Source organism: Rhododendron vialii, chromosome 6a (assembly GCF_030253575.1).
Source record: "Rhododendron vialii isolate Sample 1 chromosome 6a, ASM3025357v1".
Taxonomy (NCBI): Eukaryota; Viridiplantae; Streptophyta; class Magnoliopsida; order Ericales; family Ericaceae; genus Rhododendron; species Rhododendron vialii.
Window position 1 is genome coordinate 18,207,353 of NC_080562.1, and position 72,089 is coordinate 18,279,441.

A 72,089-nucleotide genomic window follows, 5' to 3' on the forward strand; every position below is an offset into this window, starting at 1 on the left:
GATGTACTCGTACGGTATTGCACCGTTTTGGTGTGGTTTGGTACCGTATGGATGTACTCGTACGGTATCGTACTCTTTTGGTGCGGTTTGGTACCATATGGATGTACTCGTTCGGTATTTCACCATTTTGGTGTGGTTTGGCACCGTACGGATGTACTCGTACGGTATTGCACAGTTTTGGTGTGGTTTGGTACCGTACGGATGTACTCGGAGGGTATTGCATCGTTTTGGTGGGGTTTGGTACCGTATGGAGTACTCGTACGGTATCGTACTCTTTTGGTGCGGTTTGGTACCGTAACGAAGTACTCGTACGGTATTGTACCGTTTTGGTGTGGTTTGGTACCGTATGGATGTACTCGTACGGTATTGCACCGTTTTTGTGTGGTTTGGTACCGTATGGATGTACTCGTACGGTATCGTACTCTTTTGGTGCGGTTTGGTACCGTAACGAAGTACTCGTACGGTATTGCACCGTTTTGGTGTGGTTTGGTACCGTACGGATGTACTCGTACGGTATTGCACCGTTTTGGTGTGGTTTGGTACCGTATGGATGTACTCGTACGGTATTGCACCGTTTTGGTGTGGTTTGGTACCGTACGGATGTACTCGTACGGTATTGCACCGTTTTGGTGTGGTTTGGTACCGTATGGATGTACTCGTATGGTATTGCACCGTTTTGGTGTGGTTTGGTACCGTATGGATGTACTCGTACGGTATTGCACCGTTTTTGTGTGGTTTGGTACCGTATGGAGTACTTGTACGGTATTGCACCGTTTTGGTGTGGTTTGGTACCGTATGGATGTACTCGTACGGTATTGCACCGTTTTGGTGTGGTTTGGTACCGTATGGATGTACTCGTACGGTATTGCACCGTTTTGGAGGGGTTTGTTACCGTAACGAAGTACTCGTACGGTATTGTACCATTTTGGTGTGGTTTGGTACCGTATGGATGTACTCGTACGGTATTGCACCGTTTTGGTGTGGTTTGGTACCGTATGGATGTACTCGTACGGTATTGCACCGTTTTGGTGTGGTTTGGTACCGTATGGATGTACTCGTACGGTATTGCACCGTTTTGGTGTGGTTTGGTACCGTATGGATGTACTCGTACGGTATTGCACCGTTTTTGTGTGGTTTGGTACCGTATGGAGTACTTGTACGGTATTGCACCGTTTTGGTGTGGTTTGGTACCGTATGGATGTACTCGTACGGTATTGCACCGTTTTGGTGTGGTTTGGTACCGTATGGATGTACTCGTACGGTATTGCACCGTTTTGGAGGGGTTTGTTACCGTAACGAAGTACTCGTACGGTATTGTACCATTTTGGTGTGGTTTGGTACCGTATGGATGTACTCGTACGGTATTGCACCGTTTTGGTGTGGTTTGGTACCGTATGGATGTACTCGTACGGTATTGCACCGTTTTGGTGTGGTTTGGTACCGTATGGATGTACTCGTACGGTATCGTACTCTTTTGGTGCGCTTTGGTACCGTAACGAAGTACTCGTACGGTATTGTACCGTTTTGGTGTGGTTTGGTACCGTATGGATGTACTCGTAGGGTATTGCTCCGTTTTGGTGTGGTTTGGTACCGTATGGATGTACTCGTACGGTATCGTACTCTATTTGTGCGGTTTGGTACCGTAACGAAGTACTCGTACGGTATTGTACCGTTTTGGTGTGGTTTGGTACCGTATGGATGTACTCGTACGGTATTGCACCGTTTTGGTGTGGTTTGGTACCGTATGGATGTACTCGTACGGTATCATACTCTTTTGGTGCGGTTTGGTACCGTAACGAAGTACTCGTACGGTATTGTACCGTTTTGGTGTGGTTTGGTACCGTATGGATGTACTCGTACGGTATTGCACCGTTTTGGTGCGGTTTGGTACCGTATGGATGTACTCGTACGGTATCGTACTCTTTTGGTGCGGTTTGGTACCGTAACGAAGTACTCGTACGGTATTGTACCGTTTTGGTGTGGTTTGGTACCGTATGGATGTACTCGTACGGTATTGCACCGTTTTGGTGTGGTTTGGTACCGTATGGATGTACTCGTACGGTATCGTACTCTTTTGGTGCGGTTTGGTACTGTAACGAAGTACTCGTACGGTATTGTACCGTTTTGGTGTGGTTTGGTACCGTATGGAGTACTCGTACGGTTTTGCACCGTTTTGGTGTGGTTTGGTACCGTATGGATATACTCGTACGGTATTGTACCGTTTTGGTGTGGTTTGGTACCGTATGGATGTACTCGTACGGTATTGCACCGTTTTGGTGCGGTTTGGTACCGTATGGATGTACTCGTATGGTATCGTACTCTTTTGGTGCGCTTTGGTACCGTAACGCCGTACTCGTACGGTATTGTACCGTTTTGGTGTGGTTTCGTACCATATGGATGTACTCGTACGGTATTGCACCGTTTTGGTGTGGTTTGGTACCGTATGTATGTACTCGTACGGTATTGCACCGTTTTTGTGTGGTTTGGTACCGTATGCATGTACTCGTACGGTTTTGCACCGTTTTGGTATGGTTTGGTACCATATGCATGTACTCGTACGGTATTGCACCTTTTGGTGTGGTTTGGTACCGTATGGAAGTACTCGTACGGTATTGCACCGTTTTGGTGTGGTTTGGTACCGTATGGATGTACTCGTACGGTATTGCACCGTTTGGTACGGTTTGGAACCGTAACGAAGTACTCGTACGGTATTGTACCGTTTTGGCGTGGTTTGGTACCGTATGGAAGTACTCGTATGGTATTGCACCGTTTTGGTGTGGTTTGGTACCGTATGGACGTACTCGTACGGTATTGCACCGTTTTGGTGTGGTTTGGTACCGTAACGAAGTACTCGTACGGTATTGCACCGTTTTGGTGTGGTACAGTATGGATGTACTCGTACGGTATTGCACCGTTTTGGTGTGGTTTGGTAGCGTATGGATGTACTCGTACGGTATTGCACGGTTTTGGTGTGGTTTGATACCGTATGTATGTACTCGTACGGTATTGCACCGTTTTGGTGTGGTTTAGTACCGTATGGATGTACTCGTACGGTATTGCACCATTTTGGTGTGGTTTGGTACCGTAACGAAGTACTCGTACGGTATTGCATCGTTTTGGTTTGGTACCGTATGGATGTACTCGTACGGTATTGCAACCGTTTTGGTGTGGTTTGGTACCGTATGGATGTACTCGTCCGGTATTGCACTCTTTTGGTACGGTTTGGAAACCGTAACGAAGTACTCGTACGGTATTGTACCGTTTTGGCGTGGTTTGGTACCGTATGGAAGTACTCGTACGGTATTGCACCGTTTTGGTGTGGTTTGGTACCGTATGGACGTACTCGTACGATATTGCACCGTTTTGGTGTGGTTTGGTACCGTATGGATGTACTCGTACGGTATCGTACTCTTTTGGTGCGGTTTGGAACCGTAACGAAGTACTCGTACGGTATTGTACCGTTTTGGTGTGGTTTGGTACCGTATGGATATACTCGTACGGTATTGCACCGTTTTGGTGTGGTTTGGTACCGTATGGATGTACTCGTACGGTATTGCACCGTTTTGGGGTGGTTTGGTACCGGATGGATGTACTCGTACGGTATTGCACCGTTTTGGTGTGGTTTGGTACCGTATGGAGTACTCGTACGGTATCGTACCCTTTTGGTGCGGTTTGGTACCGTAACGAAGTACTCGTACGGTATTGTACCGTTTTGGTGTGGTTTGGTACCGTATGGATGTACTCGTACGGTATTGCACCGTTTTGGTGTGGTTTGGTACCTTATGGATGTACTCGTACGGTATTGCACCGTTTTGGTGTGGTTTGGTACCGTATGGATGTACTCGTAGGGTATCGCACCGTTTTGGTGTGGTTTGGTACCGTATGGATGTACTCGTACGGTATCGTACTCTTTTGGTGTGGTTTGGAACCGTAACGAAGTACCCGTACGGTATTGTACCGTTTTGGTGTGGTTTGGTACCGTATGGATGTACTCGTACGGTATTGCACCGTTTTGGTGTGGTTTGGTACCGTATGGATGTACTCGTACGGTATCGTACTCTTTTGGTTCGGTTTGGTACTGTAACGAAGTACTCGTACGGTATTGTACCGTTTTGGTGTGGTTTGGTACCGTACGGATGTACTCGTACGGTATTGCACCGTTTTGGTGTGGTTTGGTACCGTAGGGATGTACTCGTACGGTATTGCAACGTTTTAGTGTGGTTTGGTACCGTATGGAGTACTTGTACGGTATTGCACCGTTTTGGTGTGGTTTGGTACCGTATGGATGTACTCGTACGGTATTGCACCGTTTTGGTGTGGTTTGGTACCGTATGGAGTACTCGTACGGTATCGTACTCTTTTGGTGCGGTTTGGTACCGTAACGAAGTACTCGTACTGTATTGTACCGTTTTGGTGTGGTTTGGTACCGTATGGATGTACTCGTACGGTATTGCACCGTTTTGGTGTGGTTTGGTACCTTATGGATGTACTCGTACGGTATTGCACCGTTTTGGTGTGGTTTGGTACCGTATGGAGTACTCGTACGGTATCGTACTCTTTTGGTGCGGTTTGGTACTGTAACGAAGTACTCGTACGGTATTGTACCGTTTTGGTGTGGTTTGGTACCGTACGGATGTACTCGTACGGTATTGCACCGTTTTGGTGTGGTTTGGTACCGTATGGATGTACTCGTACGGTATTGCAACGTTTTAGGTTGGTTTGGTACCGTATGGATGTACTCGTACGGTATTGCACCGTTTTGGTGTGGTTTGGTACCGTATGGATGTACTCGTACGGTATTGCACCGTTTTGGTGTGGTTTGGTGCCGTATGGATGTACTCGTACGGTATCGTACTCTTTTGGTGCGGTTTGGTACCGTAACGAAGTACTCGTACGGTATTGTACCGTTTTGGTGTGGTTTGGTACCGTATGGAGTACTCGTACGGTATCGTACTCTTTTGGTGCGGTTTGGTACCGTAACGAAGTACTCGTACTGTATTGTACCGTTTTGGTGTGGTTTGGTACCGTATGGATGTACTCGTACGGTATTGCACGGTTTTGGTGTGGTTTGATACCGTATGTATGTACTCGTACGGTATTGCACCGTTTTGGTGTGGTTTAGTACCGTACTGATGTACTCGTACGGTATTGCACCATTTTGGTGTGGTTTGGTACCGTAACGAAGTACTCGTACGGTATTGCATCGTTTTGGTTTGGTACCGTATGGATGTACTCGTACGGTATTGCAACCGTTTTGGTGTGGTTTGGTACCGTATGGATGTACTCGTCCGGTATTGCACCGTTTTGGTGTGGTTTGGTACCGTATGGATGTACTCGTACGGTATTGCACCGTTTTGGTGTGGTTTGGTACCGTATGGATGTACTCGTACGGTATCGTACTCTTTTGGTGCGGTTTGGTACCGTAACGAAGTACTCGTACGGTATTGTATTGTTTTGGTGTGGTTTGGTACCGTATGGATGTACTCGTACGGTATTGCACCGTTTTGGTGTGGTTTGGTACCGTATGGATGTACTCGTACGGTATCGTACTCTTTTGGTGCGGTTTGGTACCGTAACGAAGTACTCGTACGGTATTGTACCGTTTTGGTGTGGTTTGGTACCGTATGGATGTACTCGAACGGTATTGCACCGTTTTTTGTGTGGTTTGGTACCGTAAGGATGTACTCGTACGGTATTGCCCCGTTTTGGTGTGGTTTGGTACCGTATGGATGTACTCGTACGGTATTGCACCGTTTTGGTGTGGTTAGGTACCGTATGGATGTACTCGTAGGGTATTGCACCGTTTTGGTGGGGTTTGGTACCGTATGGATGTACTCGTACGGTATCGTACTCTTTTGGTGCGGTTTGGTACCGTAACGAAGTACTCGTACGGTATTGTACCGTTTTGGTGTGGTTTGGTACCGTATGGATGTACTCGTACGGTATTGCCCCGTTTTGGTGTGGTTTGGTACCGTATGGATGTACTCGTACGGTATTGCACCGTTTTGGTGTGGTTTGGTACCGTATGGATGTACTCGTAGGGTATTGCACCGTTTTGGTGGGGTTTGGTACCGTATGGATGTACTCGTACGGTATCGTACTCTTTTGGTGCGGTTTGGTACCGTAACGAAGTACTCGTACGGTATTGTACCGTTTTGGTGTGGTTTGGTACCGTATGGAGTACTCGTACGGTATCGTACTCTTTTGGTGCGGTTTGGTACCGTAACGAAGTACTCGTACTGTATTGTACCGTTTTGGGGTGGTTTGGTACCGTATGGATGTACTCGTACGGTATTGCACGGTTTTGGTGTGGTTTGATACCGTATGTATGTACTCGTACGGTATTGCACCGTTTTGGTGTGGTTTAGTACCGTACTGATGTACTCGTACGGTATTGCACCATTTTGGTGTGGTTTGGTACCGTAACGAAGTACTCGTACGGTATTGCATCGTTTTGGTTTGGTACCGTATGGATGTACTCGTACGGTATTGCAACCGTTTTGGTGTGGTTTGGTACCGTATGGATGTACTCGTCCGGTATTGCACTCTTTTTGTACGGTTTGGAAACCGTAACGAAGTACTCGTACGGTATTGTACCGTTTTGGCGTGGTTTGGTACCGTATGGAAGTACTCGTACGGTATTGCACCGTTTTGGTGTGGTTTGGTACCGTATGGACGTACTCGTACGATATTGCACCGTTTTGGTGCGGTTTGGTACCGTATGGATGTACTCGTACGGTATCGTACTCTTTTGGTGCGGTTTGGAACCGTAACGAAGTACTCGTACGGTATTGTACCGTTTTGGTGTGGTTTGGTACCGTATGGATGTACTCGTACGGTATTGCACCGTTTTGGTGTGGTTTTGTACCGTATGGATGTACTCGTACGGTATTGCACCGTTTTGGGGTGGTTTGGTACCGTATGGATGTACTCGTACGGTATTGCACCGTTTTGGTGTGGTTTGGTACCGTATGGAGTACTCGTACGGTATCGTACCCTTTTGGTGCGGTTTGGTACCGTAACGAAGTGCTCGTACGGTATTGTACCGTTTTGGTGTGGTTTGGTACCGTATGGATGTACTCGTACGGTATTGCACCGTTTTGGTGCGGTTTGGTACCGTAACGAAGTACTCGTACGGTATTGCACCGTTTTGGTGTGGTTTGGTACCGTATGGATGTACTCGTACGGTATTGCACCGTTTTGGTGTGGTTTGGTACCTTATGGATGTACTCGTACGGTATTGCACCGTTTTGGTGTGGTTTGGTACCGTATGGATGTACTCGTAGGGTATTGCACCGTTTTGGTGTGGTTTGGTACCGTATGTATGTACTCGTACGGTATCGTACTCTTTTGGTGCGGTTTGGAACCGTAACGAAGTACCCGTACGGTACTGTACCGTTTTGGTGTGGTTTGGTACCGTATGGATGTACTCGTACGGTATTGCCCCGTTTTGGTGTGGTTTGGTACCGTATGGATGTACTCGTACGGTATTGCACCGTTTTGGTGTGGTTTAGAACCGTATGGATGTACTCGTACGGTATCGTACTCTTTTGGTGCGGTTTGGTACCGTAACGAAGTACTCGTACGGTATTGTACCGTTTTGGTGTGGTTTGGTACCGTATGGATGTACTCGTACGGTATTGCACCGTTTTGGTGTGGTTTGGTACCGTATGGATGTACTCGTACGGTATCGTACTCTTTTGGTGCGGTTTGGTACCGTAACGAAGTACTCGTACGGTATTGTACCGTTTTGGTGTGGTTTGGTACCGTATGGATGTACTCGAACGGTATTGCACCGTTTTTTGTGTGGTTTGGTACCGTAAGGATGTACTCGTACGGTATTGCCCCGTTTTGGTGTGGTTTGGTACCGTATGGATGTACTCGTACGGTATTGCACCGTTTTGGTGTGGTTTGGTACCGTATGGATGTACTCGTAGGGTATTGCACCGTTTTGGTGGGGTTTGGTACCGTATGGATGTACTCGTACGGTATCGTACTCTTTTGGTGCGGTTTGGTACCGTAACGAAGTACTCGTACGGTATTGTACCGTTTTGGTGTGGTTTGGTACCGTATGGATGTACTCGTACGGTATTGCCCCGTTTTGGTGTGGTTTGGTACCGTATGGATGTACTCGTACGGTATTCCACCGTTTTGGTGTGGTTTGGTACCGTATGGATGTACTCGTAGGGTATTGCACCGTTTTGGTGGGGTTTGGTACCGTATGGATGTACTCGTACGGTATCGTACTCTTTTGGTGCGGTTTGGTACCGTAACGAAGTACTCGTACGGTATTGTACCGTTTTGGTGTGGTTTGGTACCGTATGGAGTACTCGTACGGTATCGTACTCTTTTGGTGCGGTTTGGTACCGTAACGAAGTACTCGTACTGTATTGTACCGTTTTGGTGTGGTTTGGTACCGTATGGATGTACTCGTACGGTATTGCACGGTTTTGGTGTGGTTTGATACCGTATGTATGTACTCGTACGGTATTGCACCGTTTTGGTGTGGTTTAGTACCGTACTGATGTACTCGTACGGTATTGCACCATTTTGGTGTGGTTTGGTACCGTAACGAAGTACTCGTACGGTATTGCATCGTTTTGGTTTGGTACCGTATGGATGTACTCGTACGGTATTGCAACCGTTTTGGTGTGGTTTGGTACCGTATGGATGTACTCGTCCGGTATTGCACTCTTTTTGTACGGTTTGGAAACCGTAACGAAGTACTCGTACGGTATTGTACCGTTTTGGCGTGGTTTGGTACCGTATGGAAGTACTCGTACGGTATTGCACCGTTTTGGTGTGGTTTGGTACCGTATGGACGTACTCGTACGATATTGCACCGTTTTGGTGCGGTTTGGTACCGTATGGATGTACTCGTACGGTATCGTACTCTTTTGGTGCGGTTTGGAACCGTAACGAAGTACTCGTACGGTATTGTACCGTTTTGGTGTGGTTTGGTACCGTATGGATGTACTCGTACGGTATTGCACCGTTTTGGTGTGGTTTTGTACCGTATGGATGTACTCGTACGGTATTGCACCGTTTTGGGGTGGTTTGGTACCGTATGGATGTACTCGTACGGTATTGCACCGTTTTGGTGTGGTTTGGTACCGTATGGAGTACTCGTACGGTATCGTACCCTTTTGGTGCGGTTTGGTACCGTAACGAAGTGCTCGTACGGTATTGTACCGTTTTGGTGTGGTTTGGTACCGTATGGATGTACTCGTACGGTATTGCACCGTTTTGGTGCGGTTTGGTACCGTAACGAAGTACTCGTACGGTATTGCACCGTTTTGGTGTGGTTTGGTACCGTATGGATGTACTCGTACGGTATTGCACCGTTTTGGTGTGGTTTGGTACCTTATGGATGTACTCGTACGGTATTGCACCGTTTTGGTGTGGTTTGGTACCGTATGGATGTACTCGTAGGGTATTGCACCGTTTTGGTGTGGTTTGGTACCGTATGTATGTACTCGTACGGTATCGTACTCTTTTGGTGCGGTTTGGAACCGTAACGAAGTACCCGTACGGTACTGTACCGTTTTGGTGTGGTTTGGTACCGTATGGATGTACTCGTACGGTATTGCCCCGTTTTGGTGTGGTTTGGTACCGTATGGATGTACTCGTACGGTATTGCACCGTTTTGGTGTGGTTTAGAACCGTATGGATGTACTCGTAGGGTATTGCGCCGTTTTGGTGTGGTTTGGTACCGTATGGATGTACTCGTACGGTATCGTACTCTTTTGGTGCGGTTTGGTACCGTAACGAAGTACTCGTACGGTATTGTACCGTTTTGGTGTGGTTTGGTACCGTATGGATGTACTCGTACGGTATTGCACCGCTTTGGTGTGGTTTGGTACCATATGGATGTACTCGTTCGGTATTTCACCATTTTGGTGTGGTTTGGTACCGTACGGATGTACTCGTACGGTATTGCACCGTTTTGGTGTGGTTTGGTACCGTATGGATGTACTCGTACGGTATCGTACTCTTTTGGTGCGGTTTGGTACCATATGGATGTAGTCGTTCGGTATTTCACCATTTTGGTGTGGTTTGGCACCGTACGGATGTACTCGTACGGTATTGCACAGTTTTGGTGTGGTTTGGTACCGTATGGATGTACTCGGAGGGTATTGCATCGTTTTGGTGGGGTTTGGTACCGTATGGATGTACTCGTACGGTATCGTACTCTTTTGGTGCGGATTGGTACCGTAACGAAGTACTCGTACGGTATTGTACCGTTTTGGTGTGGTTTGGTACCGTATGGATGTACTCGTACGGTATTGCACCGTTTTGGTGTGGTTTGGTACCGTATGGATGTACTCGTACGGTATTGCACCGTTTTGGTGTGGTTTGGTACCGTATGGAGTACTCGTACGGTATCGTACTCTTTTGGTGCGGTTTGGTACCGTAACGAAGTACTCGTACGGTATTGTACCGTTTTGGTGTGGTTTGGTACCGTATGGATGTACTCGTACGGTATTGCACCGTTTTTTGTGTGGTTTGGTACCGTATGGATGTACTCGTACGGTATTGCACCGTTTTGGTGTGGTTTGGTACCTTGTGGATGTACTCGTACGGTATCGTACTCTTTTGGTGCGGTTTGGTACTGTAACGAAGTACTCGTACGGTATTGTACCGTTTTGGTGTGGTTTGGTACCGTATGGATGTACTCGTACGGTATTGCACCGTTTTGGTGTGGTTTGGTACCGTATGGATGTACTCGTACGGTATTGCACCGTTTTGGTGTGGTTTGGTACCGTATGGAGTACTCGTACGGTATCGTACTCTTTTGGTGCGGTTTGGTACCGTAACGAAGTACTCGTACGGTATTGTACCGTTTTGGTGTGGTTTGGTACCGTATGGATGTACTCGTACGGTATTGCACCGTTTTGGTGTGCTATGGTACCGTATGGATGTACTTGTACGGTATTGCCCTGTTTTGGTGTGGTTTGGTACCGTATGGATGTACTCGTCGGGTATTGCACCGTTTTGGTGTGTTTTGGTACCGTATGGATGTACTCGTACGGTATCGTACTCTATTGGTGCGGTTTGGTACCGTAACGAAGTACTCGTACGGTATTGTACCGTTTTGGTGTGGTTTGGTACCGTATGGATGTACTCGTACGGTATCGTACTCTTTTGGTGCGGTTTGGTACCGTAACGAAGTACTCGTACGGTATTGTACCGTTTTGGTGTGGTTTGGTACCGTATGGATGTACTCGTACTGTATTGCACTGTTTTGGTGCGGTTTGGTACCGTAACGATGTACTCGTACGGTATTGTACCGTTTTGGTGTGGTATGGTACCGTATGGATGTACTCGTACGGTATTGCACCGTTTTGGTGTGGTTTGGTACCGTATGGATGTACTCGTAGGGTATTGCACCGTTTTGGTGTGGTTTGGTACCGTATGGATGTACTCGTACGGTATCGTACTATTTTGGTGCGGTTTGGTACCGTAACGAAGTACTCGTACGGTATTGTACCGTTTTGGTGTGGTATGGTACCATATGGATGTACTCGTAGGGTATTGCACCGTTTTGGTGTGGTTTGGTACCGTATGGATGTACTCGTACGGTATCGTACTCTTTTGGTGCGGTTTGGAACCGTAACGAAGTACTCGTACGGTATTGTACCGTTTTGGTGTGGTTTGGTACCGTATGGATGTACTCGTACGGTATTGCACCGTTTTGGTGTGGTTTGGTACCGTATGGATATACTCGTACGGTATTGCACCGTTTTGGGGTGGTTTGGTACCGTATGGATGTACTCGTACGGTATTGCACCGTTTTGGTGTGGTTTGGTACCGTATGGAGTACTCGTACGGTATAGTACCCTTTTGGTGCGGTTTGGTACCGTAACGAAGTACTCGTATGGTATTGTACCGTTTTGGTGTGGTTTGGTACCGTATGGATGTACTCGTACGGTATTGCACCGTTTTGGTGCGGTTTGGTACCGTAACGAAGTACTCGTACGGTATTGCACCGTTTTGGTGTGGTTTGGTACCGTATGGATGTACTCGTACGGTATTGCACCGTTTTGGTGTGGTTTGGTACCTTATGGATGTACTCGTACGGTATTGCACCGTTTTGGTGTGGTTTGGTACCGTATGGATGTACTCGTAGGATATTGCACCGTTTTGGTGTGGTTTGGTACCGTATGGATGTACTCGTACGGTATCGTACTCTTTTGGTGCGGTTTGGAACCGTAACGAAGTACCCGTACGGTATTGTACCGTTTTGGTGTGGTTTGGTACCGTATGGATGTACTCGTACGGTATTGCACCGTTTTGGTGTGGTTTGGTACCGTATGGATGTACTCGTACGGTATCGTACTCTTTTGGTGCGGTTTTGTACTGTAACGAAGTACTCGTACGGTATTGTACCGTTTTGGTGTGGTTTGGTACTGTACGGATGTACTCGTACGGTATTGCACCGTTTTGGTGTGGTTTGGTACCGTATGGATGTACTCGTACGGTATTGCAACGTTTTAGTGTGGTTTGGTACCGTATGGAGTACTTGTACGGTATTGCACCGTTTTGGTGTGGTTTGGTACCGTATGGATGTACTCGTACGGTATTGCACCGTTTTGGTGTGGTTTGGTACCGTATGGAGTACTCGTACGGTATCGTACTCTTTTGGTGCGGTTTGGTACCGTAACGAAGTACTCGTACTGTATTGTACCGTTTTGGTGTGGTTTGGTACCGTATGGATGTACTCGTACGGTATTGCACCGTTTTGGTGTGGTTTGGTACCGTATGGATGTACTCGTACGGTATTGAACCGTTTTGGTGTGGTTTGGTACCGTATGGAGTACTCGTACGGAATCGTACTCTTTTGGTGCGGTTTGGTACTGTAACGAAGTACTCGTACGGTATTGTACCGTTTTGGTGTGGTTTGGTACCGTACGGATGTACTCGTACGGTATTGCACCGTTTTGGTGTGGTTTGGTACCGTATGGATGTACTCGTACGGTATTGCACCGTTTTGGTGTGGTTTGGTACTGTATGGATGAACTCGTACGGTATTGCACCGTTTTGGTGTGGTTTGGTGCCGTATGGAGTACTCGTACGGTATTGTACCGTTTTGGTGTGGTATGGTACCATATGGATGTACTCGTAGGGTATTGCACCGTTTTGGTGTGGTTTGGTACCGTATGGATGTACTCGTACGGTATCGTACTCTTTTGGTGCGGTTTGGAACCGTAACGAAGTACTCGTACGGTATTGTACCGTTTTGGTGTGGTTTGGTACCGTATGGATGTACTCGTACGGTATTGCACCGTTTTGGTGTGGTTTGGTACCGTATGGATATACTCGTACGGTATTGCACCGTTTTGGGGTGGTTTGGTACCGTATGGATGTACTCGTACGGTATTGCACCGTTTTGGTGTGGTTTGGTACCGTATGGAGTACTCGTACGGTATAGTACCCTTTTGGTGCGGTTTGGTACCGTAACGAAGTACTCGTATGGTATTGTACCGTTTTGGTGTGGTTTGGTACCGTATGGATGTACTCGTACGGTATTGCACCGTTTTGGTGCGGTTTGGTACCGTAACGAAGTACTCGTACGGTATTGCACCGTTTTGGTGTGGTTTGGTACCGTATGGATGTACTCGTACGGTATCGTACTCTTTTGGTGCGGTTTGGTACCATATGGATGTAGTCGTTCGGTATTTCACCATTTTGGTGTGGTTTGGCACCGTACGGATGTACTCGTACGGTATTGCACAGTTTTGGTGTGGTTTGGTACCGTATGGATGTACTCGGAGGGTATTGCATCGTTTTGGTGGGGTTTGGTACCGTATGGATGTACTCGTACGGTATCGTACTCTTTTGGTGCGGATTGGTACCGTAACGAAGTACTCGTACGGTATTGTACCGTTTTGGTGTGGTTTGGTACCGTATGGATGTACTCGTACGGTATTGCACCGTTTTGGTGTGGTTTGGTACCGTATGGATGTACTCGTACGGTATTGCACCGTTTTGGTGTGGTTTGGTACCGTATGGAGTACTCGTACGGTATCGTACTCTTTTGGTGCGGTTTGGTACCGTAACGAAGTACTCGTACGGTATTGTACCGTTTTGGTGTGGTTTGGTACCGTATGGATGTACTCGTACGGTATTGCACCGTTTTTTGTGTGGTTTGGTACCGTATGGATGTACTCGTACGGTATTGCACCGTTTTGGTGTGGTTTGGTACCTTATGGATGTACTCGTACGGTATTGCACCGTTTTGGTGTGGTTTGGTACCGTATGGATGTACTCGTACGGTATTGTTCTCTTTTGGTGCGGTTTTGTACCGTAACGAAGTACTCGTACGGTATTGTACCGTTTTGGTGTGGTTTGGTACCGTATGGATGTACTCGTACGGTATCGTACTCTATTGGTGCGGTTTGGTACCGTAACGAAGTACTCGTACGGTATTGTACCGTTTTGGTGTGGTTTGGTACCGTATGGATGTACTCGTACGGTATTGCACCGTTTTGGTGTGGTTTGGTACCGTATGGATGTACTCGTACGGTATCGTACTCTTTTGGTGCGGTTTGGTACCGTAACGAAGTACTCGTACGGTATTGTACCGTTTTGGTGTGGTTTGGTACCGTTTGGATGTACTCGTACGGTATTGCACCGTTTTTTGTGTGGTTTGGTACCGTATGGATGTACTCGTACGGTATTGCCCCGTTTTGGTGTGGTTTGGTACCGTATGGATGTACTCGTACGGTATTGCACCGTTTTGGTGTGGTTTGGTACCGTATGGATGTACTCGTAGGGTATTGCACCGTTTTGGTGTGGTTTGGTACCGTATGGATGTACTCGTACGGTATCGTACTCTTTTGGTGCGGTTTGGTACCGTAACGAAGTACTCGCACGGTATTGTACCGTTTTAATGTGGTTTTGTACCGTATGGATGTACTCGTACTGTATTGCACCGTTTTGGTGCGGTTTGGTACCATAACGATGTACTCGTACGGTATTGTACCGTTTTGGTGTGGTATGGTACCGTATGGATGTACTCGTATAGTATTGCACCATTTTGGTGTGGTTTGGTACCGTATGGATGTACTCGTACGGTATTGCACCGTTTTGGTGGGGATTGGTACCGTATGGAAGTACTCGTACGGTATTGTACCCTTTTGGTGAGGTTTGGTACCATAACGAAGTACTCGTACGGTATTGTACCGTTTTGATGCGGTTTGGTACCATAACGAAGTCCTCGTACGGTATTGCACCGTTTTGGTATGGTTTGGTACCGTATGGATGTACTCGTACGGTATTGCACCGTTTTGGTGTGGTTTGGTACCTTATGGATGTACTCGTACGGTATTGCACCGTTTTGGTGTGGTTTGGTACCTTATGGATGTACTTGTACGGTATTGCACCGTTTTGGTGTGGTTTGGTACCGTATGGATGTACTCCTACGGTATCGTACTCTTTTGGTGCGGTTTTGAACCGTAACGAAGTACTCGTACGGTATTGTACCGTTTTGGTGTGGTTTTGTACCGTATGGATGTACTCGTACGGTATTGCACCGTTTTGGTGTGGTTTGGTACCGTATGGATGTACTCGTACGGTATCGTACTCTTTTGGTGCGGTTTGGTACTGTAACGATGTACTCGTACGGTATTGTACCGTTTTGGTGTGGTTTGGTACCGTACGGATGTACTCTTACGGTATTGCACCGTTTTGGTGTGGTTTGGTACCGTATGGATGTACTCGTACGGTATTGCAACGTTTTAGTGTGGTTTGGTACCGTATGGAGTACTTGTACGGTATTGCACCGTTTTGGTGTGGTTTGGTACCGTATGGATGTACTCGTACGGTATTGCACCGTTTTGGTGTGGTTTGGTACCGTATGGATGTACTCGTACGGTCTTGCACCGTTTTGGTGTGGTTTGGTACCGTATGGAGTACTCGTACGGTATCGTACTCTTTTGGTGCGGTTTGGTACCGTAACGAAGTACTCGTACGGTATTGTACCGTTTTGGTGTGGTTTGGTACCGTATGGATGTACTCGTACGGTATTGCACCGTTTTGGTGTGGTTTGGTACCGTATGGATGTACTCGTACGGTATTGCACCGTTTTTGTGTGGTTTGGTACCGTATGGATGTATTCGTACGGTATCGTACTCTTTTGGTGCGGTTTGGTACCGTAACGAAGTACTCGTACGGTATTGTACCGTTTTGGTGTGGTTTGGTACCGTATGGATGTACTCGTACGGTATTGCACCGTTTTGGTGCGGTTTGGTACCGTATGGATGTACTCGTACGGTATCGTACTCTTTTGGTGCTGTTTGGTACCGTAACGAAGTACTCGTACGGTATTGTACCGTTTTGGTGTGGTTTGGTACCGTATGGATGTACTCGTACGGTATTGCACCGTTTTGGTGTGGTTTGGTACCGTATGGATGTACTCGTACGGTATTGCACCGTTTTGGTGCGGTTTGGTACCGTATGGATGTACTCGTACGGTATCGTACTCTTTTGGTGCGGTTTGGTACCGTAACGAAGTACTCGTACGGTATTGTACTGTTTTGGTGTGGTTTGGTACCGTATGGATGTACTCGTACGGTATTTTACCGTTTTGGTGTGGTTTGGTACCGTATGGATGTACTCGTACGGTATTGCACCGTTTTGGTGTGGTTTGGTACCGTATGGATGCACTCGTACGGTATTGCACCGTTTTGGTGTGGTTTGGTACCGTATGGATGTACTCGTACCGCATCGTACTCTTTTGGTGCGGTTTGGTTCCGTAACGAAGTACTCGTACGGTATTGTACCGTTTTGGTGTGGTTTGGTACCGTATGGATGTACTCGTACGGTATTGCACCGTTTTGGTGTGGTTTGGTACCGTATGGATGTACTCGTACGGTATCGTACTCTTTTGGTGCGGTTTGGTACCGTAACGAAGTACTCGTACGGTATTGTACCGTTTTGGTGTGGTTTGGTACCGTACGGATGTACTCGTACGGTATTGCCCCGTTTTGGTGTGGTTTGGTACCGTATGGATGTACTCGTACGGTATCGTACTCTTTTGGTGCGGTTTGGTACCGTAACGAAGTACTCGTACGGTATTGTACCGTTTTGGTGTGGTTTGGTACCGTATGGATGTACTCGTACGGTATTGCACCGTTTTGGTGTGGTTTGGTACCGTATGGATGTACTCGTACGGTATCGTACTCTTTTGGTGCGGTTTGGTACCGTAACGAAGTACTCGTACGGTATTGTACCGTTTTGGTGTGGTTTGGTACCGTATGGATGTACTCGTACGGTATCGTACTCTTTTGGTGCGGTTTGGTACCGTAACGAAGTACTCGTACGGTATTGTACCGTTTTGGTGTGGTTTGGTACCGTACGGATGTACTCGTACGGTATTGCCCCGTTTTGGTGTGGTTTGGTACCGTATGGATGTACTCGTACGGTATCGTACTCTTTTGGTGCGGTTTGGTTCCGTAACGAAGTACTCGTACGGTATTGTACCGTTTTGGTGTGGTTTGGTACCGTATGGATGTACTCGTACGGTATTGCACCGTTTTGGTGCGGTTTGGTACCGTAACGAAGTACTCGTACGGTATTGCACCGTTTTGGTGTGGTTTGGTACCGTATGGATGTACTCGTACGGTATTGCACCGTTTTGGTGTGGTTTGGTACCGTATGGATGTACTCGTACGGTATTGCACCGTTTTGGTGTGGTTTGGTACCGTATGGATGTACTCGTACGGTATTGCACCGTTTTGGTGCGGTTTGGTACCGTATGGATGTACTCGTACGGTATCGTACTCTTTTGGTGCGGTTTGGTACCGTAACGAAGTACTCGTACGGTATTGTACCGTTTTGGTGTGGTTTGGTACCGTATGGATGTACTCGTACGGTATTGCACCGTTTTGGTGTGGTTTGGTACCGTATGGATGTACTCGTACGGTATTGCACCGTTTTTGTGTGGTTTGGTACCGTATGGAGTACTTGTACGGTATTGCACCGTTTTGGTGTGGTTTGGTACCGTATGGATGTACTCGTACGGTATTGCACTGTTTTGGTGTGGTTTGGTACCGTATGGATGTACTCGTACGGTATTGCACCGTTTTGGAGGGGTTTGTTACCGTAATGAAGTACTCGTACGGTATTGTACCATTTTGGTGTGGTTTGGTACCGTATGGATGTACTCGTACGGTATTGCACCGTTTTGGTGTGGTTTGGTACCGTATGGATGTACTCGTACGGTATCGTACTCTTTTGGTGCGCTTTGGTACCGTAACGAAGTACTCGTACGGTATTGTACCGTTTTGGTGTGGTTTGGTACCGTATGGATGTACTCGTAGGGTATTGCTCCGTTTTGGTGTGGTTTGGTACCGTATGGATGTACTCGTACGGTATCGTACTCTATTTGTGCGGTTTGGTACCGTAACGAAGTACTCGTACGGTATTGTACCGTTTTGGTGTGGTTTGGTACCGTATGGATGTACTCGTACGGTATTGCACCGTTTTGGTGTGGTTTGGTACCGTATGGATGTACTCGTACGGTATTGCACCGTTTTTGTGTGGTTTGGTACCGTATGGAGTACTTGTACGGTATTGCACCGTTTTGGTGTGGTTTGGTACCGTATGGATGTACTCGTACGGTATTGCACTGTTTTGGTGTGGTTTGGTACCGTATGGATGTACTCGTACGGTATTGCACCGTTTTGGAGGGGTTTGTTACCGTAATGAAGTACTCGTACGGTATTGTACCATTTTGGTGTGGTTTGGTACCGTATGGATGTACTCGTACGGTATTGCACCATTTTGGTGTGGTTTGGTACCGTATGGATGTACTCGTACGGTATCGTACTCTTTTGGTGCGCTTTGGTACCGTAACGAAGTACTCGTACGGTATCGTACCGTTTTGGTGTGGTTTGGTACCGTATGGATGTACTCGTAGGGTATTGCTCCGTTTTGGTGTGGTTTGGTACCGTATGGATGTACTCGTACGGTATCGTACTCTATTTGTGCGGTTTGGTACCGTAACGAAGTACTCGTACGGTATTGTACCGTTTTGGTGTGGTTTGGTACCGTATGGATGTACTCGTACGGTATTGCACCGTTTTGGTGTGGTTTGGTACCGTATGGATGTACTCGTACGGTATCATACTCTTTTGGTGCGGTTTGGTACCGTAACGAAGTACTCGTACGGTATTGTACCGTTTTGGTGGGGTTTGGTACCGTATGGATGTACTCGTACGGTATTGCACCGTTTTGGTGCGGTTTGGTACCGTATGGATGTACTCGTACGGTATCGTACTATTTTGGTGCGGTTTGGTACCGTAACGAAGTACTCGTACGGTATTGTACCGTTTTGGTGTGGTTTGGTACCGTATGGATGTACTCGTACGGTATTGCACCGTTTTGGTGTGGTTTGGTACCGTATGGATGTACTCGTACGGTATCGTACTCTTTTGGTGCGGTTTGGTACCGTAACGAAGTACTCGTACGGTATTGTACCGTTTTGGTGTGGTTTGGTACCGTATGGATGTACTCGTACGGTATTGCACCGTTTTGGTGTGGTTTGGTACCGTATGGATGTACTCGTACGGTATCGTACTCTTTTGGTGCGGTTTGGTACTGTAACGAAGTACTCGTACGGTATTGTACCGTTTTGGTGTGGTTTGGTACCGTATGGAGTACTCGTACGGTTTTGCCCCGTTTTGGTGTGGTTTGGTACCGTATGGATGTACTCGTACGGTATTGTACCGTTTTGGTGTGGTTTGGTACCGTATGGATGTACTCGTACGGTATTGCACCGTTTTGGTGCGGTTTGGTACCGTATGGATGTACTCGTACGGTATCGTACTCTTTTGGTGCGCTTTGGTACCGTAACGCCGTACTCGTACGGTATTGAACCGTTTTGGTGTGGTTTCGTACCATATGGATGTACTCGTACGGTATTGCACCGTTTTGGTGTGGTTTGGTACCGTATGGATGTACTCGTACGGTATTGCTCCGTTTTGGTGTGCTTTGGAACCGTATGGATGTACTCGTACGGTATCGTACTCTTTTGGTGCGGTTTGGTACCGTAACGAAGTACTCGTACGGTATTGTACCGTTTTGGTGTTGTTTGGTACCGTATGGATGTACTCGTACGGTATTGCACCGTTTTGGTGTGGTTTGGTACCGTATGGATGTACTCGTACGGTATCGTACTCTTTTGGTGCGGTTTGGTACCGTAACGAAGTACTCGTACGGTATTGTACCGTTTTGGTGTGGTTTGGTACCGTACGGATGTACTCGTACGGTATTGCCCCGTTTTGGTGTGGTTTGGTACCATATGGATGTACTCATACGGTATTGCAACGTTTTAGTGTGGTTTGGTACCGTATGGAGTACTCGTACGGTATTGCACCGTTTTGGTGTGGTTTGGTACCGTATGGATGTACTCGTACGGTATTGCACCGTTTTGGTGTGGTTTGGTACCGCATGGATGTACTCGTACGGTATTGCACCGTTTTGGAGTGGTTTAGTACCGTATGGATGTACTCGTAGGGTATTGCACCGTTTTGGTGTGGTTTGGTACCGTATGGATGTACTCGTACGGTATCGTACTCTTTTGGTGCGGTTTGGTACCGTAACGAAGTACTCGTACGGTATTGTACCGTTTTGGTGTGGTTTGGTACCGTATGGATGTACTCGTACGGTATTGCACCGTTTTGGTGCGGTTTGGTACCATAACGATGTACTCGTACAGTATTGTACCGTTTTGGTGTGGTATGGTACCGTATGGATGTACTCGTACGGTATTGTACCATTTTGGTGTGGTTTGGTACCGTATGGATGTACTCGTACGGTATTGCACCGTTTTGGTAGGGATTGGTACCGTATGGAAGTACTCGTACAGTATTGTACCCTTTTGGTGCGGTTTGGTACCTTAACGATGTACTCGTACGGTATTGCACCGTTTTGGTGTGGTTTGGTACCGTATGGATTTACTCGTACGGTTTTGCACCGTTTTGGTGTTGTTTGGTACCATATCGATGTACTCGTACGGTATTGCACCATTTTGGTGTGGTTTGGTACCGTATGGATGTACTAGTAGGGTATTGCACCGTTTTGGTGTGGTTTGGTACCATATTGATGTAATCGTACGGTATCGTACTCTTTTGGTACGGTTTGGTACCGTAACGAAGTACTCGTACGGTAATGTACCGTTTTGGTGTGGTTTGGTACCGTATGGATGTACTCGTACGGTATTGCACCGTTTTGGTGTGGTTTGGTACCGTATGGATGTACTCGTACGATATTGCACCGTTTTGGTGTGGTTTGGTACCGTATGGACGTACTCGTACGGTATTGCACCGTTTTGGTGTGGTTTGGGACCGTATGGATGTACTCGTACGGTATTGCACCGTTTTGGTGTGGTTTGGTACCGTATGGATGTACTCGTACGGTATTGCACGGTTTTGGTGTGGTTTGGTACCGTAAGGATGTACTCGTACGGTATTGCCCTCTTTTGGTACGGTTTGGAACCGTAACAAAGTACTCGTACGGTATTGCACCGTTTTGGTGTGGTTTTGTACCGTATGGATGTACTCGTACGGTATTGCACCATTTTGGTGTGGTTTGGTACCGTAACGAAGTACTCGTACGGTATTGCACCGTTTTGGTTTGGTACCGTATGGATGTACTCGTACGGTATTGCAACCGTTTTGGTGTGGTTTGGTACCGTATGGATGTACTCGTACGGTATTGCACCGTTTTGGTGTGGTTTGGTACCGTATGGATGTACTCGTACGGTATTGCACCGTTTTGGTGTGGTTTGGTACCGTATGGATGTACTCGTACGGTATCGTACTCTTTTGGTGCGGTTTGGTACCGTAACGAAGTACTCGTAAGGTATTGTACCGTTTTGGTGTGGTTTGGTACCGTAACGAAGTACTCGTACGATATTGCACCGTTTTGGTGTGGTTTGGTACCGTATGGATGTACTCGTACGGTATTGCACCGTTTTGGTGGGGTTTGGTACTGTATGGATGTACTCGTACGGTATCGTACTCTTTTGGTGCGGTTTGGTACCGTAACGAAGTACTTGTACGGTATTGTACCGTTTTGGTGTGGTTTGGTACCGTATCGATGTACTCGTACGGTATTGCAGCGCTTTGGTGTGGTTTGGTACCGTATGGATGTACTCGTACGGTATTGCACCGTTTTGGTGTGGTTTGGTACCGTATGGATGTACTCGTACGGTATTGCACCGTTTTGGTGTGGGTTTGTACCGTATGGATGTACTCGTACGGTATTAAACGGTTTTGGTGTGGTTTGGTACCGTATGGATGTACTCGTACGGTATTGCACCGTTTTGGTGTGGTTTGGTACCGTATGGATGTACTCGTACAGTATTGCACCGTTTTGTTGTGGTTTGGTACTGTATGGATGTACTCGTCCGGTATTGCACTCTTTTAGTACGGTGTGGAACCGTAACGAAGTACTCGTACGGTATTGTTCCGTTTTGGTGTGGTTTGGTACCGTATGGTTATACTCGTACGGTATTGCATCGTTTTGGTGTGGTTTGGTACCGTATGGACGTTCTCGTACGGTATTGCACCGTTTTGGTGTGGTTTGGGACCGTATGGAGGTACTCGTACGGTATTGCACCGTTTTGGTGTGGTTTGGTACCGTATGGACGTACTCGTACGGTATTGCACCGTTTTGGTGTGGTTTGGTACCGTATGGATGTACTCGTACGGTATTGCACCGTTTTGGTGTGGTTTGGTACCGTAACGAAGTACTCGTACGGTATTGCACCGTTTTGGTGTGGTACAGTATGGATGTACTCGTACGGTATTGCACCGTTTTGGTGTGGTTTTGTACCGTATGGATGTACTCGTACGGTCCTGCACGGTTTTGGTGTGGTTTGATACCGTATGTATGTACTCGTACAGTATTGCACCTTTTTGGTGTGGTTTTGTACCGTATGGATGTACTCGTACGGTATTGCACCATTTTGGTGTGGTTTGGTACCGTAACGAAGTACTCGTACGGTATTGCACCGTTTTGAATTGGTACCGTATGGATGTACTCGTACGGTATTGCAACCGTTTTGGTGTGGTTTGGTACCGTATGGATGTACTCGTACGGTATTGCACCGTTTTGGTGTGGTTTGGTACCGTATGGATGTACTCGTACGGTATTGCACCGTTTTGGTGTGGTTTGGTACCGTATGGATGTACTCGTACGGTATTGCACCCTTTTGGTGTGGTTTGGTACCGTATGGATGTACTCGTCCGGTATTGCACTCTTTTGGTACGGTTTGGAACCGTAACGAAGTACTCGTACGGTATTGTACCGTTTTGGTGTGGTTTGGTACCGTATGGATGTACTCGTACGGTATTGCACCGTTTTGGTGTGGTTTGGTACCGTATGGATGTACTCGTACGGTATTGTACCCTTTTGGTGTGGTTTGGTACCGTATGGATGTACTCGTCCGGTATTACACTCTTTTGGTACGGTTTGGAACCGTAACGAAGTACTCGTACGGTATTGTACCGTTTTGGTGTGGTTTGGTACCGTATGGATGTACTCGTACGGTATTGAACCGTTTTGGTGTGGGTTTGTACCGTATGGATGTACTCGTACGGTATTAAACGGTTTTGGTGTGGTTTGGTACCGTATGGATGTACTCGTACGGTATTGCACCGTTTTGGTGTGGTTTGGTACCGTATGGATGTACTCGTACGGTATTGCACCGTTTTGGTGTGGTTTGGTACCGTATGGATGTACTCGTACGGTATTGCACCGTTTTTTTGTGGTTTGGTACCGTATGGATATACTCGTCCGGTATTGCACTCTTTTGGTACGGTGTGGAACCGTAACGAAGTACTCGTACGGTATTGTTCCGTTTTGGTGTGGTTTGGTACCGTATGGTTGTACTCGTACGGTATTGCATCGTTTTGGTGTGGTTTGGTACCGTATGGACGTACTCGTACGGTATTGCACCGTTTTGGTGTGGTTTGGGACTGTATGGATGTACTCGTACGGTATTGCACCGTTTTGGTGTGGTTTGGTACCGTATCGATGTACTCGTACGGTTTTGCACCGTTTTGGTATGGTTTGGTACCGTATGCATATACTCGTACGGTATTGCACTTTTTCGTGTGGTTTGCTACCGTAACGAAGTACTCGGACGGTATTGCACCGTTTTGGTGTGGTTTGGTACCGTATGGATCTACTCGTACGGTATTGCACCGTGTTGGTGTGGTTTGGTACCGTATGGATGTACTCGTACGGTATTGCACGGTTTTGGTATAGTTTGGTACCGTATGGATGTACTCGTAAGGTATTGCACCGTTTTGGTGTGGTTTGGTACCGTATGGATGTACTCGTACGGTATTGCACCGTTTTGGTGTGGTTTGGTACCGTATGGATGTTCTCGTACGGTATTGCACCGTTTTGGTGTGGTTTGGTACCGTATGGATGTACTCGTACGGTATTGCACCGTTTTGGTGTGGTTTGGTACCGTATGGATGTACTCGTACGGTATTGCACCATTTTTGTATGGTTTGGTACCTTATGGATGTACTCGAACGGTTTTGCAGCGTTTTGGTGTGGTTTGGTACCGTATGGATGTACTCGTACGGTATTGCACGGTTTTGGTATAGTGTGGTACCGTATGGATGTACTCGTAAGGTATTGCACCGTTTTGGTGTGGTTTGGTACCGTATGGATGTACTCGTACGGTATTGCACCGTTTTGGTGTGGTTTGGTACCGTATGGATGTTCTCGTACGGTATTGCACCGTTTTGGTGTGGTTTGGTACCGTATGGATGTACTCGTACGGTATTGCACCGTTTTGGTGTGGTTTGGTACCGTATGGATGTACTCGTACGGTATTGCACCATTTTTGTATGGTTTGGTACCTTATGGATGTACTCGAACGGTATTGCACCGTTTTGGTGTGGTTTGGTACCGTATGGATGTACTCGTACGGTATTGCACCGTTTTGGTGTGGTTTGGTACCGTATGGATGTACTCGTACGGTATTGCACCGTTTTGGTGTGGTTTGGTACCGTACGGATGTACTCGTACGGTATTCACCGTTTTGGTGTGGTTTGGTACCGTATGGATGTACTCGTACGGTATTGCACCGTTTTGGTGTGGTTTGGTACCGTATGGATGTACTCGTACGGTATCGTACTCTTTTGCTGCAGTTTGGTACCGTAACGAAGTACTCGTACGGTATTGTACCGTTTTGGTGTGGTTTGGTACCGTATGGATGTACTCGTACGGTATTGGACCGTTTTGGTGTGGTTTGATACCGTATGGATGTACTCGTACGGTATCGTACTCTTTTAGTGCGGTTTGGTACCGTAACGAAGTACTCGTACGGTATTGCACCGTGTTGGTGTGGTTTGGTACCGTATGGATGTACTCGTACGGTATTGCACGGTTTTGGTATAGTTTGGTACCGTATGGATGTACTCGTAAGGTATTGCACCGTTTTGGTGTGGTTTGGTACCGTATGGATGTACTCGTACGGTATTGCACCGTTTTGGTGTGGTTTGGTACCGTATGGATGTACTCGTACGGTATTGCACCGTTTTGGTGTGGTTTGGTACCGTATGGATGTACTCGTACGGTATTGCACCATTTTTGTATGGTTTGGTACCTTATGGATGTACTCGAACGGTTTTGCAGCGTTTTGGTGTGGTTTGGTACCGTATGGATGTACTCGTACGGTATTGCACGGTTTTGGTATAGTTTGGTACCGTATGGATGTACTCGTAAGGTATTGCACCGTTTTGGTGTGGTTTGGTACCGTATGGATGTACTCGTACGGTATTGCACCGTTTTGGTGTGGTTTGGTACCGTATGGATGTTCTCGTACGGTATTGCACCGTTTTGGTGTGGTTTGGAACCGTATGGATGTACTCGTACGGTATCGTATTCTTTTGGTGCGGTTTGGTACCGTAACGAAGTACTCGTACGGTATTGTACCGTTTTGGTGTGGTTTGGTACCGTAACGAAGTACTCGTACGATATTGAACTGTTTTGGTGTGGTTTGGTACCGTATGGATGTACTCGTACGGTATTGCACCGTTTTGGTGGGGTTTGGTACTGTATGGTTGTACTCGTACGGTATCGTACTCTTTTGGTGCGGTTTGGTACCGTAACGAAGTACTTGTACGGTATTATACCGTTTTGGTGTGGTTTGGTACCGTATCGATGTATTCGTACGGTATTGCACCGCTTTGGTGTGGTTTAGTACCGTATGGATGTACTCGTACGGTATTGCACCGTTTTGGTGTGGTTTGGTACCGTATGGATGTACTCGTACGGTATCGTACTCTTTTGGTGCGGTTTGGTACCATAACGAAGTACTCGTACGGTATTGTACCGTTTTGGTGTGGTTTGGTGCCGTAACGAAGTACTCGTACGGTATTGCACCGTTTTGGTGTGGTTTGGTACCGTATGAAGTACTCGTACGGTATTGCACCGTTTTGGTGTGGTTTGGTACCGTATGGATGTACTCGTACGGTATTGCACCGTTTTGGTGTGGTTTGGTACCGTATGGATGTACTCGTACGGTATTGCACCGTTTTGGTGTGGTTTGGTACCGTATGGATGTACTCGTACGGTATCGTACTTTTTTGGTGCGGTTTGGTACCGTAACGAAGTACTCGTACGGTATTGTACCATTTTGGTGTGGTTTGGTACCGTACGGATGTACTCGTACGGTATTCACCGTTTTGGTGTGGTTTGGTACCGTATGGATGTACTCGTACGGTATTGCACCGTTTTGGTGTGGTTTGGTACCGTATGGATGTACTCGTACGGTATCGTACTCTTTTGCTGCAGTTTGGTACCGTAACGAAGTACTCGTACGGTATTGTACCGTTTTGGTGTGGTTTGGTACCGTATGGATGTACTCGTACGGTATTGGACCGTTTTGGTGTGGTTTGATACCGTATGGATGTACTCGTACGGTATCGTACTCTTTTAGTGCGGTTTGGTACCGTAACGAAGTACTCGTACGGTATTGCACCGTTTTGGTGTGGTTTGGTACCGAATGGATGTACTCGTACGGTATTGCACCGTTTTGGTGTGGTTTGGTACCGTATGGACGTACTCGTACGGTATTGCACCGTTTTGGTGTGGTTTGGTACCGTATGGATGTACTCGTACGGTATTGCACCGTTTTGGTGTGTATTGCACCGTTTTGGTGTGGTTTCGTATCGTAACGAAGTACTCGTACGGTATTGCACCGTTTTGGTGTGGTACCGTTTGGATGTACTCGTACGGTATTGCACCGTTTTGGTGTGGTTTGGTACCGTATGGATGTACTCGTACCGTATTGCACGGTTTTGGTGTGGTTTGATACCGTATGGATGTACTCGTACGGTATTGCACCGTTTTGGTGTGGTTTGGTACCGTATGGATGTATTCGTACGGTATTGCACCATTTTGGTGTGGTTTGGTAACGTAACGAAGTACTCGTACGGTATTGCACCATTTTGGTTTGGTACCGTATGGATGTACTCGTACGGTATTGCACCGTTTTGGTGTGGTTTGGTACCGTATGGATGTACTCGTCCGGTATTGCACTCTTTTGGTACGGTTTGGAACCGTAACGAAGTACTCGTACGGTATTGTACCGTTTTGGTATGGTTTGGTACCGTATGGATGTACTCGTACGGTATTGCACCGTTTTTGTGTGGTTTGGTACCGTATGGACGTACTCGTACGGTATTGCACCGTTTTGGTGTGGTTTGGTACCGCATGGATGTACTCGTACGGTATTGCACCGTTTTGGTGTGGTTTGGTACCGTAACGAAGTACTCGTACGATATTGAACTGTTTTGGTGTGGTTTGGTACCGTATGGATGTACTCGTACGGTATTGCACCGTTTTGGTGGGGTTTGGTACTGTATGGTTGTACTCGTACGGTATCGTACTCTTTTGGTGCGGTTTGGTACCGTAACGAAGTACTTGTACGGTATTATACCGTTTTGGTGTGGTTTGGTACCGTATCGATGTATTCGTACGGTATTGCACCGCTTTGGTGTGGTTTAGTACCGTATGGATGTACTCGTACGGTATTGCACCGTTTTGGTGTGGTTTGGTACCGTATGGATGTACTCGTACGGTATCGTACTCTTTTGGTGCGGTTTGGTACCATAACGAAGTACTCGTACGGTATTGTACCGTTTTGGTGTGGTTTGGTGCCGTAACGAAGTACTCGTACGGTATTGCACCGTTTTGGTGTGGTTTGGTACCGTATGGATGTACTCGTACGGTATTGCACCGTTTTGGTGTGGTTTGGTACCGTACGGATGTACTCGTACGGTATTCACCGTTTTGGTGTGGTTTGGTACCGTATGGATGTACTCGTACGGTATTGCACCGTTTTGGTGTGGTTTGGTACCGTATGGATGTACTCGTACGGTATCGTACTCTTTTGCTGCAGTTTGGTACCGTAACGAAGTACTCGTACGGTATTGTACCGTTTTGGTGTGGTTTGGTACCGTATGGATGTACTCGTACGGTATTGGACCGTTTTGGTGTGGTTTGATACCGTATGGATGTACTCGTACGGTATCGTACTCTTTTAGTGCGGTTTGGTACCGTAACGAAGTACTCGTACGGTATTGCACCGTGTTGGTGTGGTTTGGTACCGTATGGATGTACTCGTACGGTATTGCACGGTTTTGGTATAGTTTGGTACCGTATGGATGTACTCGTAAGGTATTGCACCGTTTTGGTGTGGTTTGGTACCGTATGGATGTACTCGTACGGTATTGCACCGTTTTGGTGTGGTTTGGTACCGTATGGATGTACTCGTACGGTATTGCACCGTTTTGGTGTGGTTTGGTACCGTATGGATGTACTCGTACGGTATTGCACCATTTTTGTATGGTTTGGTACCTTATGGATGTACTCGAACGGTTTTGCAGCGTTTTGGTGTGGTTTGGTACCGTATGGATGTACTCGTACGGTATTGCACGGTTTTGGTATAGTTTGGTACCGTATGGATGTACTCGTAAGGTATTGCACCGTTTTGGTGTGGTTTGGTACCGTATGGATGTACTCGTACGGTATTGCACCGTTTTGGTGTGGTTTGGTACCGTATGGATGTTCTCGTACGGTATTGCACCGTTTTGGTGTGGTTTGGAACCGTATGGATGTACTCGTACGGTATCGTATTCTTTTGGTGCGGTTTGGTACCGTAACGAAGTACTCGTACGGTATTGTACCGTTTTGGTGTGGTTTGGTACCGTAACGAAGTACTCGTACGATATTGAACTGTTTTGGTGTGGTTTGGTACCGTATGGATGTACTCGTACGGTATTGCACCGTTTTGGTGGGGTTTGGTACTGTATGGTTGTACTCGTACGGTATCGTACTCTTTTGGTGCGGTTTGGTACCGTAACGAAGTACTTGTACGGTATTATACCGTTTTGGTGTGGTTTGGTACCGTATCGATGTATTCGTACGGTATTGCACCGCTTTGGTGTGGTTTAGTACCGTATGGATGTACTCGTACGGTATTGCACCGTTTTGGTGTGGTTTGGTACCGTATGGATGTACTCGTACGGTATCGTACTCTTTTGGTGCGGTTTGGTACCATAACGAAGTACTCGTACGGTATTGTACCGTTTTGGTGTGGTTTGGTGCCGTAACGAAGTACTCGTACGGTATTGCACCGTTTTGGTGTGGTTTGGTACCGTATGAAGTACTCGTACGGTATTGCACCGTTTTGGTGTGGTTTGGTACCGTATGGATGTACTCGTACGGTATTGCACCGTTTTGGTGTGGTTTGGTACCGTATGGATGTACTCGTACGGTATTGCACCGTTTTGGTGTGGTTTGGTACCGTATGGATGTACTCGTACGGTATCGTACTTTTTTGGTGCGGTTTGGTACCGTAACGAAGTACTCGTACGGTATTGTACCATTTTGGTGTGGTTTGGTACCGTACGGATGTACTCGTACGGTATTCACCGTTTTGGTGTGGTTTGGTACCGTATGGATGTACTCGTACGGTATTGCACCGTTTTGGTGTGGTTTGGTACCGTATGGATGTACTCGTACGGTATCGTACTCTTTTGCTGCAGTTTGGTACCGTAACGAAGTACTCGTACGGTATTGTACCGTTTTGGTGTGGTTTGGTACCGTATGGATGTACTCGTACGGTATTGGACCGTTTTGGTGTGGTTTGATACCGTATGGATGTACTCGTACGGTATCGTACTCTTTTAGTGCGGTTTGGTACCGTAACGAAGTACTCGTACGGTATTGCACCGTTTTGGTGTGGTTTGGTACCGAATGGATGTACTCGTACGGTATTGCACCGTTTTGGTGTGGTTTGGTACCGTATGGACGTACTCGTACGGTATTGCACCGTTTTGGTGTGGTTTGGTACCGTATGGATGTACTCGTACGGTATTGCACCGTTTTGGTGTGTATTGCACCGTTTTGGTGTGGTTTCGTATCGTAACGAAGTACTCGTACGGTATTGCACCGTTTTGGTGTGGTACCGTTTGGATGTACTCGTACGGTATTGCACCGTTTTGGTGTGGTTTGGTACCGTATGGATGTACTCGTACCGTATTGCACGGTTTTGGTGTGGTTTGATACCGTATGGATGTACTCGTACGGTATTGCACCGTTTTGGTGTGGTTTGGTACCGTATGGATGTATTCGTACGGTATTGCACCATTTTGGTGTGGTTTGGTAACGTAACGAAGTACTCGTACGGTATTGCACCATTTTGGTTTGGTACCGTATGGATGTACTCGTACGGTATTGCACCGTTTTGGTGTGGTTTGGTACCGTATGGATGTACTCGTCCGGTATTGCACTCTTTTGGTACGGTTTGGAACCGTAACGAAGTACTCGTACGGTATTGTACCGTTTTGGTATGGTTTGGTACCGTATGGATGTACTCGTACGGTATTGCACCGTTTTTGTGTGGTTTGGTACCGTATGGACGTACTCGTACGGTATTGCACCGTTTTGGTGTGGTTTGGTACCGCATGGATGTACTCGTACGGTATTGCACCGTTTTGGTGTGGTTTGGTACCGTAACGAAGTACTCGTACGGTATTGCACCGTTTTGGTGTGGTACCGTATGGATGTACTCGTACGGTATTGCACCGTTTTGGTGTGGTTTGGTACCGTATGGATGTACTCGTACGGTATTGCACGGTTTTGGTGTGGTTTGATACCGTATGGATGTACTCGTACGGTATTGCACCGTTTTGGTGTGGTTTGGTACCGTATGGATGTACTCGTACGGTATTGCACAATTTTGGTGTGGTTTTGTACCGTAACGAAGTACTCGTACGGTATTGCACCATTTTGGTTTGGTACCGTAACGAAGTACTCGTACGGTATTGCACCGTTTTGGTGTGGTTTGGTACCGTATGGATGTACTCGTATGGTATTGCACGGTTTTGGTGTGGTTTGGTACCGTATGGATGTACTCGTACGGTATTGCACGGTTTTGGTGTGGTTTGGTACCGTATGGATGTACTCGGACGGTATTGCACCGTTTTGGTGTGGTTTGGTACCGTATGGATGTACTCGTCCGGTATTGCACTCTTTTGGTATGGTGTGGAACCGTAACGAAGTACTCGTACGGTATTGTTCCGTTTTGGTGTGGTTTGGTACCGTATGGTTGTACTCGTACGGTATTGCATCGTTTTGGTGTGGTTTGGTACCGTATGGACGTACTCGTACGGTATTGCACCGTTTAGGTGTGGTTTGGGACTGTATGGATGTACTCGTACGGTATTGCACCGTTTTGGTGTGGTTTGGTACCGTATGGATGTACTCGTACGGTTTTGAACCGTTTTGGTATGGTTTGGTACCGTATGCATGTACTCGTACGGTATTGCACTTTTTCGTGTGGTTTGCTACCGTAACGAAGTACTCAGACGGTATTGCACCGTTTTGGTGTGGTTTGGTACCGTATGGATCTACTCGTACGGTATTGCACCGTGTTGGTGTGGTTTGGTACCGTATGGATGTACTCGTACGGTATTGCACGGTTTTGGTTTAGTTTTGTACCGTATGGATGTACTCGTAAGGTATTGCACCGTTTTGGTGTGGTTTGGTACCGTATGGATGTACTCGTACGGTATTGCACCGTTTTGGTGTGGTTTGGTACCGTATGGATGTTCTCGTACGGTATTGCACCGTTTTGGTGTGGTTTGGAACCGTATGGATGTACTCGTACGGTATCGTACTCTTTTGGTGCGGTTTGGTACCATAACGAAATACTCGCACGGTATTGTACCGTTTTGGTGTGGTTTGGTGCCGTAACGAAGTACTCGTACGGTATTGCACCGTTTTGGTGTGGTTTGGTACCGTATGAAGTACTCGTACGGTATTGCACCGTTTTGGTGTGGTTTGGTACCGTATGGATGTACTCGTACGGTATTGCACCGTTTTGGTGTGGTTTGGTACCGTATGGATGTACTCGTACGGTATTGCACCGTTTTGGTGTGGTTTGGTACCGTATGGATGTACTCGTACGGTATCGTACTCTTTTGGTGCGGTTTGGTACCGTAACGAAGTACTCGTACGGTATTGTACCATTTTGGTGTGGTTTGGTACCGTACGGATGTACTCGTACGGTATTCACCGTTTTGGTGTGGTTTGGTACCGTATGGATGTATTCGTACGGTATTGCACCGTTTTGGTGTGGTTTGGTACCGTACGGATGTACTCGTACGGTATTCACCGTTTTGGTGTGGTTTGGTACCGTATGGATGTATTCGTACGGTATTGCACCGTTTTGGTGTGGTTTGGTACCGTATGGATGTACTCGTACGGTATCGTACTATTTTGGTGCAAATTGGTACCGTAACGAAGTACTCGTACGGTATTGTACCGTTTTGGTGTGGTTTGGTACCGTATGGATGTACTCGTACGGTATTGGACCGTTTTGGTGTGGTTTGATACCGTATGGATGTACTCGTACGGTATCGTACTCTTTTGGTGCGGTTTGGTACCGTAACGAAGTACTCGTACGGTATTGTACCATTTTGGTGTGGTTTGGTACCGTACGGATGTACTCGTACGGTATTCACCGTTTTGGTGTGGTTTGGTACCGTATGGATGTACTCGTACGGTATTGCACCGTTTTGGTGTGGTTTGGTACCGTATGGATGTACTCGTACGGTATCGTACTCTTTTGGTGCAGTTTGGTACCGTAACGAAGTACTCGTACGGTATTGTACCGTTTTGGTGTGGTTTGGTACCGTATGGATGTACTCGTACTGTATTGCACCGTTTTGGTGTGGTTTGGTACCGTATGGATGTACTCGTACGGTATTGCACCGTTTTGGTGTGGTTTGGTACCGTATGGATGTACTCGTACGGTATCGTACTCTTTTGGTGCGGTTTGGTACCGTAACGAAGTACTCGTACGGTATTGTACCATTTTGGTGTGGTTTGGTACCGTACGGATGTACTCGTACGGTATTCACCGTTTTGGTGTGGTTTGGTACCGTATGTGTGGTTTGGTACCGTATGGATGTACTCGTACGGTATTGCACCGTTTTGGTGTGGTTTGGTACCGTATGGATGTACTCGTACGGTATCGTACTCTTTTGGTGCAGTTTGGTACCGTAACGAAGTACTCGTACGGTATTGTACCATTTTGGTGTGGTTTGGTACCGTATGGATGTACTCGTACGGTATTGGACCGTTTTGGTGTGGTTTGATACCGTATGGATGTACTCGTACGGTATCGTACTCTTTTGGTGCGGTTTGGTACCGTAACGAAGTACTCGTACGGTATTGTACCATTTTGGTGTGGTTTGGTACCGTACGGATGTACTCGTACGGTATTCACCGTTTTGGTGTGGTTTGGTACCGTATGGATGTACTCGTACGGTATTGCACCGTTTTGGTGTGGTTTGGTACCGTATGGATGTACTCGTACGGTATCGTACTCTTTTGGTGCAGTTTGGTACCGTAACGAAGTACTCGTACGGTATTGTACCGTTTTGGTGTGGTTTGGTACCGTATGGATGTACTCGTACGGTATTGCACCGTTTTGGTGTGGTTTGGTACCGTATGGATGTACTCGTACGGTATTGCACCGTTTTGGTGTGGTTTGGTACCGTATGGATGTACTCGTACGGTATCGTACTCTTTTGGTGCGGTTTGGTACCGTAACGAAGTACTCGTACGGTATTGTACCATTTTGGTGTGGTTTGGTACCGTACGGATGTACTCGTACGGTATTCACCGTTTTGGTGTGGTTTGGTACCGTATGTGTGGTTTGGTACCGTATGGATGTCCTCGTACGGTATTGCACCGTTTTGGTGTGGTTTGGTACCGTATGGATGTACTCGTACGGTATCGTACTCTTTTGGTGCGGTTTGGTACCGTAACGAAGTACTCGTACGGTATTGTACCATTTTGGTGTGGTTTGGTACCGTACGGATGTACTCGTACGGTATTGCACCGTTTTGGTGTGGTTTGGTACCGTATGGATGTACTCGTACGGTATCGTACTCTTTTGGTGCAGTTTGGTACCGTAACGAAGTACTCGTACGGTATTGTACTGTTTTGGTGTGGTTTGATACCGTATGGATGTACTCGTACGGTATCGTACTCTTTTGGTGCGGTTTGGTACCGTAACGTAGTACTCGTACGGTATTGTACCATTTTGGTGTGGTTTGGTACCTTACGGATGTACTCGTACGGTATTCACCGTTTTGGTGTGGTTTGGTACCGTATGGATGTACTCGTACGGTATTGCACCGTTTTGGTGTGGTTTGGTACCGTATGGATGTACTCGTACGGTATCGTACTCTTTTGGTGCAGTTTGGTACCGTAACGAAGTACTCGTACGGTATTGTACCGTTTTGGTGTGGTTTGGTACCGTATGGATGTACTCGTACGGTATTGCACCGTTTTGGTGTGGTTTGGTACCGTATGGATGTACTCGTACGGTATTGCACCGTTTTGGTGTGGTTTGGTACCGTATGGATGTACTCGTACGGTATCGTACTCTTTTGGTGCGGTTTGGTACCGTAACGAAGTACTCGTACGGTATTGTACTATTTTGGTGTGGTTTGGTATCGTACGGATGTACTCGTACGGTATTCACCATTTTGGTGTGGTTTGGTACCGTATGGATGTACTCGTACGGTATTGCACCGTTTTGGTGTCGTTTGGTACCGTATGGATGTACTCGTACGGTATCGTACTCTTTTGGTGCAGTTTGGTACCGTAACGAAGTACTCGTACGGTATTGTACCGTTTTGGTGTGGTTTGGTACCGTATGGATGTACTCGTACGGTATTGGACCGTTTTGGTGTGGTTTGATACCGTATGGATGTACTCGTACGGTATCGTACTCTTTTGGTGCGGTTTGGTACCGTAACGAAGTACTCGTACGGTATTGTACCATTTTGGTGTGGTTTGGTACCGTACGGATGTACTCGTACGGTATTCACCGTTTTGGTGTGGTTTGGTACCGTATGGATGTATTGGTGTGGTTTGGTACCGTATGGATGTACTCGTACGGTATTGCACCATTTTGGTGTGGTTTGGTACTGTATGGATGTACTCGTACGATATCGTACTCTTTTGGTGCAGTTTGGTACCGTAACGAAGTACTCGTACGGTATTGTACCGTTTTGGTGTGGTTTGGTACCGTATGGATGTACTCGTACGGTATTGCACCTTTTTGGTGTGGTTTGGTACCGTATGGATGTACTCGTACGGTATTGCACCGTTTTTGTGTGGTTTGGTACCGTATGGAGTACTTGTACGGTATTGCACCGTTTTGGTGTGGTTTGGTACCGTATGGATGTACTCGTACGGTATTGCACCGTTTTGGTGTGGTTTGGTACCGTATGGATGTACTCGTACGGTATTGCACCGTTTTGGAGGGGTTTGTTACCGTAACGAAGTACTCGTACGGTATTGTACCATTTTGGTGTGGTTTGGTACCGTATGGATGTACTCGTACGGTATTGCACCGTTTTGGTGTGGTTTGGTACCGTATGGATGTACTCGTACGGTATTGCACCGTTTTGGTGTGGTTTGGTACCGTATGGATGTACTCGTACGGTATCGTACTCTTTTGGTGCGGTTTGGTACCGTAACGAAGTACTCGTACGGTATTGTACCGTTTTGGTGTGGTTTGGTACCGTATGGATGTACTCGTACGGTATTGCACCGTTTTGGTGCGGTTTGGTACCGTATGGATGTACTCGTACGGTATCGTACTCTTTTGGTGCTGTTTGGTACCGTAACGAAGTACTCGTACGGTATTGTACCGTTTTGGTGTGGTTTGGTACCGTATGGATGTACTCGTACGGTATTGCACCGTTTTGGTGTGGTTTGGTACCGTATGGATGTACTCGTACGGTATTGCACCGTTTTGGTGCGGTTTGGTACCGTATGGATGTACTCGTACGGTATCGTACTCTTTTGGTGCGGTTTGGTACCGTAACGAAGTACTCGTACGGTATTGTACTGTTTTGGTGTGGTTTGGTACCGTATGGATGTACTCGTACGGTATTGCACCGTTTTGGTGTGGTTTGGTACCGTATGGATGTACTCGTACGGTATTGCACCGTTTTGGTGTGGTTTGGTACCGTATGGATGTACTCGTTCGGTATTGCTCCGTTTTGGTGCGGTTTGGTACCGTATGGATGTTCTCGTACGGTATTGCACCGTTTTGGTGTGGTTTGGTACCGTATGGATGTACTCGTACGGTATCGTACTATTTTGGTGCGGTTTGGTACCGTAACGAAGTACTCGTACGGTATTGCACCGTTTTGGTGTGGTTTGGTACCGTATGAAGTACTCGTACGGTATTGCACCGTTTTGGTGTGGTTTGGCACCATATGGATGTACTCGTACGGTATTGCACCGTTTTGGTGTGGTTTGGTACCGTGTGGATGTACTCGTACGGTATCGTACTCTTTTGGTGCGGTGTTGTACCGTAACGAAGTACTCGTACGGTATTGTACCATTTTGGTGTGGTTTTGTACTGTACGGATGTACTCGTACGGTATTCACCGTTTTGGTGTGGTTTGGTACCGTATGGATGTACTCGTACGGTATTGCACCGTTTTGGTGTGGTTTGGTACCGTATGGATGTACTCGTACGGTATCGTACTCTTTTGGTGCAATTTGGTACCGTAACGAAGTACTCGTACGGTATTGTACCGTTTTGGTATGGTTTGGTACCGTATGGATGTACTCGTACGGTATTGCACCGTTTTGGTGTGGTTTGGTACCGTATGGATGTACTCTACGGTATTGCACCGTTTTGGTGTGGTTTGGTACCGTATGGATGTACTCGTACGGTATCGTACTCTTTTGGTGCGGTTTGGTACCGTAACGAAGTACTCGTACGGTATTGCACCGTTTTGGTGTGGTTTGGTACCGTATGGATGTACTCGTACTGTATTGCACCGTTTTGGTGTGGTTTGGAACCGTATGGATGTACTCGTACGGTATCGTACTCTTTTGGTGCGGTTTGGTACCGTAACGAAGTACTCGTATGGTATTGTACCGTTTTGGTGTGGTTTGGTACCGTAACGAAGTACCCGTACGGTATTGCACCGTTTTGGTGTGGTTTGGTACCGTATGGATGTACTCGTACGGTATTGCACCGTTTTGGTGTGGTTTGGTACCGTATGGATGTACTCGTACGGTATTGCACCGTTTGGTGTGGTTTGGTACCGTATGGATGTACTCGTACGGTATCGTACTCTTTTGGTGCGGTTTGGTACCGTAACGAAGTACTCGTACGGTATTGTACCATTTTGGTGTGGTTTGGTACCGTACGGATGTACTCGTACGGTATTGCACCGTTTTGGTGTGGTTTGGTACCGTATGGTTGTACTCGTACGGTATTGCACCGTTTTGGTGTGGTTTGGTACCGTATGGTTGTACTCGTACGGTATTGCACCGTTTTGGTGTGGTTTGGTACCGTATGGATGTACTCGTACGGTATTGCACCGTTTTGGTGTGGTTTGGTACCGTATGGATGTACTCGTACGGTATCGTACTCTTTTGGTGCGGTTTTGTACCGTAACGAAGTACTCGTACGGTATTGTACCATTTTGGTGTGGTTTGGTACCGTACGGATGTACTCGTACGGTATTCACCGTTTTGGTGTGGTTTGGTACCGTATGGTTGTACTCGTACGGTATTGCACCGTTTTGGTGTGGTCTGGTACCGTATGGATGTACTCGTACGGTATTGCACCGTTTTGGTGTGGTTTGGAACCGTATGGATGTACTCGTACGGTATCGTACTCTTTTGGTGCGGTTCGGTACCGTAACGATGTACTCGTATGGTATTGTACCGTTTTGGTGTGGTTTGGTACCGTAACGAAGTACCCGTACGGTATTGCACCGTTTTGTTGTGGTTTGGTACCGTATGAAGTACTCGTACGGTATTGCACCGTTTTGGTGTGGTTTGGTACCGTATGGATGTACTCGTACGGCATTGCACTGTTTTAGTGTGGTTTGGTACCGTATGGATGTACTCGTACGGTATTGCACCGTTTTGGTGTGGTTTGGTACCGTATGGATGTACTCGTACGGTATTGCACCGTTTTGGTGTGGTTTGGTACCGTATCGATGTACTCGTACGGTATTGCACCGTTTTGGTGGGGTTTGGTACCGTGTGGATGTACTCGTACGGTATCGTACTCTTTTGGTGCGGTTTGGTACCGTAACGAAGTACTCGTACGGAATTGTACCGTTTTGGTGTGGTTTGGTACCGTATGGATGTACTCGTACGGTATTGCACCGTTTTGGTGTGGTTTGGTACCGTATGGATGTACTCGTACAGTATTGCACCGTTTTGGTGTGGTTTGGTACCGTATGTATGTACTCGTACGGTATCGTACTCTTTTGGTGCGGTTTGGTACCGTAACGAAGTACTCGTACGGTATTGTACTATTTTGGTGTGGTTTGGTACCGTATGGATGTACTCGTACGGTATTGCACCGGTATTGCACCGTTTTGGTGTGGTTTGGTACCGTATGGATGTACTCGTACGGTATTGCACCGTTTTGGTGTGGTTTGGTACCGTATGGATGTACTCGTTCGGTATTGCTCCGTTTTGGTGCGGTTTGGTACCGTATGGATGTTCTCGTACGGTATTGCACCGTTTTGGTGTGGTTTGGTACCGTATGGATGTACTCGTACGGTATCGTACTATTTTGGTGCGGTTTGGTACCGTAACGAAGTACTCGTACGGTATTGCACCGTTTTGGTGTGGTTTTGTACCGTATGAAGTACTCGTACGGTATTGCACCGTTTTGGTGTGGTTTGGCACCATATGGATGTACTCGTACGGTATTGCACCGTTTTGGTGTGGTTTGGTACCGTGTGGATGTACTCGTACGGTATCGTACTCTTTTGGTGCGGTTTGGTACCGTAACGAAGTACTCGTACGGTATTGTACCATTTTGGTGTGGTTTGGTACTGTACGGATGTACTCGTACGGTATTCACCGTTTTGGTGTGGTTTGGTACCGTATGGATGTACTCGTACGGTATTGCACCGTTTTGGTGTGGTTTGGTACCGTATGGATGTACTCGTACGGTATCGTACTCTTTTGGTGCAATTTGGTACCGTAACGAAGTACTCGTACGGTATTGTACCGTTTTGGTATGGTTTGGTACCGTATGGATGTACTCGTACGGTATTGCACCGTTTTGGTGTGGTTTGGTACCGTATGGATGTACTCTACGGTATTGCACCGTTTTGGTGTGGTTTGGTACCGTATGGATGTACTCGTACGGTATCGTACTCTTTTGGTGCGGTTTGGTACCGTAACGAAGTACTCGTACGGTATTGCACCGTTTTGGTGTGGTTTGGTACCGTATGGATGTACTCGTACTGTATTGCACCGTTTTGGTGTGGTTTGGAACCGTATGGATGTAGTCGTACGGTATCGTACTCTTTTGGTGCGGTTTGGTACCGTAACGAAGTACTCGTATGGTATTGTACCGTTTTGGTGTGGTTTGGTACCGTAACGAAGTACCCGTACGGTATTGCACCGTTTTGGTGTGGTTTGGTACCGTATGGATGTACTCGTACGGTATTGCACCGTTTTGGTGTGGTTTGGTACCGTATGGATGTACTCGTACGGTATTGCACCGTTTGGTGTGGTTTGGTACCGTATGGATGTACTCGTACGGTATCGTACTCTTTTGGTGCGGTTTGGTACCGTAACGAAGTACTCGTACGGTATTGTACCATTTTGGTGTGGTTTGGTACCGTACGGATGTACTCGTACGGTATTGCACCGTTTTGGTGTGGTTTGGTACCGTATGGTTGTACTCGTACGGTATTGCACCGTTTTGGTGTGGTTTGGTACCGTATGGTTGTACTCGTACAGTATTGCACCGTTTTGGTGTGGTTTGGTACCGTATGGATGTACTCGTACGGTATTGCACCGTTTTGGTGTGGTTTGGTACCGTATGGATGTACTCGTACGGTATCGTACTCTTTTGGTGCGGTTTTGTACCGTAACGAAGTACTCGTACGGTATTGTACCATTTTGGTGTGGTTTGGTACCGTACGGATGTACTCGTACGGTATTCACCGTTTTGGTGTGGTTTGGTACCGTATGGTTGTACTCGTACGGTATTGCACCGTTTTGGTGTGGTTTGGTACCGTATGGATGTACTCGTACGGTATTGCACCGTTTTGGTGTGGTTTGGAACCGTATGGATGTACTCGTACGGTATCGTACTCTTTTGGTGCGGTTCGGTACCGTAACGATGTACTCGTATGGTATTGTACCGTTTTGGTGTGGTTTGGTACCGTAACGAAGTACCCGTACGGTATTGCACCGTTTTGTTGTGGTTTGGTACCGTATGAAGTACTCGTACGGTATTGCACCGTTTTGGTGTGGTTTGGTACCGTATGGATGTACTCGTACGGCATTGCACTGTTTTAGTGTGGTTTGGTACCGTATGGATGTACTCGTACGGTATTGCACCGTTTTGGTGTGGTTTGGTACCGTATGGATGTACTCGTACGGTATTGCACCGTTTTTGTGTGGTTTGGTACCGTATCGATGTACTCGTACGGTATTGCACCGTTTTGGTGGGGTTTGGTACCGTGTGGATGTACTCGTACGGTATCGTACTCTTTTGGTGCGGTTTGGTACCGTAACGAAGTACTCGTACGGAATTGTACCGTTTTGGTGTGGTTTGGTACCGTATGGATGTACTCGTACGGTATTGCACCGTTTTGGTGTGGTTTGGTACAGTATGGATGTACTCGTACAGTATTGCACCGTTTTGGTGTGGTTTGGTACCGTATGTATGTACTCGTACGGTATTGCACCGTTTTGGTGTGGTTTGGTACCGTATGCATGTACTCGTACGGTTTTGCCCCGTTTTGTTATGGTTTGGTACCGTATGCATGTACTCGTACGGTATTGCACCTTATGGTGTGGTTTGGTACCGTAACGAAGTACTCGTACGGTATTGCACCGTTTTGGTGTTGTTTGGTACCGTATGGATGTACTCGTACGGTATCGTACTCTTTTGGTGCGATTTGGTACCGTAACGAAGTACTCGTACGGTATTGAACCGTTTTGGTGTGGTTTCGTACCGTATGGATGAACTCGTACGGTATTGCACCGTTTTGGTTTGGTTTGGTACCGTATGGATGTACTCGTACGGTATTGCACCGTTTTGGTGTGGTTTGGTACCGTATGGATGTACTCGTACGGTATCGTACTCTTTTGGTGCGGTTTGGTACCGTAACGAAGTACTCGTACGGTATTGTACCGTTTTGGTGTGGTTTGGTATCGTATGGATGTACTCGTACAGTATTGCACCGTTTTGGTGTGGTTTGGTACCGTAACGAAGTACTCGTACAGTATTGCACCGTTTTGGTGGGGTTTGGTACCGTATGGAAGTACTCGTACGGTATTGTACTCTTTTGGTGCGGTTTGGTACCATAACGAAGTACTCGTACGGTATTGTACCGTTTTGGTGTGGTTTGGTACCATATGGATGTACTCGTACGGTATTGCACCGTTTTGGTGTGGTTTGGTACCGTATGGAAGTACTCGTACGGCATTGCACCGTTTTGGTGGGGTTTGGTACCGTATGGATGTACTCGTACGGTATCGTACTCTTTTGGTGCGGTTTGGTACCGTAACGAAGTACTCGTACGGTATTGTACCGTTTTGGTGTGGTTTGGTACCGTATGGATGTACTCGTACGGTATTGCACCGTTTTGGTGTGGTTTGGTACCGTATGGATGTACTCGTACGGTATTGCACCGTTTTGGTGTGGTTCGGTACCGTATGTATGTACTCGTACGGTATTGCACCGTTTTGGTGTGGTTTGGTACCGTATGCATGTACTCGTACGGTTTTGCACCGTTTTGTTATGGTTTGGTACCGTATGCATGTACTCGTACGGTATTGCACCTTTTGGTGTGGTTTGGTACCGTAACGAAGTACTCGTACGGTATTGCACCGTTTTGGTGTTGTTTGGTACCGTATGGATGTACTCGTACGGTATCGTACTCTTTTGGTGCGATTTGGTACCGTAACGAAGTACTCGTACGGTATTGCACCGTTTTGGTGTGGTTTCGTACCGTATGGATGAACTCGTACGGTATTGCACCGTTTTGGTGTGGTTTGGTACCGTATGGATGTACTCGTATGATATCGTACTCTTTTGGTGCGGTTTGGTACCGTAACGAAGTACTCGTACGGTATTGTACCGTTTTGGTGTGGTTTGGTATCGTATGGATGTACTCGTACGGTATTGCACCGTTTTGGTGTGGTTTGGTACCGTATGGATGAACTCGTACGGTATTGCACCGTTTTGGTGTGGTTTGGTACCGTATGGATGTACTCGTACGGTATTGCACCGTTTTGGTGTGGTTTGGTACCGTATGGATGTACTCGTACGGTATTGCACCGTTTTGGTGTGGTTTGGTACCGTATGGATGTGCTCGTACGGTATTGCACCGTTTTGGTGTGGTTTGGTACCGTAACGAAGTACTCGTACAGTATTGCACCGTTTTGGTGTGGTTTGGTACCGTAACGAAGTACTCGTACGGTATTGCACCGTTTTGGTGTGGTTTGGTACCGTATGGATGTACTCGTACGGTATTGCACCGTTTTGGTGTGGTTTGGTACCGTAACGAAGTACTCGTACGGTATTGCACCGTTTTGGTGTGGTTTGGTACCGTATGAAGTACTCGTACGGTATTGCACCGTTTTGGTGTGGTTTGGCACCGTATGGATGTACTCGTACGGTATTGCACCGTTTTGGTGTGGTTTGGTACCGTGTGGATGTACTCGTACGGTATCGTACTCTTTTGGTGCGGTTTGGTACCGTAACGAAGTACTCGTACGGTATTGTACCATTTTGGTGTGGTTTGGTACTGTACGGATGTACTCGTACGGTATTCACCGTTTTGGTGTGGTTTGGTACCGTATGGATGTACTCGTACGGTATTGCACCGTTTTGGTGTGGTTTGGTACCGTATGGATGTACTCGTACGGTATCGTACTCTTTTGGTGCAGTTTGGTACCGTAACGAAGTACTCGTACGGTATTGTACCGTTTTGGTATGGTTTGGTACCGTATGGATGTACTCGTACGGTATTGCACCGTTTTGGTGTGGTTTGGTACCGTATGGATGTACTCTACGGTATTGCACCGTTTTGGTGTGGTTTGGTACCGTATGGATGTACTCGTACGGTATCGTACTCTTTTGGTGCGGTTTGGTACCGTAACGAAGTACTCGTACGGTATTGCACCGTTTTGGTGTGGTTTGGTACCGTATGGATGCACTCGTACAGTATTGCACCGTTTTGGTGTGGTTTGGAACCGTATGGATGTACTCGTACGGTATCGTACTCTTTTGGTGCGGTTTGGTACCGTAACGAAGTACTCGTACGGTATTGTACCATTTTGGTGTGGTTTGGTACCTTAACGAAGTACCCGTACGGTATTGCACCGTTTTGGTGTGGTTTGGTACCGTATGGATGTACTCGTACGGTATTGCACCGTTTTGGTGTTGTTTGGTACCGTATGGATGTACTCGTACGGTATTGCACCGTTTTGGTGTGGTTTGGTACCGTATGGATGTACTCGTACGGTATCGTACTCTTTTGGTGCGGTTTGGTACCGTAACGAAGTACTCGTACGGTATTGTACCATTTTGGTGTGGTTTGGTACCGTACGGATGTACTCGTACGGTATTCACCGTTTTGGTGTGGTTTGGTACCGTATGGTTGTACTCGTACGGTATTGCACCGTTTTGGTGTGGTTTGGTACCGTATGGATGTACTCGTACGGTATTGCACCGTTTTTGTGTGGTTTGGAACCGTATGGATGTACTCGTACGGTATCGTACTCTTTTGGTGCGGTTCGGTACCGTAACGAAGTACTCGTACGGTATTGTACCGTTTTGGTGTGGTTTGGTACCGTAACGAAGTACCCGTACGGTATTGCACCGTTTTGGTGTTGTTTGGTACCGTACGAAGTACTCGTACGGTATTGCACCGTTTTGGTGTGGTTTGGTACCGTATGGATGTACTCGTACGGTATTGCACTGTTTTGGTGTGGTTTGGTACCGTATGGATGTACTCGTACGGTATTGCACCGTTTTGGTGTGGTTTGGTACCGTATGGATGTACTCGTACGGTATCGTACTCTTTTGGTGCGGTTTGGTACCGTAACGAAGTACTCGTACGGTATTGTACCATTTTGGTGTGGTTTGGTACCGTACGGATGTACTCGTACGGTATTCACCGTTTTGGTGTGGTTTGGTACCGTATGGATGTACTTGTACGGTATTGCACCGTTTTGGTGTGGTTTGGGACCGTATGGATGTACTCGTACGGTATTGCACCGTTTTAATGTGGTTTGGTACCGTATGGATGTACTCGTACGGTATTGCACGGTTTTGGTGTGGTTTGGTACCGTATGGATGTACTCGTACGGTATTGCACCGTTTTGGTGTGGTTTGGTACCGTATGAAGTACTCGTACGGTATTGCACCGTTTTGGTGTGGTTTGGTACCGTATAGATGTACTCGTACGGTATTGCACTGTTTTGGTGTGGTTTGGTACCGGTATTGCACCGTTTTGGTGTGGTTTGGTACCGTATAGATGTACTCGTACGGTATTGCACTGTTTTGGTGTGGTTTGGTACCGTATGGATGTACTCGTACGGTATTGCACTGTTTTGGTGTGGTTTGGTACCGTAACGAAGTACTCGTACGATATTGCACCGTTTTGGTGTGGTTTGGTACCGTATGGATGTACTTGTACGGTATTGCACCGTTTTGGTGTGGTTTGGTACTGTATGGATGTACTCTAACGGTATCGTACTCTTTTGGTGCGGTTTGGAACCCTAACGAAGTACTCGTACGGTATTGTACCGTTTTGGTGTGGTTTGGTACCGTAACGAAGTACTCGTACGGTATTGCACCGTTTTGGTGTGGTTTGGTACCGTATGGATGTACTCGTACGGTATTGCACCGTTTTGGTGTGGTTTGGTACCGTATGGATGTACTCGTACGGTATTGCACCGTTTTGGTGTGGTTTGGTACCGTATGGATGTACTCGTACGGTATCGTACTCTTTTGGTGCGGTTTTGTACCGTAACGAAGTACTCGTACGGTATTGTACCATTTTGGTGTGGTTTGGTACCGTACGGATGTACTCGTACGGTATTCACCGTTTTGGTGTGGTTTGGTACCGTATGGTTGTACTCGTACGGTATTGCACCGTTTAGGTGTGGTTTGGTACCGTATGGATGTACTCGTACGGTATTGCACCGTTTTGGTGTGGTTTGGAACTGTATGGATGTACTCGTACGGTATCGTACTCTTTTGGTGCGGTTCGGTACCGTAACGATGTACTCGTATGGTATTGTACCGTTTTGGTGTGGTTTGGTACCGTAACGAAGTACCCGTACGGTATTGCACCGTTTTGGTGTGGTTTGGTACCGTATGAAGTACTCGTACGGTATTGCACCGTTTTGGTGTGGTTTGGTACCGTATGGATGTACTCGTACGGTATTGCACTGTTTTAGTGTGGTTTGGTACCGTATGGATGTACTCGTACGGTATTGCACCGTTTTGGTGTGGTTTGGTACCGTATGGATGTACTCGTACGGTATTGCACCGTTTTGGTGTGGTTTGGTACCGTATGGATGTACTCGTACGGTATTGCACCGTTTTGGTGGGGTTTGGTACCGTATGGATGTACTCGTACGGTATCGTACTCTTTTGGTGCGGTTTGGTACCGTAACGAAGTACTCGTACGGAATTGTACCGTTTTGGTGTGGTTTGGTACCGTATGGATGTACTCGTACGGTATTGCACCGTTTTGGTGAGGTTTGGTACCGTATGGATGTACTCGTACAGTATTGCACCGTTTTGGTGTGGTTTGGTACCGTATGTATGTACTCGTACGGTATTGCACCGTTTTGGTGTGGTTTGGTACCGTATGCTTGTACTCGTACGGTTTTGCACCGTTTTGTTATGGTTTGGTACCGTATGCATGTACTCGTACGGTATTGCACCTTATGGTGTGGTTTGGTACCGTAACGAAGTACTCGTACGGTATTGCACCGTTTTGGTGTTGTTTGGTACCGTAGGGATGTACTCGTACGGTATCGTACTCTTTTGGTGCGATTTGGTACCGTAACGAAGTACTCGTACGGTATTGCACCGTTTTGGTGTGGTTTCGTACCGTATGGATGAACTCGTACGGTATTGCACCGTTTTGGTGTGGTTTGGTACCGTATGGATGTACTCGTACGGTATTGCACCGTTTTGGTGTTGTTTGGTACCGTATGGATGTACTCGTACGGTATCGTACTCTTTTGGTGCGGTTTGGTACCGTAACGAAGTACTCGTACGGTATTGTACCGTTTTGGTGTGGTTTGGTATCGTATGGATGTACTCGTACAGTATTGCACCGTTTTGGTGTGGTTTGGTACCGTAACGAAGTACTCGTAAATTATTGCAACGTTTTGGTGTGGTTTGGTACCGTAACGAAGTACTCGTACGGTATTGCACCGTTTTGGTGTGGTTTGGTACCGTTTGGAGTACTCGTACGGTATTGCACTGTTTTGGTGTGGTTTGGTACCGTATGGATGTACTCGTACGGTATCGTACTCTTTTGGTGCGGTTTGGTACCGTAACGAAGTACTCGTACGGCATTGTACCATTTTGGTGTGGTTTGGTACCGTATGGATGTACTCGTACGGTATTGCACCGTTTTGGTGTGGTTTGGTACCGTATGGATGTACTCGTATGGTATTGCACCGTTTTGGTGTGGTTTGGTACCGTATGGATGTACTCGTATGGTATCGTACTCTTTTGGTGCGGTTTGGTACCGTAACGAAGTACTCGTACGGTATTGTACCGTTTTTGTGTGGTTTGGTACCGTATGATGTACTCGTTCGGTATTCCACCGTTTTGGTGTGGTTTGGTACCGTATGGATGTACTCGTACGATATTGCACCGTTTTGGTGGGGTTTGGTACCGTATGGATGTACTCGTACGGTATCGTACTCTTTTGGTGCGGTTTGGTACCGTAACGAAGTACTCGTACGGTATTGTACCGTTTTGGTGTGGTTTCGTACCGTATGGATGTACTCGTACGGTACTGCAACGTTTTGGTGTGGTTTGGTACCGTATGGACATACTCGTACGGTATTGCACCGTTTTGGTGTGATTTGGGACCGTATGGATGTACTCGTACGGTATCGTACTCTTTTGGTGCGGTTTGGTACCGTAACGAAGTACTCGTACGGTATTGCACCGTTTTGGTGTGGTTTGGTACCGTATGGATGTACTCGTACGGTATTGCACCGTTTTGGTGTGGTTTGGTACCGTATGGATGTACTCGTACGGTATCGTACTCTTTTGGTGCGGTTTGGTACCGTAACGAAGTACTCGTACGGCATTGTACCATTTTGGTGTGGTTTGGTACCGTATGGATGTACTCGTACGGTATTGCACCGTTTTGGTGTGGTTTGGTACCGTATGGATGTACTCGTACGGTATTGCACCGTTTTGGTGTGGTTCGGTACCGTATGTTTGTACTCGTACGGTATTGCACCGTTTTGGTGTGGTTTGGCACCGTATGCATGTACTCGTACGGTTTTGCACCGTTTTGTTATGGTTTGGTACCGTATGCATGTACTCGTACGGTATTGCACCTTTTGGTGTGGTTTGGTACCGTAACGAAGTACTCGTACGGTATCGTACTCTTTTGGTGCGATTTGGTACCGTATGGATGTACTCGTACGGTATCGTACTCTTTTGGTGCGATTTGGTACCGTAACGAAGTACTCGTACGGTATTGCACCGTTTTGGTGTGGTTTCGTACCGTATGGATGAACTCGTACGGTATTGCACCGTTTTGGTGTGGTTTGGTACCGTATGGATGTACTCGTACGATATCGTACTCTTTTGGTGCGGTTTGGTACCGTAACGAAGTACTCGTACGGTATTGTACCGTTTTGGTGTGGTTTGGTATCGTATGGATGTACTCGTATGGTATTGCACCGTTTTGGTGTGGTTTGGTACCGTAACGAAGTACTCGTACAGTATTGCACCGTTTTGGTGTGGTTTGGTACCGTAACGAAGTACTCGTACGGTATTGCACCGTTTTGGTGTGGTTTGGTACCGTATGGATGAACTCGTACGGTATTGCACCGTTTTGGTGTGGTTTGGTACCGTATGGATGTACTCGTACGGTATTGCACCGTTTTGGTGTGGTTTGGTACCGTATGGATGTACTCGTACGATATTGCACCGTTTTGGTGTGGTTAGGTACCGTATGGATGTACTCGTACGGTATTGCACCGTTTTGGTGTGGTTTGGTACCGTATGGATGTACTCGTACGATATTGCACCGTTTTGGTGTGGTTTGGTACCGTATGGATGTACTCGTACGGTATTGCACCGTTTTGGTGGGGTTTGGTACCGTATGGATGTACTCGTACGGTATCGTACTCTTTTGGTGTGGTTTGGTACCGTAACGAAGTACTCGTACGGTATTGTACCGTTTTGGTGTGGTTTGGTACCGTATGGATGTACTCGTACGGTATCGTACTCTTTTGGTGCGGTTTGGTACCGTAACGAAGTACTCGTACGGTATTGTACCGTTTTTGTGTGGTTTGGTACCGTATGGATGTACTCGTTCGGTATTCCACCGTTTTGGTGTGGTTTGGTACCGTATGGATGTACTCGTACGATATTGCACCGTTTTGGTGTGGTTTGGTACCGTATGGATGTACTCGTAGGGTATCGTACTCTTTTGGTGCGGTTTGGTACCGTAACGAAGTACTCGTACGGTATTGTACCGTTTTGGTGTTGTTTGGTACTGTATGGATGTACTCGTACGGTATTGCACCGTTTTGGTGTGGTTTGGTACCGTATGGATGTACTCGTACGGTATTGCACCGTTTTGGTGGGGTTTGGTACCGTATGGAAGTACTCGTACGGTATTGTACTCTTTTGGTGCGGTTTGGTACCATAACGAAGTACTCGTACGGTATTGTACCGTTTTGGTGTGGTTTGGTACCGTATGGATGTACTCGTACGGTATTGCACCGTTTTGGTGTGGTTTGGTACCGTATGGATGTACTCGTACGGTATTGCACCGTTTTGGTGTGGTTTGGTACCGTATGGATGTACTCGTACGATATTGCACTGTTTTGGTGTGGTTTGGTACCGTATGGATGTACTCGTACGGTATTGCACCGTTTTGGTGGGGTTTGGTACCGTATGGATGTACTCGTACGGTATCGTACTCTTTTGGTGCGGTTTGGTACCGTAACGAAGTACTCGTACGGAATTGTACCGTTTTGGTGTGGTTTGGTACCGTATGGATGAACTCGTACGGTATTGCACCGTTTTGGTGTGGTTTGGTACCGTATGGATGTACTCGTACAGTATTGCACCGTTTTGGTGTGGTTTGGTACCGTATGTATGTACTCGTACGGTATTGCACCGTTTTGGTGTGGTTTGGTACCGTATGCATGTACTCGTACGGTTTTGCACCGTTTTGTTATGGTTTGGTACCGTATGCATGTATTCGTACGGTATTGCACCTTTTGGTGTGGTTTGGTACCGTAACGAAGTACTCGTACGGTATTGCACCGTTTTGGTGTTGTTTGGTACCGTATGGATGTACTCGTACGGTATCGTACTCTTTTGGTGCGATTTGGTACCGTAACGAAGTACTCGTACGGTATTGCACCGTTTTGGTGTGGTTTCGTACCGTATGGATGAACTCGTACGGTATTGCACCGTTTTGGTGTGGTTTGGTACCGTATGGATGTACTCGTACGGTATTGCACCGTTTTGGTGTGGTTTGGTACCGTATGGATGTACTCGTACGGTATCGTACTCTTTTGGTGCGGTTTGGTACCGTAACGAAGTACTCGTACGGTATTGTACCGTTTTGGTGTGGTTTGGTATCGTATGGATGTACTCGTACAGTATTGCACCGTTTTGGTGTGGTTTGGTACCGTAACGAAGTACTCGTACAGTATTGCACCGTTTTGGTGTGGTTTGGTACCGTAACGAAGTACTCGTACGGTATTGCACCGTTTTGGTGTGGTTTGGTACCGTTTGGAGTACTCGTAAGGTATTGCACCGTTTTGGTGTGGTTTGGTACCGTATGGATGTACTCGTACGGTATCGTACTCTTTTGGTGCGGTTTGGTACCGTAACGAAGTACTCGTACGGCATTGTACCATTTTGGTGTGGTTTGGTACCGTATGGATGTACTCGTACGGTATTGAACCGTTTTGGTGTGGTTTGGTACCGTATGGATGTACTCGTATGGTATTGCACCGTTTTGGTGTGGTTTGGTACCGTATCGATGTACTCGTATGGTATCGTACTCTTTTGGTGCGGTTTGGTACCGTAACGAAGTACTCGTACGGTATTGTACCGTTTTTGTGTGGTTTGGTACCGTATGGATGTACTCGTTCGGTATTCCACCGTTTTGGTGTGGTTTGGTACCGTATGGATGTACTCGTACGGTATTGCACCGTTTTGGTGTGGTTTGGTATCGTATGGATGTACTCGTACAGTATTGCACCGTTTTGGTGTGGTTTGGTACCGTAACGAAGTACTCGTACAGTATTGCACCGTTTTGGTGTGGTTTTGTACCGTAACGAAGTACTCGTACGGTATTGCACCGTTTTGGTGTGGTTTGGTACCGTTTGGAGTACTCGTACGGTATTGCACCGTTTTGGTGTGGTTTGGTACCGTATGGATGTACTCGTACGGTATCGTACTCTCTTGGTGCGGTTTGGTACCGTAACGAAGTACTCGTACGGCATTGTACCATTTTGGTGTGGTTTGGTACCGTATGGATGTACTCGTACGGTATTGCACCGTTTTGGTGTGGTTTGGTACCGTATGGATGTACTCGTACGGTATTGCACCGTTTTGGTGTGGTTTGGTACCGTATGGATGTACTCGTACGATATTGCACCGTTTTGGTATGGTTTTGTACCGTATGGACGTACTCGTACGGTATTGCACCGTTTTGGTGTGGTTTGGGACCGTATGGATGTACTCGTACGGTATCGTACTCTTTTGGTGCGGTTTGGTACCGTAACGAAGTACTCGTACGGTATTGCTCCGTTTTGGTGTGGTTTGGTACCGTATGGAGTACTCGTACGGTATTGCACCGTTTTGGTGTGGTTTGGTACCGTATGGATGTACTCGTACGGTATCGTACTCTTTTGGTGCGGTTTGGTACCGTAACGAAGTACTCGTACGGCATTGTACCATTTTGGTGTGGTTTGGTACCGTATGGATGTACTCGTACGGTATTGCACCGTTTTGGTGTGGTTCGGTACCGTATGTATGTACTCGTACGGTATTGCACCGTTTTGGTGTGGTTTGGTACCGTATGCATGTACTCGTACGGTTTTGCACCGTTTTGTTATGGTTTGGTACCGTATGCATGTACTCGTACGGTATTGCACCTTTTGGTGTGGTTTGGTACCGTAACGAAGTACTCGTACGGTATTGCACCGTTTTGGTGTTGTTTGGTACCGTATGGATGTACTCGTACGGTATCGTACTCTTTTGGTGCGGTTTGGTACCGTAACGAAGTACTCGTACGGAATTCTACCGTTTTGGTGTGGTTTGGTACCGTATGGATTAACTCGTACGGTATTGCACCGTTTTGGTGTGGTTTGGTACCGTATGGATGTACTCGTACAGTATTGCACCGTTTTGGTGTGGTTTGGTACCGTATGTATGTACTCGTACGGTATTGCACCGTTTTGGTGTGGTTTGGTACCGTATGCATGTACTCGTACGGTTTTGCACCGTTTTGTTATGGTTTGGTACCGTATGCATGTACTCGTACGGTATTGCACCTTTTGGTGTGGTTTGGTACCGTAACGAAGTACTCGTACGGTATTGCACCGTTTTGGTGTTGTTTGGTACCGTATGGATGTACTCGTACGGTATCGTACTCTTTTGGTGCGATTTGGTACCGTAACGAAGTACTCGTACGGTATTGCACCGTTTTGGTGTGGTTTCGTACCGTATGGATGAACTCGTACGGTATTGCACCGTTTTGGTGTGGTTTGGTACCGTATGGATGTACTCGTACGGTATTGCACCGTTTTGGTGTGGTTTGGTACCGTATGGATGTACTCGTACGGTATCGTACTCTTTTGGTGCGGTTTGGTACCGTAACGAAGTACTCGTACGGTATTGTACCGTTTTGGTGTGGTTTGGTATCGTATGGATGTACTCGTACAGTATTGCACCGTTTTGGTGTGGTTTGGTACCGTAACGAAGTACTCGTACAGTATTGCACCGTTTTGGTGTGGTTTGGTACCGTAACGAAGTACTCGTACGGTATTGCACCGTTTTGGTGTGGTTTGGTACCGTTTGGAGTACTCGTACGGTATTGCACCGTTTTGGTGTGGTTTGGTACCGTATGGATGTACTCGTACGGTATCGTACTCTTTTGGTGCGGTTTGGTACCGTAACGAAGTACTCGTACGGCATTGTACCATTTTGGTGTGGTTTGGTACCGTATGGATGTACTCGTACGGTATTGAACCGTTTTGGTGTGGTTTGGTACCGTATGGATGTACTCGTATGGTATTGCACCGTTTTGGTGTGGTTTGGTACCGTATCGATGTACTCGTATGGTATCGTACTCTTTTGGTGCGGTTTGGTACCGTAACGAAGTACTCGTACGGTATTGTACCGTTTTTGTGTGGTTTGGTACCGTATGGATGTACTCGTTCGGTATTCCACCGTTTTGGTGTGGTTTGGTACCGTATGGATGTACTCGTACGGTATTGCACCGTTTTGGTGTGGTTTGGTATCGTATGGATGTACTCGTACAGTATTGCACCGTTTTGGTGTGGTTTGGTACCGTAACGAAGTACTCGTACAGTATTGCACCGTTTTGGTGTGGTTTGGTACCGTAACGAAGTACTCGTACGGTATTGCACCGTTTTGGTGTGGTTTGGTACCGTTTGGAGTACTCGTACGGTATTGCACCGTTTTGGTGTGGTTTGGTACCGTATGGATGTACTCGTACGGTATCGTACTCTTTTGGTGCGGTTTGGTACCGTAACGAAGTACTCGTACGGCATTGTACCATTTTGGTGTGGTTTGGTACCGTATGGATGTACTCGTACGGTATTGCACCGTTTTGGTGTGGTTTGGTACCGTATGGATGTACTCGTACGATATTGCACCGTTTTGGTGTGGTTTTGTACCGTATGGACGTACTCGTACGGTATTGCACCGTTTTGGTGTGGTTTGGGACCGTATGGATGTACTCGTACGGTATCGTACTCTTTTGGTGCGGTTTGGTACCGTAACGAAGTACTCGTACGGTATTGCTCCGTTTTGGTGTGGTTTGGTACCGTATGGAGTACTCGTACGGTATTGCACCGTTTTGGTGTGGTTTGGTACCGTATGGATGTACTCGTACGGTATCGTACTCTTTTGGTGCGGTTTGGTACCGTAACGAAGTACTCGTACGGCATTGTACCATTTTGGTGTGGTTTGGTACCGTATGGATGTACTCGTACGGTATTGCACCGTTTTGGTGTGGTTTGGTACCGTATGGATGTACTCGTACGGTATTGCACCGTTTTGGTGTGGTTTGGTACCGTATGGATGTACTCGTACGATATTGCACCGTTTTGGTGTGGTTTTGTACCGTATGGACGTACTCGTACGGTATTGCACCGTTTTGGTGTGGTTTGGGACCGTATGGATGTACTCGTACGGTATCGTACTCTTTTGGTGCGGTTTGGTACCGTAACGAAGTACTCGTACGGTATTGCTCCGTTTTGGTGTGGTTTGGTACCGTATGGAGTACTCGTACGGTATTGCACCGTTTTGGTGTGGTTTGGTACCGTATGGATGTACTCGTACGGTATTGCACCGTTTTGGTGGGGTTTGGTACCGTATGGAAGTACTCGTACGGTATTGTACTCTTTTGGTGCGGTTTGGTACCATAACGAAGTACTCGTACGGTATTGTACCAATTTGGTGTGGTTTGGTACCGTATGGATGTACTCGTACGGTATTGCACCGTTTTGGTGTGGTTTGGTACCGTATGGATGTACTCGTACGGTATTGCACCGTTTTGGTGTGGTTTGGTACCGTATGGATGTACTCGTACGATATTGCACTGTTTTGGTGTGGTTTGGTACCGTATGGATGTACTCGTACGGTATTGCACCGTTTTGGTGGGGTTTGGTACCGTATGGATGTACTCGTACGGTATCGTACTCTTTTGGTGCGGTTTGGTACCGTAACGAAGTACTCGTACGGAATTGTACCGTTTTGGTGTGGTTTGGTACCGTATGGATGAACTCGTACGGTATTGCACCGTTTTGGTGTGGTTTGGTACCGTATGGATGTACTCGTACAGTATTGCACCGTTTTGGTGTGGTTTGGTACCGTATGTATGTACTCGTACGGTATTGCACCGTTTTTGTGTGGTTTGGTACCGTATGCATGTACTCGTACGGTTTTGCACCGTTTTGTTATGGTTTGGTACCGTATGCATGTATTCGTACGGTATTGCACCTTTTGGTGTGGTTTGGTACCGTAACGAAGTACTCGTACGGTATTGCACCGTTTTGGTGTTGTTTGGTACCGTATGGATGTACTCGTACGGTATCGTACTCTTTTGGTGCGATTTGGTACCGTAACGAAGTACTCGTACGGTATTGCACCGTTTTGGTGTGGTTTCGTACCGTATGGATGAACTCGTACGGTATTGCACCGTTTTGGTGTGGTTTGGTACCGTATGGATGTACTCGTACGGTATTGCACCGTTTTGGTGTGGTTTGGTACCGTATGGATGTACTCGTACGGTATCGTACTCTTTTGGTGCGGTTTTGTACCGTAACGAAGTACTCGTACGGTATTGTACCGTTTTGGTGTGGTTTGGTATCGTATGGATGTACTCGTACAGTATTGCACCGTTTTGGTGTGGTTTGGTACCGTAACGAAGTACTCGTACAGTATTGCACCGTTTTGGTGTGGTTTGGTACCGTAACGAAGTACTCGTACGGTATTGCACCGTTTTGGTGTGGTTTGGTACCGTTTGGAGTACTCGTACGGTATTGCACCGTTTTGGTGTGGTTTGGTACCGTATGGATGTACTCGTACGGTATCGTACTCTTTTGGTGCGGTTTGGTACCGTAACGAAGTACTCGTACGGCATTGTACCATTTTGGTGTGGTTTGGTACCGTATGGATGTACTCGTACGGTATTGAACCGTTTTGGTGTGGTTTGGTACCGTATGGATGTACTCGTATGGTATTGCACCGTTTTGGTGTGGTTTGGTACCGTATCGATGTACTCGTATGGTATCGTACTCTTTTGGTGCGGTTTGGTACCGTAACGAAGTACTCGTACGGTATTGTACCGTTTTTGTGTGGTTTGGTACCGTATGGATGTACTCGTTCGGTATTCCACCGTTTTGGTGTGGTTTGGTACCGTATGGATGTACTCGTACGGTATTGCACCGTTTTGGTGTGGTTTGGTATTGTATGGATGTACTCGTACAGTATTGCACCGTTTTGGTGTGGTTTGGTACCGTAACGAAGTACTCGTACAGTATTGCACCGTTTTGGTGTGGTTTGGTACCGTAACGAAGTACTCGTACGGTATTGCACCGTTTTGGTGTGGTTTGGTACCGTTTGGAGTACTCGTACGGTATTGCACCGTTTTGGTGTGGTTTGGTACCGTATGGATGTACTCGTACGGTATCGTACTCTTTTGGTGCGGTTTGGTACCGTAACGAAGTACTCGTACGGCATTGTACCATTTTGGTGTGGTTTGGTACCGTATGGATGTACTCGTACGGTATTGCACCGTTTTGGTGTGGTTTGGTACCGTATGGATGTACTCGTACGGTATTGCACCGTTTTGGTGTGGTTTGGTACCGTATGGATGTACTCGTACGATATTGCACCGTTTTGGTGTGGTTTTGTACCGTATGGACGTACTCGTACGGTATTGCACCGTTTTGGTGTGGTTTGGGACCGTATGGATGTACTCGTACGGTATCGTACTCTTTTGGTGCGGTTTGGTACCGTAACGAAGTACTCGTACGGTATTGCTCCGTTTTGGTGTGGTTTGGTACCGTATGGAGTACTCGTACGGTATTGCACCGTTTTGGTGTGGTTTGGTACCGTATGGATGTACTCGTACGGTATCGTACTCTTTTGGTGCGGTTTGGTACCGTAACGAAGTACTCGTACGGCATTGTACCATTTTGGTGTGGTTTGGTACCGTATGGATGTACTCGTACGGTATTGCACCGTTTTGGTGTGGTTCGGTACCGTATGTATGTACTCGTACGGTATTGCACCGTTTTGGTGTGGTTTGGTACCGTATGCATGTACTCGTACGGTTTTGCACCGTTTTGTTATGGTTTGGTACCGTATGCATGTACTCGTACGGTATTGCACCTTTTGGTGTGGTTTGGTACCGTAACGAAGTACTCGTACGGTATTGCACCGTTTTGGTGTTGTTTGGTACCGTATGGATGTACTCGTACGGTATCGTACTCTTTTGGTGCGGTTTGGTACCGTAACGAAGTACTCGTACGGAATTCTACCGTTTTGGTGTGGTTTGGTACCGTATGGATTAACTCGTACGGTATTGCACCGTTTTGGTGTGGTTTGGTACCGTATGGATGTACTCGTACAGTATTGCACCGTTTTGGTGTGGTTTGGTACCGTATGTATGTACTCGTACGTTATTGCACCGTTTTGGTGTGGTTTGGTACCGTATGCATGTACTCGTACGGTTTTGCACCGTTTTGTTATGGTTTGGTACCGTATGCATGTACTCGTACGGTATTGCACCTTTTGGTGTGGTTTGGTACCGTAACGAAGTACTCGTACGGTATTGCACCGTTTTGGTGTTGTTTGGTACCGTATGGATGTACTCGTACGGTATCGTACTCTTTTGGTGCGATTTTGTACCGTAACGAAGTACTCGTACGGTATTGCACCGTTTTGGTGTGGTTTCGTACCGTATGGATGAACTCGTACGGTATTGCACCGTTTTGGTGTGGTTTGGTACCGTATGGATGTACTCGTACGGTATTGCACCGTTTTGGTGTGGTTTGGTACCGTATGGATGTACTCGTACGGTATCGTACTCTTTTGGTGCGGTTTGGTACCGTAACGAAGTACTCGTACGGTATTGTACCGTTTTGGTGTGGTTTGGTATCGTATGGATGTACTCGTACAGTATTGCACCGTTTTGGTGTGGTTTGGTACCGTAACGAAGTACTCGTACAGTATTGCACCGTTTTGGTGTGGTTTGGTACCGTAACGAAGTACTCGTACGGTATTGCACCGTTTTGGTGTGGTTTGGTACCGTTTGGAGTACTCGTACGGTATTTCACCGTTTTGGTGTGGTTTGGTACCGTATGGATGTACTCGTACGGTATCGTACTCTTTTGGTGCGGTTTGGTACCGTAACGAAGTACTCGTACGGCATTGTACCATTTTGGTGTGGTTTGGTACCGTATGGATGTACTCGTACGGTATTGCACCGTTTTGGTGTGGTTTGGTACCGTATGGATGTACTCGTATGGTATTGCACCGTTTTGGTGTGGTTTGGTACCGTATCGATGTACTCGTATGGTATCGTACTCTTTTGGTGCGGTTTGGTACCGTAACGAAGTACTCGTACGGTATTGTACCGTTTTTGTGTGGTTTGGTACCGTATGGATGTACTCGTTCGGTATTCCACTGTTTTGGTGTGGTTTGGTACCGTATGGATGTACTCGTACGGTATTGCACCGTTTTGGTGTGGTTTGGTATCGTATGGATGTACTCGTACGGTATTGCACCGTTTTGGTGTGGTTTGGTACCGTAACGAAGTACTCGTACAGTATTGCACCGTTTTGGTGTGGTTTGGTACCGTAACGAAGTACTCGTACGGTATTGCACCGTTTTGGTGTGGTTTGGTACCGTTTGGAGTACTCGTACGGTATTGCACCGTTTTGGTGTGGTTTGGTACCGTATGGATGTACTCGTACGGTATCGTACTCTTTTGGTGCGGTTTGGTACCGTAACGAAGTACTCGTACGGCATTGTACCATTTTGGTGTGGTTTGGTACCGTATGGATGTACTCGTACGGTATTGCACCGTTTTGGTGTGGTTTGGTACCGTATGGATGTACTCGTACGATATTGCACCGTTTTGGTGTGGTTTTGTACCGTATGGACGTACTCGTACGGTATTGCACCGTTTTGGTGTGGTTTGGGACCGTATGGATGTACTCGTACGGTATCGTACTCTTTTGGTGCGGTTTGGTACCGTAACGAAGTACTCGTACGGTATTGCTCCGTTTTGGTGTGGTTTGGTACCGTATGGAGTACTCGTACGGTATTGCACCGTTTTGGTGTGGTTTGGTACCGTATGGATGTACTCGTACGGTATCGTACTCTTTTGGTGCGGTTTGGTACCGTAACGAAGTACTCGTACGGCATTGTACCATTTTGGTGTGGTTTGGTACCGTATGGATGTACTCGTACGGTATTGCACCGTTTTGGTGTGGTTTTGTACCGTATGGATGTACTCGTACGGTATTGCACCGTTTTGGTGGGGTTTGGTACCGTATGGAAGTACTCGTACGGTATTGTACTCTTTTGGTGCGGTTTGGTACCATAACGAAGTACTCGTACGGTATTGTACCGTTTTGGTGTGGTTTTGTACCGTATGGATGTACTCGTACGGTATTGCACCGTTTTGGTGTGGTTTGGTACCGTATGGAAGTACTCGTACGGTATTGCACCGTTTTGGTGGGGTTTGGTACCGTATGGATGTACTCGTACGGTATCGTACTCTTTTGGTGCGGTTTGGTACCGTAACGAAGTACTCGTACGGTATTGTACCGTTTTGGTGTGGTTTGGTACCGTATGGATGTACTCGTACGGTATTGCACCGTTTTGGTGTGGTTTGGTACCGTATGGATGTACTCGTACGGTATTGCACCGTTTTGGTGTGGTTCGGTACCGTATGTATGTACTCGTACGGTATTGCACCGTTTTGGTGTGGTTTGGTACCGTATGCATGTACTCGTACGGTTTTGCACCGTTTTGTTATGGTTTGGTACCGTATGCATGTACTCGTACGGTATTGCACCTTTTGGTGTGGTTTGGTACCGTAACGAAGTACTCGTACGGTATTGCACCGTTTTGGTGTTGTTTGGTACCGTATGGATGTACTCGTACGGTATCGTACTATTTTGGTGCGATTTGGTACCGTAACGAAGTACTCGTACGGTATTGCACCGTTTTGGTGTGGTTTCGTACCGTATGGATGAACTCGTACGGTAGTGCACCGTTTTGGTGTGGTTTGGTACCGTATGGATATACTCGTACGGTATCGTACTCTTTTGGTGCGGTTTGGTACCGTAACGAAGTACTCGTACGGTATTGTACCGTTTTGGTGTGGTTTGGTATCGTATGGATGTACTCGTACGGTATTGCACCGTTTTGGTGTGGTTTGGTACCGTAACGAAGTACTCGTACAGTATTGCACCGTTTTGGTGTGGTTTGGTACCGTAACGAAGTACTCGTACGGTATTGCACCGTTTTGGTGTGGTTTGGTACCGTTTGGAGTACTCGTACGGTATTGCACCGTTTTGGTGGGGTTTGGTACCGTATGGATGTACTCGTACGGTATCGTACTCTTTTGGTGCGGTTTGGTACCGTAACGAAGTACTCGTACGGCATTGCACCATTTTGGTGTGGTTTGGTACCGTATGGATGTACTCGTACGGTATTGCACCGTTTTGGTGTGGTTTGGTACCGTATGGATGTACTCGTACGGTATTGCACCGTTTTGGTGTGGTTTGGTACCGTATGGATGTACTCGTACGGTATCGTACTCTTTTGGTGCGGTTTGGTACCGTAACGAAGTACTCGTGCGGTATTGTACCGTTTTTGTGTGGTTTGGTACCGTATGGATGTACTCGTTCGGTATTCCACCGTTTTGGTGTGGTTTGGTACCGTATGGATGTACTCGTACGATATTGCACCGTTTTGGTGGGGTTTGGTACCGTATGGATGTACTCGTACGGTATCGTACTCTTTTGGTGCGGTTTGGTACCGTAACGAAGTACTCGTACGGTATTGTACCGTTTTGGTGTGGTTTGGTACCGTATGGATGTACTCGTACGGTATTCCACCGTTTTGGTGTGGTTTGGTACCGTGTGGATGTACTCGTATGGTATTGCACCGTTTTGGTGTGGTTTGGTACCGTATGGATGTACTCGTACGGTATCGTACTCTTTTGGTGCGGTTTGGTACCGTAACGAAGTACTCGTACGGTATTGCACCGTTTTGGTGTGGTTTGTTACCGTATGGAGTACTCGTACGGTATTGCACCGTTTTGGTGTGGTTTGGTACCTTATGGATGTACTCGTACGGTATCGTACTCTTTTGGTGCGGTTTGGTACCGTAACGAAGTACTCGTACGGCATTGTACCATTTTGGTGTGGTTTGGTACCGTATGGATGTACTCGTACGGTATTGCACCGTTTTGGTGTGGTTTGGTACCGTATGGATGTACTCGAACGGTATTGCACCGTTTTGGTGGGGTTTGGTACCGTATGGAAGTACTCGTATGGTATTGTACTCTTTTGGTGCGGTTTGGTACCCTAACGAAGTACTCGTACGGTATTGTACCGTTTTGGTGTGGTTTGGTACCGTATGGATGTACTCGTACGGTATTGCACCGTTTTGGTGTGGTTTGGTACCGTATGGATGTACTCGTACGGTATTGCACCGTTTTGGTGTGGTTTGGTACCGTATGGATGTACTCGTACGGTATTGCACCGTTTTGGTGGGGTTTGGTACCGTATGGATGTACTCGTACGGTATTGCACCGTTTTGGTGCGGTTTGGTACCGTAACGAAGTACTCGTACGGTATTGTACCGTTTTGGTGTGGTTTGGTACCGTATGGATGTACTCGTACGGTATTGCACCGTTTTGGTGTGGTTTGGTACCGTATGGATGTACTCGTACGGTATTGCACCGTTTTGGTGTGGTTTGGTACCGTATGGATGTACTCGTACGGTATCGTACTCTTTTGGTGCGGTTTGGTACCGTAACGAAGTACTCGTATGGTATTTTACCGTTTTGGTGTTGTTTGGTACCGTATCGATGTACTTGTACGGTATTGCACCGTTTTGGTGTGGTTTGGTACCGTAACGAAATACTCGTACGCTATTGCACCATTTTGGTGTGGTTTGGTACCGTATGGATGTACTCGTACGGTATTGCACCGTTTTGGTGTGGTTTGGTGCCGTATGGATGTACTCGTAGGGTATTGCACCGTTTTGGTGTGGTTTGGTACCGTATGCATGTACTCGTACGGTATCGTACTCTTTTGGTGCGGTTTGGTACCGTAACGAAGTACTCGTACGGTATTGTACCGTTTTGGTGTGGTTTGGTACCGTATGGATGTACTCGTACGGTATTGCACCGTTTTGGTGTGGTTTGGTACTGTATGGATGTACTCGTACGGTATTGCACCGTTTTGGTGTGGTTTGGTACCGTATGGATGTACTCGTACGGTATCGTACTCTTTTGGTGCGGTTTGGTACCGTAACGTAGTACTTGTATGGTATTGTACCGTTTAGGTATTGTTTGGAACCGTATCGATGTACTCATACGGTATTGCACCGTTTTGGTGTGGTTTGGTACCGTAACGAAGTACTCGTACGGTATTGCACCGTTTTGGTGTGGTTTGGAACCGTATGGATGTACTCGTACGGTATTGCACCGTTTTGGTGTGGTTTGGAACCGTATGGATGTACTCGTACGGTATAGTACTCTTTTGGTGCGGTTTGGTACCGTAACGAAGTACTCGTACGGTATTGTACTGTTTTGGTGTGGTTTGGTACCGTATGAAGTACTCGTACGGTATTGCACCGTTTTGGTGTGGTTTGGTACCGTATGGATGTACTCGTACGGTATTGCACCGTTTGGTGTGGTTTGGTACCGTATGGATGTACTCGTACGGTATCGTACTCTTTTGGTGCGGTTTGGTACCGTAACGAAGTACTCGTACGGTATTGTACCGTTTTGGTGTGGTTTGGTACCGTACGGATGTACTCGTACCGTATTCACCGTTTTGGTGTGGTTTGGTACCGTATGGATGTACTCGTACGGTATTGCACCGTTTTGTTGTGGTTTGGTACCGTATGGATGTACTCGTACGGTATCGTACTCTTTTGGTGCGGTTTGTTACCGTAACGAAGTACTCGTACGGTATTGTACCGTTTTGGTGTGGTTTGGTACCGTACGGATGTACTCGTACGGTATTCACCGTTTTGGTGTGGTTTGGTACCGTATGGATGTACTCGTACGGTATTGCACCGTTTTGGTGTGGTTTGGTACCGTACGGATGTACTCGTACGGTATCGTACTCTTTTGGTGCGGTTTGGTACCGTAACGAAGTACTCGTACGGTATTGCACCGTTTTGGTGTGATTTCGTACCGTATGGATGTACTCGTACGGTATCGTACTCTTTTGGTGCGGTTTGGTACCGTAACGAAGTACTCGTAGGGCATTGTACCATTTTGGTGTGCTTTGGTACCGTATGGATGTACTCGTACAGTATTGCACCGTTTTGGTGTGGTTTGGTACCGTATGGATGTACTCGTACGGTATTGCACCGTTTTGGTGGGGTTTGGTACCGTATCGAAGTACTCGTATGGTATTGTACTCTTTTGGTGCGGTTTGGTACCCTAACGAAGTACTCGTACGGTATTGTACCGTTTTGGTGTGGTTTGGTACCGTATGGATGTACTCGTACGGTATTGCACCGTTTTGGTGTGGTTTGGTACCGTATGGATGTACTCGTACGCTATTGCACCGTTTTGGTGTGGTTTGGTACCGTATGGATGTACTCGTACGGCATTGCACCGTTTTGGTGTGGTTTGGTACCGTATGGATCTACTCGTACGGTATTGCACCGTTTTGGTGTGGTTTGGTACCGTATGGATGTACTCGTAGGGTATTGCACCGTTTTGGTGGGGTTTGGTACCGTATGGATGTAGTCGTACGGTATCGTACTCTTTTGGTGCGGTTTGGTACCTTAACGAAGTACTGGTACGGTATTGTACCGTTTTGGTGTGGTTTGGTACCGTATGGATGTACTCGTACGGTATTGCACCGTTTTGGTGTGGTTTGGTACCGTATGGAAGTACTCGTACGGTATTGCACCGTTTTGGTGTGGTTTGGTAACGTACGGATGTACTCGTACGGTATTGCACCGTTTTGGTGTGGTTTGGTACCGTTTGAATGTACTCGTACGGTATCGTACTCTTTTGGTGCGGTTTGGTACCGTAACTAAGTACTGGTACGGTATTGCACCATTTTGGTGCGGTTTGGTACCGTAACGAAGTACTCGTACGGTATTGTACCGTTTTGGTGTGGTTTGGTACCGTACGGATGTACTCGTACCGTATTCACCGTTTTGGTGTGGTTTGGTACCGTATGGATGTACTCGTACGGTATTGCACCGTTTTGTTGTGGTTTGGTACCGTATGGATGTACTCGTACGGTATCGTACTCTTTTGGTGCGGTTTGTTACCGTAACGAAGTACTCGTACGGTATTGTACCGTTTTGGTGTGGTTTGGTACCGTACGGATGTACTCGTACGGTATTCACCGTTTTGGTGTGGTTTGGTACCGTATGGATGTACTCGTACGGTATCGTACTCTTTTGGTGCGGTTTGGTACCGTAACTAAGTACTGGTACGGTATTGCACCATTTTGGTGTGGTTTGGTACCGTATGGATGTACTCGTACGGTATCGTACTCTTTTGGTGCGGTTTGCTACCGTAACGAAGTACTCGTACGGTATTGTACCGTTTTGGTGTGGTTTGGTACCGTAATGAAGTACTCGTACGGTATTGCACTGTTTTGGTGTGGTTTGATACCGTATGGAGTACTCGTACGGTATTACACTGTTTTGGGGTGGTTTGGTACCGTATGGATGTACTCGAACGGTATCGTACTCTTTTGGTGCGGTTTGGTACCGTAACGAAGTACTCGTACGGTATTGCACCGTTTTGGTGTGGTTTCGTACCGTATGGATGTACTCGTACGGTATTGCACCGTTTTGGGGTGGTTTGGTACCGTGTGGATGTACTCGTACGGTATTGTACCGTTTTGGTGTGGTTTGGTACCGTATGGATGTACTCGTACGGTATCGTACTCTTTTGGTGCGGTTTGGTACCGTCACGAAGTACTCGTACGGTATTGTACCGTTTTGGTGTGGTTTGGCACCGTATGGATGTACTCGTACGGTATTGCACCGTTTTGGTGTGGTTTGGTACCGTACGGATGTACTCGGACCGTATTCACCGTTTTGGTGTGGTTTGGTACCGTATGGATGTACTCGTACGGTATTGCACCGTTTTGTTGTGGTTTGGTACCGTATGGATGTACTCGTACGGTATCGTACTCTTTTGGTGCGGTTTGTTACCGTAACGAAGTACTCGTACGGTATTGTACCGCTTTGGTGTGGTTTGGTACCGTACGGATGTACTCGTACGGTATTCACCGTTTTGGTGTGGTTTGGTACCGTATGGATGTACTCGTACGATATCGTACTCTTTTGGTGCGGTTTGGTACCGTAACGAAGTACTCGTACGGTATTGTACCGTTTTGGTGTGGTTTGGTACCGTACGGATGTACTCGTACGGTATTGCACCGTTTTGGTGTGGTTTGGTACCGTATGGATGTACTCGTACGGTATTGCAACGTTTTGGTGTGGTTTGGTACCGTATGGAGTACTCGTACGGTTTTGCACCGTTTTGGTGTGGTTTGGTACCGTATGCATGTACTCGTACGGTATTTCACCGTTTTGGTGGGGTTTGGTACCGTATGGATGTACTCGTACGGTATCATACTCTTTTGGTGCGGTTTGGTACCGTAACGAAGTACTGGTACGGTATTGTACCGTTTTGGTGTGGTTTGGTACCGTATGGATGTACTCGTACGGTATTGCACCGTTTTGGTGTGGTTTGGTACCGTATGGATGTACTCGTACGGTATCGTACTCTTTTGGTGCAGTTTGGTACCGTAACGAAGTACTCGTACGGTATTGTACCGTTTTGGTGTTGTTTGGTATCGTATCGATGTACTCGTACGGTATTGCACCGTTTTGGTGTGGTTTTGTACCGTAACGAAGTACTCCTACGGTATTGCACCGTTTTGGTGTGGTTTGGTACCGTATGGATGTACTCGTACGGTATTGCACCGTTTTGGTGTGCTTTGGTACCGTATGGATGTACTCGTACGGTATCTTACTGTTTTGGTGCGGTTTGGTACCGTAACGAAGTACTCGTACGGTATTGTACCGTTTTGGTGTGGTTTGGCACCGTATGGATGTACTCGTACGGTATTGCACCGTTTTGGTGTGGTTTGGTACCGTATGGATGTACTCGTACGGTATTGCAACGTTTTGGTATGGTTTGGTACCGTATGGAGTACTCGTACGGTATTGCACCGTTTTGGTGTGGTTTGGTACCGTATGGATGTATTCGTACGGTATTGCACCGTTTTGGTGGGGTTTGGTACCGTATGGATGTACTCGTACGGTATCGTACTCTTTTGGTGCGGTTTTGTACCGTAACTAAGTACTGGTACGGTATTGTACCGTTTTGGTGTGGTTTGGTACCGTATGGATGTACTCGTATGGTATTGCACCATTTTGGTGTGGTTTGGTACCGTATGGATGTACTCGTACGGTATCGTACTCTTTTGGTGCGGTTTGCTACCGTAACGAAGTACTCGTACGGTATTGTACCGTTTTGGTGTGGTTTGGTACCGTATGGATGTACTCGTACGGTATCGTACTCTTTTGGTGCGGTTTGGTACCGTAACGAAGTACTCGTACGGTATTGTACCGTTTTGGTGTGGTTTGGTACCGTATGGATGTACTCGTACGGTATTGCACCGTTTTGGTGGGGTTTGGTACCGTATGGATGTACTCGTACGGTATCGTACTCTTTTGGTGCGGTTTGGTACCGTAACTAAGTACTGGTACGGTATTGTACCGTTTTGGTGTGGTTTGGTACCGTATGGATGTACTCGTATGGTATTGCACCATTTTGGTGTGGTTTGGTACCGTATGGATGTACTCGTACGGTATCGTACTCTTTTGGTGCGGTTTGCTACCGTAACGAAGTACTCGTACGGTATTGTACCGTTTTGGTGTGGTTTGGTACCGTATGGATGTACTCGTACGGTATTGCACCGTTTTGGTGGGGTTTGGTACCGTATGGATGTACTCGTACGGTATCGTACTCTTTTGGTGCGGTTTGGTACCGTAACTAAGTACTGGTACGGTATTGTACCGTTTTGGTGTGGTTTGGTACCGTATGGATGTACTCGTATGGTATTGCACCATTTTGGTGTGGTTTGGTACCGTATGGATGTACTGGTACGGTATCGTACTCTTTTGGTGCGGTTTGCTACCGTAACGAAGTACTCGTACGGTATTGTACCGTTTTGGTGTGGTTTGGTACCGTAATGAAGTACTCGTACGGTATTGCACCGTTTTGATGTGGTTTGATACCGTATGGAGTACTCGTACGGTATTACACTGTTTTGGGGTGGTTTGGTACCGTATGGATGTACTCGAACGGTATCGAACTCTTTTGGTGCGGTTTGGTACCGTAACGAAGTACTCGTACGGTATTGCACCGTTTTGGTGTGGTTTCATACCGTATGGATGTACTCGTACGGTATTGCACCGTTTTGGGGTGGTTTGGTACCGTGTGGATGTACTCGTACGGTATTGTACCGTTTTGGTGTGGTTTGGTACCGTATGGATGTACTCGTACGGTATCGTACTCTTTTGGTGCGGTTTGGTACCGTAACGAAGTACTCGTACGGTATTGTACCGTTTTGGTGTGGTTTGGCACCGTATGGATGTACTCGTACGGTATTGCACCGTTTTGGTGTGGTTTGGTACCGTATGGATGTACTCGTACGATATCGTACTCTTTTGGTGCGGTTTGGTACCGTAACGAAGTACTCGTACGGTATTCTACCGTTTTGGTGTGGTTTGGTACCGTACGGATGTACTCGTACGGTATTCACCGTTTTGGTGTGGTTTGGTACCGTATGGATGTACTCGTACGGTATCGTACTCTTTTGGTGCGGTTTGGTACCGTAACTAAGTACTGGTACGGTATTGCACCATTTTGGTGTGGTTTGATACCGTATGGATGTACTCGTACGGTATCGTACTCTTTTGGTGCGGTTTGCTACCGTAACGAAGTACTCGTACGGTATTGTACCGTTTTGGTGTGGTTTGGTACCGTAATGAAGTACTCGTACGGTATTGCACTGTTTTGGTGTGGTTTGATACCGTATGGAGTACTCGTACGGTATTACACTGTTTTGGGGTGGTTTGGTACCGTATGGATGTACTCGAACGGTATCGTACTCTTTTGGTGCGGTTTGGTACCGTAACGAAGTACTCGTACGGTATTGCACCGTTTTGGTGTGGTTTCGTACCGTATGGATGTACTCGTACGGTATTGCACCGTTTTGGGGTGGTTTGGTACCGTGTGGATGTACTCGTACGGTATTGTACCGTTTTGGTGTGGTTTGGTACCGTATGGATGTACTCGTACGGTATCGTACTCTTTTGGTGCGGTTTGGTACCGTCACGAAGTACTCGTACGGTATTGTACCGTTTTGGTGTGGTTTGGCACCGTATGGATGTACTCGTACGGTATTGCACCGTTTTGGTGTGGTTTGGTACCGTACGGATGTACTCGTACCGTATTCACCGTTTTGGTGTGGTTTGGTACCGTATGGATGTACTCGTACGGTATTGCACCGTTTTGTTGTGGTTTGGTACCGTATGGATGTACTCGTACGGTATCGTACTCTTTTGGTGCGGTTTGTTACCGTAACGAAGTACTCGTACGGTATTGTACCGTTTTGGTGTGGTTTGGTACCGTACGGATGTACTCGTACGGTATTCACCGTTTTGGTGTGGTTTGGTACCGTATGGATGTACTCGTACGATATCGTACTCTTTTGGTGCGGTTTGGTACCGTAACGAAGTACTCGTACGGTATTGTACCGTTTTGGTGTTGTTTGGTACCGTACGGATGTACTCGTACGGTATTGCACCGTTTTGGTGTGGTTTGGTACCGTATGGATGTACTCGTACGGTATTGCAACGTTTTGGTGTGGTTTGGTACCGTATGGAGTACTCGTACGGTTTTGCACCGTTTTGGTGTGGTTTGGTACCGTATGGATGTACTCGGACGGTATCGTACGCTTTTGGTGCGGTTTGGTACCGTAACGAAGTACTCGTACGGTATTGTACCGTTTTGGTGTGATTTGGTACCGTGACGAAGTACTCGTACGGTATTGCACCGTTTTGACGTGGTTTGATACCGTATGGAGTACTCGTACGGTATTGCACCGTTTTGGTGTGGTTTGGTACCGTATGGATGTACTCGTACGGTATCGTACTCTTTTGGTGCGCTTTGGTACCGTAACGAAGTACTCGTACGGTATTGCACCGTTTTAGTGTGGTTTCGTATCGTATGGATGTACTCGTACGGTATTGCACCGTTTTGGTGTGGTTTGGTACCGTATGGATGTACTCGAACGGTATCGTACTCTTTTGGTGCGGTTTGGTACCGTAACGAAGTACTCGTACGGTATTTGCACCGTTTTGGTGTGGTTTGGTACCGTATGGATGTACTCGTACGGTATTGCACCGTTTTGGTGCGGTTTGGTACCGTATGGATCTAGTTGTACGGTATCGTACTCTTTTGGTGCGGTTTGGTACCGTAACGAAGTACTCGTACGGTATTGTACTGTTTTGGTGTTGTTTGGTACCGTATCGATGTACTCATACGGTATTGCACCGTTTTGGTGTGGTTTGGTACCGTAACGAAGTACTCCTACGGTATTGCACCGTTTTGGTGTGGTTTGGTACCGTAACGAAGTACTCGTACGGTATTGCACCGTTTTGGTGTGGTTTGGTACCGTATGGATGTACTCGTACGGTATTGCACCATTTTGGTGTGGTTTGGTACCGTATGGATGTACTCGTACGGTATTGCACCGTTTTGGTGGGGTTTGGTACCGTATGGATGTACTCGTACGGTATTGCACCGTTTTGGTGTGGTTTGGTACCGTATGGATGTACTCGTACGGTATCGTACTCTTTTGGTGCGGTTTGGTACCGTAACGAAGTACTCGTACGGTATTGTACCGTTTTGGTGTGGTTTGGCACCGAATGGATGTACTCGTACGGTATTGCACCGTTTTGGTGTGGTTTGGTACCGTATGGATGTACTCGTACGGTATCGTACTCTTTTGGTGCGGTTTGGTACCGTAACGAAGTACTAGTACGGTATTGTACCGTTTTGGTGTGGTTTGGCACCGTACGGATGTACTCGTACGGTATTGCACCGTTTTGGTGTGGTTTGGTACCGTATGGATGTACTCGTACGGTATTGCAACGTTTTGGTGTGGTTTGGTACCGTATGGAGTACTCGTACGGTATTGCACCGTTTTGGTGTGGTTTGGTACCGTATGGATGTACTCGTACGGTATTGCACCGTTTTGGTGGGGTTTGGTACCGTATGGATGTACTCGTACGGTATCGTACTCTTTTGGTGCGGTTTGGTACCGTAACGAAGTACTGGTACGGTATTGTACCGTTTTGGTGTGGTTTGGTACCGTATGGATGTACTCGTACGGTATTGCACCGTTTTGGTGTGGTTTGGTACCGTATGGATGTACTCGTACGGTATTGCACCGTTTTGGTGCGGTTTGGTACCGTATGGATGTAGTTGTACGGTATCGTACTCTTTTGGTGCGGTTTGGTACCGTAACGAAGTACTCGTACGGTATTGTACTGTTTTGGTGTTGTTTGGTACCGTATCGATGTACTCATACGGTATTGCACCGTTTTGGTGTGGTTTGGTACCGTAACGAAGTACTCCTACGGTATTGCACCGTTTTGGTGTGGTTTGGTACCGTAACGAAGTACTCGTACGGTATTGCACCGTTTTGGTGTGGTTTGGTACCGTATGGATGTACTCGTACGGTATTGCACCATTTTGGTGTGGTTTGGTACCGTATGGATGTACTCGTACGGTATTGCACCGTTTTGGTGGGGTTTGGTACCGTATGGATGTACTCGTACGGTATTGCACCGTTTTGGTGGGGTTTGGTACCGTATGGATGTACTCGGACGGTATCGTACGCTTTTGGTGCGGTTTGGTACCGTAACGAAGTACTCGTACGGTATTGTACCGTTTTGGTGTGATTTGGTACCGTGACGAAGTACTCGTACGGTATTGCACCGTTTTGACGTGGTTTGATACCGTATGGAGTACTCGTACGGTATTGCACCGTTTTGGTGTGGTTTGGTACCGTATGGATGTACTCGTACGGTATCGTACTCTTTTGGTGCGCTTTGGTACCGTAACGAAGTACTCGTACGGTATTGCACCGTTTTAGTGTGGTTTCGTATCGTATGGATGTACTCGTACGGTATTGCACCGTTTTGGTGTGGTTTGGTACCGTATGGATGTACTCGAACGGTATCGTACTCTTTTGGTGCGGTTTGGTACCGTAACGAAGTACTCGTACGGTATTTGCACCGTTTTGGTGTGGTTTGGTACCGTATGGATGTACTCGTACGGTATTGCACCGTTTTGGTGCGGTTTGGTACCGTATGGATCTAGTTGTACGGTATCGTACTCTTTTGGTGCGGTTTGGTACCGTAACGAAGTACTCGTACGGTATTGTACTGTTTTGGTGTTGTTTGGTACCGTATCGATGTACTCATACGGTATTGCACCGTTTTGGTGTGGTTTGGTACCGTAACGAAGTACTCCTACGGTATTGCACCGTTTTGGTGTGGTTTGGTACCGTAACGAAGTACTCGTACGGTATTGCACCGTTTTGGTGTGGTTTGGTACCGTATGGATGTACTCGTACGGTATTGCACCATTTTGGTGTGGTTTGGTACCGTATGGATGTACTCGTACGGTATTGCACCGTTTTGGTGGGGTTTGGTACCGTATGGATGTACTCGTACGGTATTGCACCGTTTTGGTGGGGTTTGGTACCGTATGGATGTACTCGTACGGTATCGTACTCTTTTGGTGCGGTTTGGTACGGTGACGAAGTACTGGTACGGTATTGTACCGTTTTGGTGTGGTTTGGTACCGTATGGAGTACTCGTACGGTATGGCACCGTTTTGGTGTGGTTTTGTACCGTATGGATGTACTCGTACGGTATTGCACCGTTTTGGTGGGGTTTGGTACCGTATGGATGTACTCGGACGGTATCGTACTCTTTTGGTGCGGTTTGGTACCGTAACGAAGTACTCGTACGGTATTGTACCGTTTTGGTGTGATTTGGTACCGTGACGAAGTACTCGTACGGTATTGCACCGTTTTGACGTGGTTTGATACCGTATGGAGTACTCGTATGGTATTGCACTGTTTTGGTGTGGTTTGGTACCGTATGGATGTACTCGTAC